Source organism: Mandrillus leucophaeus, unplaced genomic scaffold (assembly GCF_000951045.1).
Source record: "Mandrillus leucophaeus isolate KB7577 unplaced genomic scaffold, Mleu.le_1.0 Scaffold389, whole genome shotgun sequence".
Taxonomy (NCBI): Eukaryota; Metazoa; Chordata; class Mammalia; order Primates; family Cercopithecidae; genus Mandrillus; species Mandrillus leucophaeus.
The window spans coordinates 5442958-5515046 of NW_012104131.1; the positions used below are offsets into that span (position 1 = coordinate 5442958).

At 35.4% G+C, this 72089-nt stretch overlaps 3 protein-coding genes across 3 annotated transcripts in view; 2 read left to right on the forward strand and 1 right to left on the reverse strand.

The window, feature by feature from the left end:
* Positions 1-4198, forward strand: part of DPP4 (dipeptidyl-peptidase 4) — an 85308-nt gene extending 81110 nt beyond the window's left edge. Inside the window, exons 24-26 of the mRNA XM_011991008.1 lie at positions 1036-1108; positions 1374-1447; positions 3057-4198. Coding sequence (XP_011846398.1) covers positions 1036-1108; positions 1374-1447; positions 3057-3158 — 249 coding nt within the window. The 3' untranslated portion in view covers positions 3159-4198. The remainder of the gene's footprint in view (positions 1-1035; positions 1109-1373; positions 1448-3056) is intronic.
* A 6456-nt stretch (positions 4199-10654) lies between these two features.
* LOC105547426 (sodium-driven chloride bicarbonate exchanger-like) lies at positions 10655-54646 on the reverse strand. The gene is made up of 12 exons (XM_011991013.1): positions 54591-54646; positions 52965-53070; positions 48196-48357; positions 46656-46769; positions 45049-45210; positions 38633-38884; positions 37344-37412; positions 31531-31704; positions 30664-30786; positions 21644-21711; positions 19083-19199; positions 10655-12737 (listed from the first exon to the last, which is right to left on the reverse strand). Exons 1-12 carry the CDS (start codon positions 54644-54646, stop codon positions 12671-12673), a joined length of 1470 nt encoding a protein of 489 aa, XP_011846403.1. The 3' UTR covers positions 10655-12670.
* Positions 54647-61484: 6838 nt separating this feature from the next.
* LOC105547427 (sodium-driven chloride bicarbonate exchanger-like) overlaps positions 61485-72089 on the forward strand; it is a gene marked incomplete at its 3' end in the record, with an annotated part of 34068 nt that continues 23463 nt past the window's right edge. Inside the window, exons 1-4 of the mRNA XM_011991014.1 lie at positions 61485-61670; positions 66278-66439; positions 67866-67979; positions 69425-69586. Coding sequence (XP_011846404.1) covers positions 61485-61670; positions 66278-66439; positions 67866-67979; positions 69425-69586 — 624 coding nt within the window. The remainder of the gene's footprint in view (positions 61671-66277; positions 66440-67865; positions 67980-69424; positions 69587-72089) is intronic.

The window sequence follows — 72089 nt, forward strand, 5'->3', positions numbered from 1 at the left end:
TTGGCTTTCATAAAGTTGAATTTGATTCACCAAGGTGCTGCAGGACCAGCTGGCTGCTTTTAAACCCATGGAGATGCTGCTGCCCCTTTCCTGCCCTATCCATAACAGGACCATCAAAGTGGACTCTAGCTCACCCCCTCCCAAAGGCACTACAGTATTTTGTGGCATTTTTACCTTCATCCCAACTTTGGTAAATATCCTCAAAATTGGATGACCAGCTCTAGATGCTTTCAATGGCTTTTTCATTCAAAACTCCTGACCCTCATTATAGGAGCCCTGGCTCAGGCCACATAGCAGTCTCAAAAAGCTGAGTTCCCAATTTTTTTTTAATCCTATTTCCTTGACTAATTTGGGTATGACTTGATCTAATAGTATCTCCTCTAATACACAGAATGAGGCAGACAACAACAACCCACTGATTTTCTAAGGCCATTTTTGATCTTTTTTACCCTCTTCCCCTCCCATATGTTACATTTGTCTAGGTTTTTAACATCTGTTCCCAAAGAGGTAATATTTGCTTTTCATTCAGAGCTTAGCAATGTGGACCAAAGTTCACATGACATATTGCAGAGTATGTTTAGTTGCAAATGCTATGTACAGGCTCTTTGAAATGTAGCATGTATGGCACCATGTGACACATGGTTGCCATGGCAATACACTTTTTGGCTGAACTACAGCAGAAGCCCATGGAACATACATTGCTAATACGAGACTCTGCCCTGTGCTAATGCATAGGACACAGCCAATCTGGGATCTGGGACTCAAGGGGTTTTGCATGCAGGCTGGGTGGCAGGTGCCCTCTTCCTGCATGTTCAGGGAAGATGTGGCATCCTCCCTTCTAGTCCTGTCTCCTAGGCACAGGGCATGCTGTGCATTCTGCCATGCATGGAGACAGCATTTGCTTGAATATCGGTTTGCTATATTTTGTATCAAAGGGGGCCCCAGCTGAAAACATTTTATTTTGTAAACTGAAGTGAAAAATCAGTTTATGGCAGATCCTTTTTTGAATAATGACATTCTTTTTCCCAATTCCAGAATTCAACAGTCATGAGCAGAGCTGAAAATTTTAAACAAGTTGAGTACCTCCTTATTCATGGAACAGCAGATGGTGAGTTTCAGTTAATTAGACTTTTTAGTATCACAGACAGGTTTGCAATTTCACTACTGACAAAACAAAAGCATGAGGGGCAAGACTGTTACATTTACTTCAATAAAACAGTGTTGCTTTCCACAAGTCACTTGTCTTGGGCTAAATGGGATGCTGAGTCCTAGAACTTCAAACGGTCCCTTTCTTCTTGTGCCTTTCCCACCCCTTGGTACCAGAAAACTGGAGCGGCTATTAGCTACTTTATGTTTCCTTTCTCTCCCTGCAGATAACGTTCACTTTCAGCAGTCAGCTCAGATCTCCAAAGCCCTGGTCGATGCTGGAGTGGATTTCCAGGCAATGGTATAGAAAAACTTTGTGCAAGGGGAGGGAAGTTGCTGGTGGGGTATAGTTTCCTCTTTCTGGGCCAATTCTCTTAGCAGTGCCAGAGACAGGACAGAAAAAAAACATTAAAACAATTGGTTTTTTTTCAACGTGAAGTCAGAAGAGTGGTATCCTTGAGCCATGCACAGAGTGATGTTCAATAATATTAGTGAGTTTGTGGTTAAGAAGCACAATATTGCATATCCTGGGAGTATCAAGACACTGCTCTCCTGTTCATGTGATTGTTCAGTCTCTCCCTATTTTGATTCAGAAGTAATCACTTATTCAGTAAATGTGTGGCAGAGTAATTCTAAAGTGAAACCAGCATGATAATAGCTCAGCTCAAATATGAAAATCCATTTCTGTCTGGTACGTATTACTAGCCATTTGAACAACAGTGGGATCTTAATAATCAGCATGCTTCAGTTTTTGCAATTGCAAGGTGATCTTTTGTTAAATAACCACAGTTTATTTATTAAACAATTAGGATTGTTTTATAAAGTCAGATATGGCTAGAGCTGTTGTTGTCTATGCAGAGGATATTTCTGGGTATTATGTCAAATTCATTTTCTGCATTAGAGATTTTCAGATGAAGGAAAAAATACGTATTTTTATGTATGTATGTATGTATGTATATGTATTTATGTGTCCTCTAACGCACGTGATCTGCTATGTGCTCAGTTCAAATGGTGCCCAATGCATAGGAGTGGGACAGTTACTTGATACTGAGAAAAACTGGCTATCTTTTGGGTCAGTGCTTTATAACAGTTTGAAGTTTATTTTTCTACTATTCAAAGGAAAGACACATGCTACTTAAATTAAGCTTTTTTTTTTAAGTTAACTTATGTCTCCGTAATTTATGTTTGCCCAGTAACGACTTCCCAATTATTTAATAAGGTATGAATTGATAAATTTTTGCCCCAGATCATAAATTCCTTTTACATAAATGTCAAATATACAGATTTTTAAAATACCAGTTTAAAATCTAAGTGTTTGCAAATAATACATCTGACTTTTGACTTCACTTCTATTAAACATACATATGTAATATTGAAATAGATTTTTTTTCTAGTTTCTTGGTGCTATATATTAGGCAACATTGCTTTTAAAAAATCATTTAGTTTAATACAGTTTATCTTACTAGAGTATACAGAAATTTAACACTTCATAACACTCTAATTAAAACAAGTGGGCTTAATGGGATAAGCATTCCTTCCTATGCATGGTGTATTTCTAAGTGACCTTTGAGTCAAATTTGGAAATGGATTGGGTGTTTTAATTAAAATTTACATATCTTTAAAGCACTATTAAATAAAGCCAAATTCACAGTGAGTTCTCTCAGCACCTGCAAAAGAGGATCAGAGACTTCTGCAGGACAGAACAACATGCCCTGGAAAAGCTCTGGGGGAAAATTAGACACCCTCCTTGACCCTGTTTCAGTTTAGAAACTGCTTCAGGAATTAAAACACTCTGTTTTATACCATGTATGCTCGTGAGAACTTATTTGAATTTACGTTTTTTTTTTTTTTTTTTTTTTAAAGAAGACAACTAACTTCCTAATTCTAACTTTTTTTCTTTCTCTCTCTAGTGGTATACTGATGAAGACCATGGAATCGCTAGCAGCACAGCACACCAACACATATACACCCACATGAGCCACTTCATAAAACAATGTTTCTCTTTACCTTAGCACCTCAAAACACCATGCCGTTTAAAGCTTATTAAAAGTCATTTTTGTTTTCATTATCTCAAAACTGCACTGTCAAGATGATGATCTTAAAAATATACACTCAAATCAAGAAACTTAAGGTTACCTTTGTTCCCAAATTTCATACCTATCATCTTAAGTAGGGACTTCTGTCTTCACAACAGATTATTACCTTACAGAAGTTTGAATTATCCGGTCGAGTTTTATTGTTTAAAATCATTTCCGCATCAGCTGCTGAAACAACAAATAGGAATTGTTTTTATGGAAGCTTTGCATAGATTCCCTGAGCAGGATTTTAATCTTTTTCTAACTGGACTGGTTCAAATGTTGTTCTCTTCTTTAAAAGGATGGCAAGATGTGGGCAGTGATGTCACTAGGGCAGGGACAGGATAAGAGGGATTAGGGAGAGAAGATAGCAGGGCATGGCTGGGAACCCAAGTCCAAGCATACCAACACGAGCAGGCTACTGTCAGCTCCCCTCGGAGAAGATCTGTTCACAGCCAGACTGGCACAGTTTTCTGAGAAAGACTATTCAAACAGTCTCAGGAAATCAAATATGCAAAGCACTGACTTCTAAGTAAAACCACAGCAGTTGAAAAGACTCCAAAGAAATGTAAGGGAAACTGCCAGCAATGCAGGCCCCCAGGTGCCAGTTATGGCTATAGGTGCTACAAAAACACAGCAAGGGTGATGGGAAAGCATTGTAAATGTGCTTTAAAAAAAAACATACTGATGTTCCTAGTGAAAGAGGCAGCTTGAAACTGAGATGTGAACACATCAGCTTGCCCTGTTAAAAGATGAAAATATTTGTATTGCAAATCTTAACTTGAAGGAGTCCTTGCCTCAATTTTTCTTATTTCATTTCTTTGAGTGTCTTCATTAAAAGAATACTTTAACTTCCTTGGACTCATTTTAAAAAATGGAACATAAAATAGAATGTTATATATTATTATTCCCATTCTACATACTATGGAATTTCTCCTGGTCATTTAATAAATGTGCCTTCATTTTTTCAGAAGTAATGACTTGTGTCTTGAATCAGACCTAAACCACACTGGCATATGGACACATTTATCTAGAAAGACTCTTGTTTATTTTGTTAGTAATCCCTTGTAAACATGGAAATAGTCCAGCTTTGGTAAAAAATTAGATATATAAAAATGTGTTAAGCTAAATAGTTCATCGGTTTTTGCCTAATAATATGCAATTCTCTTATCATAAATACATATAGCTTTTGAGAAATCAAATATTTTAGTTATTTATATCATACACAATTTATAATTTTATTGCAGGGAACTATGATGAGGCTCATATAAGAACAAATACGATCAGAAGTATCATTCTGGCAGTTCTTGTGGCTCAGGAGAAGTAGTCAAGTCAATTACTTATGTGGTTGACTAATTATTGGTGGTTGACATTACTATAAAAATAAAAGCATAATTTTTTTTTTTTTTTTTGAGATGGAGTCTTGCTCTATTGCCCAGGCTGAAGTGTAGTGGCATGATCTCAGCTCACTGCAACCTCCACCTCCTGGGTTCAAATGATTCTTCTGTCTCAGCCTCCCAAGTAGCTGGGATTACAGGTGCATGCCACCACACCTGGCTAATTTTTTTATTTTTAGTAGAGACGGGTTTCTACCATGTTGACTAGGCTGCCATGTTGACTTTTGACCTCAGGTGATCCGCCCGCCTTGGCCTTTCAAAGTGCTGGGATTACAGGCGTGAGCCACCATATCCGACTGAAAGCATAAACTTTAAATGCTGAATTTGGCCTAGCAAAGCAATGTCTACATAACAGAAAACGTCATTTTTTTTCCAATTATTTGCAAAACAGCCTCATTTTAAAAAATTTGACTTTGTGAGTTTAAACTTAGCTTCAGACCATTTGCTAGACAAAGTTTTCCCAGACAGGGTGAGCTACAGCATAAAAACCTAAAAATGGAAGAAATGGAAAAAAGAAATCTATCAATTCAACATAAGACTGATGAGTCATGCATAGGCATGGACAGTGGATTGTGAAATCCATCTTCAACTACAGCTTCAGAGTGTGCCATTGAGTAGCTTCACCTTAATTAAATCTCAACTCCCACTCCTCCACTGGAACCACAAACTGACCTTCCAGTCTGTAGGGCTCTTGTCAAAATTCTGCTCCTTAATACAGTTCAATCATTGTGAGTAGCTGGACCAATCTTTGCAGAATTGTATACCAAGAAGCGGTAGTAATATATGTTCACATCCTGGACAGCATTAATAGTCATAAAAGCAAATTAAATAGATATTCTTCTTTTATCTTAATTGAAGCCAGGCATTGTACATTGTCAGACATTGTACAACATCAGATATTATACAAGCCAGATATTATAATATCTAAGTCAGATACTATTTAATATTTGTACAATATCAAAATAATATAGATTAATATTCCTTTAGTTTCTAAGCATGAGTATTTTCTCTGGAGCGAGGTAATCCCAGCACATATTTTTCAGGCATTGAAGGCTGCAAAAGGTAATGATGTGAGTCAAGTCAAAGTAGTTTTCATTTGACCCTCATAGGACAAGTTTTCTTTTCCAATGAGAGTTTTAAATTAGCTTATGGAAAAAGAAGAAAATGGACAAATAAATTAGAGATAATCTGAGAATAAGTTTAAAACATACAGGAACCAGTCATATCACTAAGATGTGCAGACTTGTCTTGATATTCATAGCTGCAGCCTCTGCAGACACAGGAATGGCTAAGACTCCTTTCATAAACAACCTGTGAGAGTACACCAGGGCCCAGAGGCACATACCCGAAAAGAAGGGAGAAATGGCTTACATCTCTTCTATAAGTACAGGGTTTGTTTTTTAAGTTTCTATCAAGATTTTTAGAAAATCGCTAGGAATTATTTTAACATGTTTTGTTGGAAATTTTGCTAAATATGATTACATACCTTCATACTTTCTTAAATATCAGGCACAGAATATAATTCAGTGCATCCTTGATAACTCAGAGCCACTACCATATAAGTTAATGAACGTATTGGGCTTTGTGTCATTCTGCATACTTTGTTTCTTTTCTTATTCGCGGGTAGTCACTGAGGCTACCGGTTCCACTTCTTGGCATTTGTTACTTTTGCTCAAAGTTGATGTGAGAATACTGATTTGTAAGACTACTGGATTTGCACAATATTTACGATTCAATAAACTCTAAATAGAAAACATACCAAAACGCAAGCATGGCTTTTTTTCCATAAGGTAAGAGGATTTTGTTGGTGCACTCTGTGGCAGTTATTTCAGCAGTGTCCAGGAACCCTCTAGTGTACATCCTGAGTGACCTAGAGTGTGTATTCAGGATGTCTGAGGGATACAGATGATTGAGAATGACAGACAAGTGGGGGTTATAAAATATAACATCACAGCTGGGTGCGGTGGTGGCTCACGCCTGTACTCACAGCACTTTCGGAGGCCGAGGTGGGTGGATTGCCTGATATCAGGAGTTCGAGACCAACTTGGGCAACATGGTGAAACCCTGTCTCTACTGAAATACAAAAAAGCAGTCGGGCATGGCAGTGTGCTCCTGTAATCCCAGCTACTCGGGAGTCTGAGACAGGAGAATCACTTGAACCCAGGAGGCAGAAGTTGCAGTTAGCCGAGATCACGCCATTGTACTCCAGCCTGGGAGATAGAGAGAGACTCCATCTCAAAATAAATAAATAAATAAATAAAGTATAACATCACTATCCCATGAGGAAAGCTTACAGCATGGTATGAATGAACCAATGTTACGCTCTGTAGAAATGTATCATCTTTCTGCACGGTCTTCTTTCTGTTACAATATTAACATTTACACCCAAGAATTTGAATTAATAGATAACTTCCTTACTTGAGAGAATAACATTTTTTTTTTGTTGCTTGCAGGCTTTAAGCCTCAACAAACTCGATAAATTCTTATTCTATATAGCCTTTGATCTGAACCAACTCTTTCAATTATTTAAAAAGCATGTGTGATTATGGAGTGAAGTGTCATCCAACAATCAAAACCCTTATTTATTGTTTAAGCTTCTTCTATCCAAAGTCCTGATATTTGTGACTCATGAGCAAAAAAGGTGTTGCATTGGGTAAGTTTGGTTTCCAATGTTAATAACAGAAAGATTGGTGGCAAAGAAAATGTAACACATTAAGCAGAAATATTAATCATCATAACCTGATTCTAGTTCCATGAGCCAGAATGAATAACCTGATAAGGAGGAAAGCGGTCACATCTCACCTCCTGCTGGAGACACAGTGCACTGCAGCTGAGGTCAGATGGACCTGGGTTAGAGTCTCAGTACCACTACTCACTAGTGGGAAACATTTAAAGAACAATACTTAGCCTCTTTGAACTCCAGTGTCTTCATTTGTAAAAAGTACAAAAAGACCCACCTTACAGAACTGTAGCATTGCTATGAAGATTTACATAGATACAATGCCTGACACCTTCCTTTCACCTTTTCCCTCCTCCTAGTAATAACCATTTAGCTGCTGCTTCTTGATGGCTCCATAGATTACACAGATTCTTGCCTTGGTCTTCTGTGTCCTCGGGTGCTGGGCACTTGAAGGTACTCATTAAGCATTTGCTGTGTTCCAATATTGACATGTCAGTGACAATTCCTTTTGGATTTGTAATCACTCTTAATAAACTGAGCAGCAGAATCTCCTGGTATATTTCACTTATTACATCAAGAGCCTTTGCTGGCTGGGTAAACAGCAGAGCACAGATCTGGGCTCTGGAGAGTTACAAAACAGGGACAAAACACCAAACACCATCTCTACCTTCAAGGGGCTTATAAATCAATGGAAAAAAGAAGTCACATGAAAAAAATATGTAACTACACACACCAGAAGGCAAGAGGATCCAGACAGAAAGCTGAGTCCAGGGTGAGAATGTAGGGTAGGATTCAAGGGTGAGCATAGAGAAGGTGGTTTCTGGATTATTATGAAGCAGTCATTGTCTGAACTGTGTACCATGCTTAGGTTTAACAGTCTCAGGCTTGCTGTGGACACTGTGCTTTTCAGAACACTTTGTTTTTTTTCAACTACAACTATATACACAAATATGTGCAATATATTTATATAATCTCCATATATAAGGGAATGCACTACATAAAAGTAATTACAATAAAGCTATTGTGTCTGGAGTTACTTGTTAGGTGCCTAAGGAGTATACTTGAGCCTGTTTCATTTCTACCCTAATGCAAATTTATACATCACTCATGAAAACTTAGTTTTGTCATCTGAGAGTCATCCTGGAAGGGAAATTCCTAAGGAGACAATTCCACTGTTTCCCCACTATATTCTCTACTGTGCTGCTCTATTAATCATTTCAAAATTCATTACTCAAAACTCTTAATGGGTAAAATTCCAACTATTCTAGGATAGAATTTAACATCATTTGTAATGTCTCTGACTTGTGTTTCTATCTTTTCCTACAAGTCTTCACTACCCTTCTAACACTCCACCATATTGGGCTGTTTGCTGGGTTCCAAATATGCCATACATAAAATATGCCAGGCTCTAGTTATGCCATATAGCTTTACTTTTAAATTTCATCTTTATTTCAATACTGACATAGGTTTGAGAATCTTTGCAGTTCCGGTGTTGCTGGAAAAGGGGTCCTGATCCAGACCCCAAAAATGGGTCCTTGGATCTTGCAAAGGAAAGAATTCAAGGAAAGCCACGGCATAGTGGAAGAAGCAAGTTTTTCAGAAACTGCTTCGTTACAGTGTGGGGTATCCTCAGGAAGCAAAAGGAGGAATGCCCTGTCCTTTGTCAGCGCCTCCACTTTTATAAGGAGTTACAAAGAGCTACAATGAAACTTGGAATATGCCTACATGCTCACTGAAGGCAGGGGCCTTCGGTGTGACTGATATTACATGACACTTAATCTTTTAACCTAAGCTTGTTCATTAATGTTACCTCTAAGTAAAGAGGGCTGAATTCTTAGGACATTGGGACATTCTGCAGGCATGGTGGGAGATGCTCTGTATGGTCATAAGTATTCTGTAATAATAGGTTGTAGCCAGCTTGGAAAGCGGCTGTTTTCAGACCATAAACATTAACCTTATAGGTGCCTTAAGAGCATTCTGGCTCTTCACTTCAAGATGGAATCATTCTGGTCATACTTCGTTAGATCAGAGGCCTAGTGGGCAGGGGTTCCTTCAGTATCTGGAGTATATTTCCTTCCCCATTTCCATTCTAATTCATGTGCTACCTCTTCTATAATGTTTTCCTCAAACTCTGCCCTATTCAAAAAATGGCTTTACTCATATGACCAACTCAGCACATGTCACATTATTTATAGCTATGTATCCACCCTGTCCTTAGAAGCAAGGATCATAGTCCTATTTCAAAGTACCAGCAGAAAGGATAGTATCCAGTACACCAACAGGAACTGAATTGGTGTGACAGTTGTATCAGTTAGCCACAGCTTTCCACAGAGAACATTAAAGGAGATCTCTAAAGTAAAAGTATTACCAGTAATCTTTGATTATTAGGCCTCTTCAAGGGGACTAACTATAATTAGCCTCTCAATGTAGACATTTAGAGAACCATCATATTATCCAAATGACTCTCATAAAACTTTCAAATGCCTGTAATCTCATTTGATTTCATTTCATTATGTGAATATATGAGATAGATACTAATATATTAGAAAAATTAGAACGCAATCTTGCAATGATAGTAAAATAGACAAGTGCCCAGGAGCAAATAGGCTAAAGTTAAGCCAAAACAGAGGTAGGTCAGTGCCATAGAAAACAGAATAAGTCACAATTTTAAAAGTCAAAAATCCTAAAAGATCTAGGAATCATGTTGAAATACAAGTTGCTTTTGGATCATTAGTGGAGAGTTTCTATCAAACTCTGGGTTTAAACTATATCGAGGAGACATTCAGATTATATATTTCTATATTACATTATACAGGAAAAAACTTCCCAATATTGTAGGCTGTGAAACAGGAGCAATTACAAAGTAAACTCAGTAGTCAAGAGAAAAATACCAAGCAGTAGGTTAGATAGAATTCTGAATGCAATTATCTCCACAACACACTGCCAGATGGCTCCAAAAGAATAATGGTCCCATCTGACTTTTGTAAGAAACAGGGAGGAGACAAATTTTAGGAAATGCTTTCCCCATGGAAGTTAAAAACAGAAGTCTAAATAGAGTTCTAATAATGAGGAATACTACTAACGACCTTGGAGGTTTTTCCTAACATAAGAAACAATGTCATCTGCACCCATTTCTGGAAAAATGAGTAAATATATCCTTATATAGTTCTCATAATCTTCTGTTCATAAAGTTCAAATTGTTTACTCTTGAAACATACTCTTAAATTGTTTATATCACCAAGAGTTCTTAGCTTTGAGGGTGTCTAAATTTAAATATTATATTCAAACAATCAAAATGTTTTACACTGATTTACTAATTAAAACAAAGAAAAAAGACAAGACACTTTGTATCACAATTTAAAATGTGCAAGGAAATTAGTTAGGATAAATATTTATTTCCACATAACATTTCTTAATTGTGAAAAACACAATATCCTAGTCACATTTACACATTACTTAAACTTTTCGCTAAATTACATTCAAGATATTCAGTAATTTTGACCAGGAATCTGAAATTAGAAGTAAATATATAATACTACATTTTTCTTATATTTTATATGATTTCAAAATATTAGGATTAACATAGGGATAGCTTTAAAATTCACACAAGAACAAATTGACTATAAAAATACTCAGAAATACAGAATTTCATTGGATATGATTGCTTATTCAAATAGGTGATCATGTGAAGATTTAAATTCACTATGATCATTTTCAACAGAACAGTTATTAATATATTAAAACACTAAGAGACTGCTTTGGGGAATCACTGGCTAAATCATAAAACAATGAAAATGTTTACAATGTTGTATCTGTATTATAAAATACACAAAGGCAACACATTTGGAACAGAAAGTTTCTGTATTTTTTCAGCACTTATAAATATGAACTTTATTAACTTAAAATTCTTCTTTCTATAAATTTTAGGCTCATGTTCCATAAAAAGGGGGGCTCCTTAAAGAATTGTGAGGGGAATTTTTAAAAGGTATCAAAATGTAGAACTTAATGGAGGCTTTGTCGATTTTATTTCCTCTCGTTAGTTTAATCACAAGCGGAACTTTTCCTCACTTTTCATGTGCACTTCCAAGCAGAGTACATAATTAACAGTCTGTAAAAGCCACAGGGCTCTGAATTATTGTAACGGAATATTGGAGTATTATAAAGTTGATGATTACTGCTCATTCTTAGGAAGCAAGAGCATTATGAGATTTAGTTTTATTAACTTCACATTCATTGAAAGTGAAATGAAATACTGTATTTTTAGTAATGTCCAAAACTTCTTAACTTTCTCTCCCCTTATATAAGTTTAGTAAAGATGTATTATTTTATATGGACTGAAATATCTACAGAACCTTCTCAAATAGAATCTGAAATTTTCTTTTAAAAGACTGTTTTTCCACAACATGCATTTAATTTAAAAGTGGAAAAAAAACTGCAGGAAAAAATGACAATTGGACACCTGTTGGTCTAACATGAGAACATGATTCAGGATCAGCATTAAGCAGTGCATGACCATTAGCCGCAGAGTAACTGTACAGGAGTGGAATTTCACATACAATGATTCACCATGTGGCATTCCACAAGTATATGTTTATTTGGAAAACATCTGTTGTCAGTGGGAGACAAACTTAGCATATTTCTGATAAAGGTTTATATTGAAAAATCCCACAAAACCGTTACAAAGTTTTTCTAAAGCATTTCGTACAAGCCTAGTATTTGATCATTAGTCACAACTTGAATTTTAAGCAAATACTACTTAACTCTGCATTATGTCTGATTCTCCTTAACAAGTTGTAAATAGGTTTCTATATAGTTTTTCAAGTGACTTTAAGTTTTAGTTACATACAAATTGTTAAGTATTAAATGTATCATATTAAATCAAGGAAATGCATAAATACAATTATTAAAAAATGCTTTCAAACTAACTTTTTGATTTGGGTCTTTTGAAATAAGTCACTAACACTAAGCTATAAAAACTAAAAAGAAGTAAGACAACCTTTCAAAAATTCTTCTGAATGAAATTATCAGGCATCTTCAGGTCACTAAAGTAGGAAAATACAAACTAGGTAAATATGACTTATCTCTTTAAGGAAGCTATTGCTCTCATAAAACTGACAATCAGAATCCAGTTTACAAATGTCTAAGGTACAGCAAGGAACACACAGATTCTTGCCTTGGCTATTGTATCTGCTCGCAGGGGTGTCTCACTGCTCAGAAGTTTAAACACAGAAATGAAACAAGTATTGCACTACTTACAGTGTGAAGGTGGATTTGGGTTGAGGGACAGAATTTACACTACATGATCAAAGCAGTTTTATTAATAATTGTGACACTCTTCTCATATATATGTAAAAAATAAATTGAAGATCGAGTCATAGACAAGTCTCCCTGTCAACACCTTTCCCTGAGTCAGCTTTCTTCTCTTTTCGGCTTTCAATGCTACAAAAGGAAAAAAAGGAGACATTTATTACTGCAATCCAGCATGGCTACAATGAGATCTGCTTGCTCAGACTTAAAACCCGTCAACCCCAAAGCACCACAAGAGCCCTTAGGCATTGCTCTCTCATGCTGCGAAGCACAGATAGACAGCAACAATTAAAATCCTCTGCACTCAGTGAGATAGAAACCGAGAACTGCAGAGAAGGGGATATTGAAAAACAGACAATAAACAACAAAAATCAGACATTTTTTAAACAGTTCCAGAAACATGCAAGATTAATACCATGGTCCTCATTTGGGCAAGTGACTCACTGATGATTGTTGGAAATGCCAGCCATGCCCCCAACTTAAGACAGCGCCAACTCTAGTAAATGACACAAACAAGATGTCGCAGGAGGCATTTCTGAGCTCTGCTGCAAATGGCTCCTCTCTTGTGCATGGACTGGATCTTGACCTTTGATGAAGACTGTACCTTGACCAGGTTAGACAGACAGCTCCACTGGCCTGGAGGACAGGGTACCATGCACGCTGCTCTCCAGACACCTGTGCTATCTTTTTACAGACAAACCTTTACCCTGTACATCAGAGGAATGATGCTTCTCATAAAACTCATTCATTCTCAGATAAACTCATTCCCAAATGGCTTCTGTTTAATCTCACCCTCTCATTAACTTTACCAATGAGCAAACTGGTCATGTGACTCTACCATTTTTGTCTATTTGTCCATTTGGTTTTTCCATTGTATAGTTTTCTTACTCTCATGCTGACAGTTTTCATGGAAAATTCAAATAATGTCATTACAGGGATGAAGTTCACACCATGTTCCAGAGAGGGCAGAAATGCTTTCTCCCTGATACTTGCAGCGCACAGCAAAACCCTCCTCATCTGAGGCTTCTCTGTGATCCTCCCCACTGCTGACACAAAGGGCAGCCCATAGCCAGCTACTAAGGCCCTGGGCTGGAAAAATCCATACATTTTTACTATTAACTTCGGCCCTTAATATAAATTTATGAAACACTTGATGATGGGCCGCACCCTTGGTTTTATAACTCTTCTCCAAGTAATAAAGTAATAAAACTCCATTTTTCTATTGGGACTCCTGTGCAGCTTTCTAAGTGGTCAATAACTTAGACACATTCTAAGAGTATGTTTTTTAAATTGTTTTTCCTCCAATTCAAGCTAGAAACAGCCCTTCTCAGTTGTCACCACCACCCGGCACCATCAGGTAAGAAGTGCCGGAGCTTCTGCCATCTGTGGCACGCTGCCAGCTCTGAGAGCTGGTGTGAGCGCGTGTCTATGGCGCCCGGGTTTGTGCCTGCCACACTTCTCAGCACATACTACTTACAGGTCAGAGCAAAGCAACTTTTCTCCCTTTTCTTTTCTCCTTCCATGAGAAAAGATGACAGTGTGCACATGATGTGTTGAGAGCCTTAACTCGTATTTTTAACTCCTCTATCTGTATGACTCACTTTCTTCTACTTTAAGTTCCTTTTATATGACAAGTGTCTGCTCTCCTGCTTTCCAAATTAACTTTTCCTTAAGCTCTACCTGCCTTCCAGTCTCTTCTGCCAAACAAAGTCAATGAAAAAGGGCAGCACTGGGCTGGGTGTTGGAAGATCTAGGTTCAGTTTTCAGAAGCTCAGAATGAGCTGCACGACCTTGGACTAGTTTTTTAATCTCTCTGAGACTTGGTTTCTTCATCTGTAAAACTGGTTTTGGACTAGATGGCTTCTAGGTTCTCTTGTAGTGTGAATTCCAGAATTCTGAGGCTGGTATTCCCAATTCCAATGAACTCTTATTTTTTTTGAAAGATAGAATAACAGATCCTATCTGTAGGAGATTATAGGACAGAAACATACTGGTCTCTATACATGTGCAATTATTGCATGCACAATACTTTGAAACGTAGGAGGTGTTCCACAACCTTTTGATAAATGAATGTGTTCCAAGTGGCACTATTAGTCACCAAGCCGTAAATAAAAATATTCATAATATCAATTTGATCCACAGATGTGCTTCCTCCTGATTCCTTGCTTTGGTGGTTTGGTTACAAAAACGATAACCTATTAAAAGACTGGGTTTTTTTTTCCCTCTTCATCATAACCATAGTTTTGGTATCAGATTAGATTTCACAAACTATGAAGCAGAAATTTTATAACCAGCTCAAGACCTCTAGGATCTATTGTTCTGAATTACTTGTTACGTTCACTTTTGTGGAGGTCAATCAATTTTAAGCTTTCATTGTAACAGGCATGTATTATGCATCTGTTATCTGTCATCGTAATAAACATACATTGCATATCTATTATATGCCAGGAACTCCACAATGACCTAGGAATACAAGATAGATAAGAGTGTCCCTGCCTTTGAGGAGTTAAAATTTAAAATATAAGGAAGTAATATTTTAAGAGAGGGCAAAAAGTGACCTGGTGCTAAGTAAACTATGAAACTATTACTTTTTAACGTCACTAAAATAGTGTTTTTTTGTTTGTTTTTGTTTCGTTTGTTTGTTTTTGAGACAGAGTTTTGCTCTGTTGCCCAGGTTGGAGTGCAGTGGCACAATCTTGGCTCACTGCAACCTCCGCCTCACAGATTCAAGTGATTCTCCTGCCTTCGCCTCCTGAGTAGATGGGATTACAGGTGTGCACCACCATACCCAACTAATTTTTGTATTTTTAGTAGAGATGGGGTTTCACCATGTTGGTCAGGCTGGTCTTCAACTCCTGAGCTCAAGTGATCCGCTAGCCTCGGCCTCCCAAAGTGCTAAGATTATAGGTGTGAGCCACCACACCCAGCCTAAAGTCGTTTTTATGAATAATATTTCCAAGAAGTCATGAGAGAGCCCAAGCCTACGAAATCATTGCAAAGAAAGAGAATGTGGGATAGAAAAAGGTGGTGGGGGAGTGCAGGAGTGGGTGTTGGGGGGTAGAGCAGATAGTCCCAGAGACTAGCCTCTGTCACCAAGGCAAAGCTAAGTGCTGCTTTTCCTCACATTGCCAAGGACCTGCTCCAGACACACTGATCTTGGGTATGGGTTTTATCAAATGGATCAGTTGTCAACCTGTTCTGATGCAATGTGGTCATTAATGAGCCCTATTTTCACCAGCCCATTTAATACGCTGCAGAAGCTCTTGTCACACATATGTATGACATCACGATCAAAATTAGACATCCTCCAGATAAGACAGAATTTGCAGTTAGTTCTCAGATTCTACTGTCAGTTAAACTAGATAAAATATTTTTGACAACAAAAAGTGAATGATATAATTGAGAAAATATAACTTGGATTCAAAATTCCATGAAAACAGGTTTCTAGGCTTCTCTGACACATATTATAGCACAGGATGGAAAATAACTCAGAACGGGGGGTGTCAAAGGTTGCATGGATGCCAGCTCAGGACTCAGGAGATACAGATCCTAGTAACCTGCTCTTTGGGCCTCTTTTTGCCAATGGATACTCTACCAGTTACTCTACTAAAATTTACTAAATTTTCACAGCTCCTGGTCATGATGTTTTAAAGCCTTTAACAGATACCATGAAAAGGAAGTGGCTTTGGGAGCCTTATTAGTATCAGTGGTTTTAGAATTCTGTAAGTCATACACTTTCTGCCAGAGTTTCTACTGTAATGAGGATAAAAGAGATTAACTACCTACCAAGGATGTTTCTCACACGGAAAACCACAAATGCGATCACATCAAAACATAAGGAAAGCTGGATAAACTTTCATTCTACAATAGTTTGAACCTCACATTAGTGAAAATACATTTAAATAATAAGAAACAAGTAGTTCCATCTAAAGATAAAGGATAGTCTATTGAAAATTGGACCTCCTTTAAAGCACATTATATTGTTCACTAGAGTCAACCCATTGTGTAAAGTCATCTAGATACATATTTTTAAAACAAAAAGATTTTTCTGGTGAAGAGTATCAATTGACTTTAAGGAGTAGTTAAAATATCATGTCACAAGACTTTTGCTAGAACCAAAGAAAAATAGAGGAAAAGTTTGGACTTTGAATCCATTTAATACAGGAAGAAAATATTTTACAGGTTTGATTGTTTCAAATTCTCCACATATTGACCATCAAGGGCATTTTATTTTGAGCTCATAAGCCTGGATTTAACTTTTTTTTTTTTTAAATCAGAAAAATGTCATATTTTTCAAGTGACAAGTACACATTGCAATGGGCTTGAGAAACTGCCCTTATCATAATTCTGATTTTCTTCAAAAGTACTAGCAAAACAGAGAATTACTATGAGAAATATTTATCAGAACTGTAGCAAGGATCTTTGAGAAAGGAAGTTATAGCATGTTTTAGAATAAAATGTTACTTTGTCCTGAGCCAAGCAAAGAAATACATGAAAATTTTAAAGTCCTATTAAGACAGAAAACACCAACCAAAAGCCTTTGAGAGGAAGCCCATTGAGTTATTTATTAATATATTATCTTCATTTGTAGTAAATATTAAAGGTGGTTGAGAGAGAGAGACAGAGAGAGAGAGAACTAATTCCCAGCTTCTGGGATGAAGAGTCTATACACCTGCTGTTTGTCTTGTCTTGTTCATACTGTTTGGTATAGAGATGACACTGAAGCAGCATGCCATTTTGGGGTGACAAAAACCAGCAATAAGAGATATATTCTCCAAATCTAATGTAGCCTCTTTCTCTTGCCCCTGTTTCCAGTGATGTCTCATGAAGTGAGATACAGCTTGCCAGTTTGGAGGCATGGTGGTACATAATGGAGGCTCTCAGCTTTGTAATTTCTCTCTCTTTTTTTTTTTTTTGACAGAGTCTCTATTGCCCAGACTGGAGTCAGTGGCACAATCTCAGCTCACTGAAACCTCTGCCTCCTGGGCTCAGGCGATCCTCCTGCCTCAGCCTCCCAAATAGCTGGGATTACAGGCATCCGCCACCATGCCTAGCTATTTTTTTTTTTTTTTGTATTTTTTGTATTTTTAGTACAGAGGAGATTTCACCATGTTGGCCAAGCTTGTCTTGAACTCCTGACCTCAAGTGATCCGCCCACCTTGACATCCCAAAATGCTGGGATTACAGGCATGAGCCACTGCACCCAGTGAGCTTTTCAATCTCTTAAAGGGACAAATTTAATTTTCCCTATCCATAAATTTGATGTCATTACTAACTATAGTTCTGTGAAACTTTTTGATTATACATGATGCATCTGTATAAATCAAGGAAGGAATAAAGTTTATTCAAGTTTCAGACTAACTTAAAGAGCTGAGTCGTTACAGAAATACCATCAAACTTAGTCTGCTACTGGACCTGAGCCCAACACTCTCCATGCCTTTTGCCTCCCCAAAACTCAAAACTCACACAGAGGACATAGACTGACCAGGTTTCTAGAAGACACCATTTAACATAAGGAAATGCAACCAAGGAATAGGTTTGAGGGAGAGGGTCTTACCTTTGGGGAATCAGCTTCTAGAGTGATTAGGAAGGGGAGCTTATGACAAAAATGTAATATAAAAATTAAGTAGAAAAAGTTAATTTAAGGTTACGAAAATAAAGGAACTTAATAATTATAGTAAACACTGCCCCAAATCCCTCAATCACTCTCTAACAAAAAGAGATATTAGCAAAACATACGAATTCCTTTTTCTTCAGATCAGCATCTAAGAAGACTGGGTGATTTGAACTCTTATTTATAAATCCTGGAAAACTCCGCTGGAAATCCTATGATGACTGTTGATATTTAGGGACACACTCTTCCCCCAGCATGCACTTAAAACTACCATCCACAACTGCAGGAGTTGCTTGTACGTTTACATACAGAGAAGTAAGAATGGATAGAACTTTTAGGAGTTGAAAGTTTTGGGATAAGAAGTTTAGGGAAGACTTTTCAGGGGGTTGGAATCAGGACTAGGGCTACACTAAATATAAACATTTATGCATATTTATAAAATATAAATATAAAAACACACACAATGCATATCAGTCTAAAAAAGGGAAAATAAGGGAGTGCAAAATGTGGCCAGACATCTAAAGGGGTCCTAGGGGAAGTGAGTGATGAGGGAATAAAATAAAATCATACTGAAAAATAGTAGGCCAAGATGAATGTCCAAAAATGTCATGCACTGTGACTCATTTCTAGCACAGTTCCCCCACCACAGTAATAGCTTTGGAGTAAGTTATTAATTTGAAAAGGAGATGTTGAAAAACATACCAACATTTGAAACAATTACAATTTATACCCACTTTCAGAAAGAATTTTCTGGAATATTTTAGATCTAAATTTGATGGAAACCAATATTATTCTTTTGCTTATGGTTTATGTCAAAAAACAACTGGAATTAGTATAAATTCTTATTATTTTAAAATCCAAACCTTTTAGAAGGAAAGCTTGACTCCTTATCTTTTGAGTTATCGGCAGTGATCAGAAGGTTCCTCCACAAGGCAGTCTTTGACATTTCATCAGATATATTGATCACAGATGGATCATCTCTAGACAGGAGTTTCCCCAAATGAAATAATAAGCATTACATAGTAACTGCAGTTTTTCAATGACAGAAACTAAATATAAGAAAATCATGTATCTATGAAGAGCATTTTTCCCAATTTTTAAATTGTGGTAAAATACACACAACATAAAATGTACTACCTTAACTATTTTTAAAAGTACATTTCAGGGTTATTAAATACATTCATAATGTTGTGCAACCATCACCACCGTCCATTTCCAGAACTCTTTTTATCCTATAAAACTGGAACTCCGTACCCACTAAACCATAACTCTCCATTTCCTCTTCCTTCCAGTCCCTGGCAACCACCATTCCACTTTCTGTCTCTAGGTTTCTGACTTCTCTAAGTGCCTCATATAAGCAGAATCATACAGTATGTGTCTTTTTGTGACTGGCTTATTTCATTTAGTATAATATCCTCAAGGTTCATCCGTGTTGTAGCATATGTCAGAATTTCCTCCTTTTTAAACCTGGATAATGTTCCATTGTATGTATATGCCCCAATTTGTTTATTGTACAGTATTTTTGATAATTAAAAATGAAGAAGTATTGAATATTTCTCTTAATTATTGAAAACAATCTGTGAAAAATAAAAAAATCTAAAGAAAATATGCTAGTTGTATGGATACTGATTTGGCCTGTGGTATTCTTAATTCATTTCAAACTACAGAGAATGGGTTCCACATGTCCATTGCTTAAACTCTTGCCCCTAACATCATAAAATCCAGATTACTTCCCTCCTTTGCTCAGACCTTGCAGTGGCTCCCAGTCACTCAGAGTCAATGCCAAGTCCTTATAATGGCCTAAAGGCTCTGTCCCCACCTCACTCTGATTTCACCTTCTGCCACTGCACCCCTGCTCATTCCTTTCCAGCACCAATGCAGTAGCCTCCTGACTGTTTAGGAACACAATGGGCATAGTGCTCCCTGGGGGCCTTGTCCTTGCTCTTCCCTCTGCTCATCATGTCCCTTCACATGGAGCAACTCTGCCCCTTCTTTGTTCAAATGCCACCTTTTCATATGACCCTGATTGGTGATAGGTCACAAGAGAGGAACAAATGCAACTTTTAAGAGGGGCAAAACCTTGGGTCTCCCTCTCTTGCCCAATCTCGAAACGTGTTCTTCAGTTCCTCTAAACCCTCCAACTGTTTTGGTCTTCATAGAAAGATAGTTTCCTGGTAATTCAAAGCATCAGATTGACTACTTTCTTAAAAAAAGCATCAAGTGGAATAGACATTTTTCATGATATTATGTGAGGAAGAGTCTTCTGAGCAAAAATTTTTTAAAAATACTTGATTGAAGGCAGCTATACAATTTTTTTTAAATGCAGCACTACTTAGATTGTTTCATATGCTAATATGCATTGTGAATCTTCAAACTGGAGTGCAGCTTGGAACATTTTTTTCAAATTTATTTAACCACACAGCCATTTTGAGAGTGGTACCACATGAGACTAGGTTTCTATTGAATACACTTGGAAATATGCTGGTTCAACTAAACAATCAACAGGATTTTAAAATTTAAATGTTGTAAAAAAGAAAAAAAAAGGTAAAACATCTTATACTTGTTTTCCCTCTTAAGTGGGAGATGATTTTTTTTTTTTTTAATTCTAGGGAATATGATTTTAGAGTCAAACCCTAAAGATTCAGAAAATTCTCTCCTATTTTGGTTTTTAACACTATGACAAATTCCCTTCTCAGAAAAAGTCTGCATTTTTATTGGCATAACCTGAAATTATTCATAAAGACTTTGAGACTGTAAAATTGGGCACTAATTGATACTTAGAATTGTACAAGAAAACTATTTAAACTAAACTATATTGAGAGGGAGACAGAGAAGAGAGAGAGAGGGGAGAATTTTGGGCCAAATGTTTGCAAATGTTTTCTTTATAACTTCAGTAGTTTGCTTTCTTTTGCTATGTCTTTGTACATAAAGATGAGCAAATTTTGGAGAATTGCATAAATATTTCCTAAAATGACTGATATGACTGAATCATTTAACTTAAGAAATAGATTATCTTTTTGGAAATTCCTTTTTTTAGGGGCAAATTCCCAGAGATAAAACATTTAATTGTGATCAACTTAGTGAATACCTAGGTCATTTATACCAGAAATGACCCTTGATCTGTCTTCTGGTGCTACTTTCTGAGAATATGAAAGGGATCTTCCATACACATTATAAAACAGGAGAAGGAAAGACTTCAGACAACAGCTTCCTGCTTCACTTCATGTAATGCAATTTGATTATAGTCACACACCTATTATTGGCAAAACTTAGTAGTAGGACCCAGGTTATCTAACTCTTAGTTCTTTCTACTCTAATACAAATTCAAGAAACCTCTCTGAGGATCTACACAGTATGAAATTCTTAAATAAATTATATAACAATGCATTACTTAAATTGATGTGTTTTTAAATTTATGTCTTACCTATAGTGTCCTTCCAATGGGAGTTGTACTGTGCCCTCATCTTCCATAGCTAGCATACTTTGTTCTTCCTGAAAAGACAAATGTAAAGTGTATAAAGTGAACCTGATGAGTCTCCATTTTACATTAAAGAAGAAACACAGATTAATGTTTCATTATCTCATTAACCTCAAGACCTTCCACTCTGTTTGCATTTATTAATGTTAGCATAGGTCCTTTCAATAAAGTATCAGCTACCAAGAACATAAGTAATTAATGAGAGTCTCATAACACAAAGTAATTTAAATGCTAACAACAATCTCCTTCATGTCACTCAATAAAAAACATGTTAATTTCTAAGCATACTTTTAAAAAATTAATCTAATTTTCATAAGAAAAAAGTATGGGTGATATAATCAGTTTTATTGTTATAAAGGTGAAATTATATTCCTGGAATGTTCTATGAGGAGGGGGTGACGGATGTACTCAGAACAGTGGTTCTCAAACTTCAGTTTACATCGGAATTCCCTGGTGGGCTTGTTAGCAATATTCCCCAGAAGATCTGACTCCATAAGTCTGGAGTATAGAGGGCATAAGAAGTTCTAGTTCTAACAAGTTTCCAGGTGATGTTGATTATGCTGGTCTGGTGACCATATTTAAAGAACCACTACTCTAGAGAGTTGGAAGGAGACAGTAAAAGATACTAATATCTTCCTGTATGGATCAAAACACAGATGTGTCTTGAGAGAGGAGGAAATGGAAGGTTTGACTCCATTTGGATGTGTTTTAGGCTTTTGTTTCACACTTCAACTTTCTTCTTATAATGACAATATTCCATCTTTCCTCAAAGGGTGGAAATGATTTTTATATTCATACATGCATTTCTTCATACATAGCATTTTAAAACTAAATCTTTGGGATGAAGATAATCTTATGGCTACCATACCAAAAAATTCTGGTTTCGTTTTCAAATAATGTTATCATCAAAATCTTTCCATGAACCAAAAAAAGACAGCTATTCATAGATTATAGCTTTTATTTAATACATTTATTTAAAAATGGGTCAGTTCAGATAATTACTTCAGGCCATTTAAAATGTTAGAACTACTGGTTCTAACTCCAGAAATGGAATTTTAAGATCTATAAAAATAAAAAACGAGTTGACCCGCTGCCCAAATAGAAACTGATGAAAGAAAATAGGGATGACCCCAAAGGCTCATTTCCTCTTTCAGTAGCTTAGCAGAGCTAAGCCGGCGTGAACCAGCTTCCGGAGACACCTTGATCTTTGGCTGATTTTATTATTCCCGGCATGTAAGACTTTTCCTAGTGTCCTTGGTAATCAGACCTTGATCCCCTCTCGGATATCCCATAGTCTGAATATTCCATGCCATATTTCTTGTTACCTAAAGAAACAAGTGTTTTCTAGTGCCTCTTCAGCTAACCTATGAACATACAATGCAATGTGGGAGCAGATCTCATTTCTCTCTTGGAGTACTCTCCCATGCTGGTCAAGGAAAGCTCCTCTCTCCTGGGACTTTGGCTGTGGTGCATATGGAGTCTCTATGCCCGCTCTATGCTTCGGGATAATGGAGATGCCAGAGACTGCATGAGCTCTGCTACTTCCATGCTTAGAAGCTTTCCCCAGAAACCCTATGTTGTATTTGTTCTCTGTGAAGCTAATGGCATGTGCATTACCCTTTTGCATTCTGGTAACTAATTTTATTTTCTCTCTTTGCTGTTCTTCAAGGAGAAAGTTTTCTTTTATGGCCTATCAAATGTATTCTACTTGTATATTGTGCCTATTCTCCTTGTCATTTGGCCACACTATCAGAACTAAGTCAAGGTGAACGGAGATTACCATTGGTTTGAAATCATCCATTCAGGCATTTTAGCAGAGCTGATCTGCAGCCTAGATTGAGGCTTGCCTTCAACTGAGTTAGTCATAATATATGAAATATATTACATACATAATATATCTTGTAGGCACATCCTGGCAGTCATGGGCAGAGCATATGTATCATTTCAGGTAGAAAAGGTTCCTTTATCTATAGCAAAGGTTATCTTAAGATACATGGAGGGACATAAAAAGTAGACACTCAGTGATACCAAAGGCTACATAAGCAAAGACAAGATGCAATTCTTTCCTTGGTTGCCCACTGAAAGGTGAAGCCTGGTATATGATAACATTTCTGGCTCATCAAGAGTAAAATGTCAAGAAGCAAGGTAGAATGGTTTAAGAAAGAGTAAAATGCAAAAAAAGCTGAAGAGAAGAACAGTGCTGTTGGTGCTTAGGTTACCTGGCAGCAGAAAACAAATGTTCAAGATTCAATCTAACAGCAAAAAATTGGACCAAAGCTTTGGGAACAATTTTGGTTTTTCTTCAGATGATTTTCCACTTTTCTCTCAAATTGCTTTCAATAATTATTTTGCACTCTGTGGCTTGTTAGCATGTGTGGGCTTTATACTAGTCATAATTCTATCCAAACAAAAACTCATCACCTCTAAAGATAGCTTTTCCAAGCCATGCTTATCTGAAGAGAAGGGTGGCAGAGCAGCCGCTGCCTTCAGTGCCAGAAGGAAGCTGGGTGGGCCCCGGAGCGCGGGGATGGAGGGCCGGCTGCATCCCGGCAGCACTGTGAGAAAGCCAAAAATTGAGGCTTTCTGAGGAGGAGCAGTCAAATCAGGCAGTAGCCGTCACGACAGCCACAACCTAGGTTATCTCAATCAGATCAGAAAAGAAAGAGACAGTGAGAGCACAAAGCTGAGTAGTTGACAGCTTAGAAGTCAGAAAAGTACCTTAAAACAAGTTCCATTCAGCTCTTAATTGTTCTCTGTGAAGCTACAACATGGGGAAGATATTAAGGGGATGATGATGAAAGTTTACCCAAGAACCTTTGAGAGAGTTCACCAATTTAACTAGGGGGGTGTTTATGCTATGATTTAAATGTCACCTTTTAATTAAGATAGTCAAAGCAGTTTTCAGATATGAAATAAGTGAAGGACAATTAATGCTACGTCCAGTACAGGGCAAGAAAACTGAGGCTTAGAAAAACAAGTCTACTCCAGAACAGTCAAATATTTATTGAGCATGTATTATGTGCTATGCACATAGTTAACAAGAATAATCATCCAGGGGCTATTAATTCATTCAAGGGCAGGTAGTCTGTTAGGTACTGGGTGTATAACAATGAAAAGAAAGCTATAAACTCGACTCTCAGAAAATTTAAGGGATCATTATGAAAAGTACCAAAGTCAAGGTGGTAGCAAGGAAGAAACTCTAGGTGGGAGGAAACAACGTAGGCCAACCCTAAAAGTGAGGAATAAATAAGATGTGTTTGCATGACAGTGAACAACGAGCCTGGTTGGAGCCAAAAGTCTGTGCTGAGTAGAGGCGGAAGAGATAAATTGAAGACAAATCCTGGTGTGGTCTGATAGTAGGGTGTTATGTATCGAATTACATCATGAATTTGAATTGTATTTAGTGATAGCATTAAAATTATGATTCATATATCATGATACCTAACAAATAACAAAGATAGTTATCCTTTAATTACCTTTAGTGAAATAGGTTACATTTACAGCTACATCCATTTTCAGACACAGTGTGTATCTATGTAGGAGCCCTCAAATATTTTAAAGTACAAACAACGGCAGCAGAGACCAATATTCACAAGTATGCTTAGAGTGTTAGAGAGGGAAAATATTCAGCAATTTTAGAATTCACATCCTAAGAAATGGAAGATTCTTCAGAAATTAAGCTCAACCCTTTTATTTTGCCCAAGAGTAAAACAAAGTCTACAGAACATAGAAGTGTCAAACCATTTTCTTCCTCAGCTACTAATAGAATAGACAATGCTGCAAACATTACATAAACATATAATCTTTGAAAACTTCAAGTATTATTTTTATAACAGGTATTACTTATGATTTCCAATGGATAGAAGAGCCAATACATAAGACTAACAATGAAAGTGGAAAAGGAAAAATGGAGGGCCCATATAGAGTTTATATCAATACATAAATGTGACATATATTTTTCATCAGAATATTTGATTCTGTCTCTCTAAGTAATTACGTAAATTACTGTTAAGCAAAAAATTCTGATAGAGTATTCTTGTATTTAGAAGATTATATTTGATTCTGTGGTTTTAGGAAAGGACTTATCTCAAACTTTAGCACCAGAATCACCTGGAGGTCTTATTAACAGAGATGGTTGGCCCCATCCCCAGAGTTTTGAATCAATAGGTCTGAAGTAACGCCCAAGAATTTGCATTCTAGGTTGCCAGGTGTTGGCTGATGTGACAGTGGTTCTGGAACCACACTTTGGGCAACCACTGCTTATGGAAGAAGAATATACTTGCCCCACCCTAAGATTCAATTAGAAATGGCATTTCTCTGTGTAATAATTTGGCCATGCTTTCCATATCCATAACCAATTCTGATCTATCTTAGCAGTAAGACATCCTCTGTAATTTGTTTGGTTGCACTTGTTTTTGATTGCTTTTATGTTTTCTTGGCCTTTTTCATGATCCTGCATTGGGATCACAGGTTCCCATTTGCCCTCTTCTTGTTTTCCCCTATAGTGTATATGTTAGAGTGAACCCCCAGTAAATCAAGAAGTATCACTATCATGATCACTTCCACAGAGTAGAATTTCTAGGATTTATCCAACACTAACCCTCTTTCCTCCTACCCAGGAGCAAACATTCTGCTGGGATTTTCTGCCTTTAACAGTAAGTAGCCTTTTGTCAAATGTGTACAATGGCCTAGAGAATATTTAAGTAGGAAGGAAGGCATGTTGGTACTCTGAGCACATTTGGACATCCAGAATTTGATTCTGCAGTCTTCCCTTTACACAGAGCAATGTGCAAAATGTCAGGGTTCCAATATTCATTTCTACCCTGATTATAATCCTTTCTTTCTAAAAACTGAAGCATATGCATATGCATATGCATGAAGTACATGAAAATTTGGAACAGAAGCTCTGCGACCTTGGACTGGCCTGTGTAGCTATTTATTCTGCTTAACTCATTATTGAATTTTAAGGTCAAATGAATGTTTTCTCAGTGCCATAAGACCAGAAGTGGGCTACTGATAGGAAAACCCTGGAGGCTAAAGGTACAAGCTTGTATCTATCATCAAAAGGACAAGAGGTGAGCCTACTTTAAATTCAAGTCTCAGGGAGCTGAGACATTTCTGCTATTTACCATCTTGCCAGTTCATGATCAAAGTTACTCAATTAATTTGAGCAATTGCAGAAATGCAACATTTCTGGAGAACTTGTCCATTTACCACCTTAACACACAATCTCCTAGAAGACTGGGCCTTAGTATAAGATGCCACGGTAAGATCACATCCTTCCACCGAGTCTGTAAGCCTCAAGAAAATAGAATACCAAGATCTGGGCAAACAAGTAGAAAATCAACCAGGAATTGAACTTTTAGTATAGTTCTTCCTAAATCTTCCTACTGTCTTTACTGACCATACTCTTTGAATACTAATTCTAAGCTAGAAAGTGAACCTCTTTAAACTTCCTTTTTTCTCTCTTGTTCGATGAAGAAGTAGCTGTCTTTGCACTAGTCAGAGCTGTATTTTATTGTTCAATTATAGATTATTTATTGACTGTATTATTGGTTTTCTTGTTTCTTTCCACGTACTGAGGATCACATGAAAGTATCATCATATTAATCCATTTGAGATTTTAAAGATCTATAAACCTGCCTAGTTAATGTACTATGAGGCTTTTCCCTCTAACTTGGATATGAAGGATTTAACAGTAAAATTGCCCAGTAAATCTTTAATCTATTTTTGTGTCTTTTCAGAAAGCATGAGTTCTAGGAAATTTACTAATATTTAGTTACTTCTAAAATCTTTACCTTCATAATCAGAGAACAGTAAATGCCCATTAAAGTACAGTGGGTATATAACATAAAAACATTAGACACTGATTACATATGTTCTCTGCCCTATGAGATTCATAAATTCCAAAATGGGCATATGGCACACACACATATAAGTACCATACATGCATAGCTATGTGAGTGGTTCTGGGAAGTGGGAATGGCAAATTCTAATAAATTCACAATTATTATTAAGCTTGTTCTCTCCTATTTCACAGAAGAATAAAAGGAGAATCTGAAATTTTCTTTGAATTACAATCAGAAAAATATTAAACATTACATAATAGATTACATATCATTTTTCATTTTGTGAACTTCTAAAAGGCAAGAATATTTCACGGTATGAGTATGATCTAAGGAGAATACTGTGAAAGAGATGATTATATGTCTGGGGCTGTGTTCTTTTTTTTTTCCAGAAGCAATAAAAACAGTTAACAAAAAAAGCAGAAAAATGAAGCAAAATTACATATGTAAGTTACTGTTTGAGTATAATTAATAGTATAGTAAGTGCTCACATAAAGTTGTTGATAGCTTCTTGGAGACTGTGACATTAAGTAAAGTAAAGAACAAATAAAATCAATTTTAACACAGGCTAATTGATATAAACAAGAGTTAAATTCCTATGGCAATTTCTGGTGACAAAAACATCACCAAACTTCTAACTAAAGACCCAAAATGTTTTTAATATTAAACATTGAAATAAATGTGAGCTATACAAATGTAAGAAAAATTAATAAAAGCACGTAAGATATTGAATTAACAAATTTCTGGTGAGTCAGTGAATGACTGAGGTCATAGTGGGGATGGATCAAATCAAGGAATAAATGTTTGCAAAGTGAAAATTGTAAGGAGCACAACCTACCACCAAGCACTTCAAAAACAATAGCAATATGGCTGTGTTCACTGAGCATTTTCATACCAAATTGTTCTTGTACATTTGTGTGATTTTCGTATACTTGATGAATTTTTATTTTACAGTCATTTATATTCATTTATTCATTCCTTTTCCAACTCACTTATTCCAGTTCAAGGTCGAGGGTGGCTGGAGCCTATCTTGGCAGCTCAGGGTACAAGATGAGAACTAAGACTGGCCAAGACGTTATTCCCTTGCAGCACACACTCACACACACACCCACATTCACTCACACTGAGCCAATGTAGGCACGCCAATGAACCTAATGGGCACATTTTGGGGATGTGGGAGGAAACTGAAGTGTCCAGAGAAAACCCACACAGATATGAGGAGAATGTGCAAACTCCATACAGACAGTGGCCCTGGCCAGGGATTTTTTTTTTTCATCAACATTATTAAAAATGCTGTATTATTCAAGGGTCTGCTGTACTGACATTATCAAAAAGACTGGAAGGGAAGCTCATAGCCAAGAGCTTTTTCATCAAAATTAAATTAATTTAAACCTTCTTGGGTATTGTGTTTGATGTCAATAATTTTATTTACATCAAATACGGATAATTTAAGGTTTTAGTATTTCTGTGTCCTAGTGTCCATTTTATTTAAATTTAACTTGTGCCAAATTATACTATATTTTTCTTGAAGAGTATCTGAGGATGAAAGCAAACATTTACTAAAGCCCTAAAAAGAAATAGAGACTATCAAAATATCCTAGTCAAAGTTGTTTTTTTTTGAGACGGAGTCTCGCTCTGTCACCAGGCTTACTTCTGCCTCCAGTTCAAGTGATTCTCCTGCCTCAGCCCCCTGAGTAGCTGAGACTACAGGTGTGCGCCACCATGCCCAGCTAATTTTCGTATTTTTAGTGGACATGGGGTTTCACCATGTTGGGTCTTATCTCCTGAGCTCGTGATCTGCCTGCCTCAGCCTCCCAAACTGCTGGCATTACAGGCATGAGCCACCGCGCCTGACTCAAAGTATTATTTTTTTTAAAAAGCACTAATATCTAAATAAGAATATATCAAATAGAAACAAGTAATAACAATTGTATAATATGATCTTTAGTGTTAACATTAATATTACTAGAAGTATGATTCTAAGTATTGCCGTCTACAATATTTGGAAAAATTGAAATATTCTTACAGAATTAAGACACATCATCATGATGATGAATCTATCTGTGGGAATCCATTGTCAGTGATAGAACACCATGTAGAGTAAGGGAATTACCAGTCACACATTATGTAGCCATACTGGTAGAAATTTCTGAGAAAAAAACCTCATTTGATTTATGGCCTGATCTGACCTCACTAAATGACTAAGACCTCCGAAACATCTGCAAATGAATTTCCCAAAGGAAATAGGAGATATATCTATGGTTTGAGCAAATAGAAAGTTGATACATTTACTGACTACTTATAGAGAAAAATAACGTAATTCTCATTGAATATTTTATTTCAATTTCATTTCTATTTATGTGAAAATTTTGTTGTGTTTTACATTGTATGGGCTCTTATTCTCCCCTCATTTACACTCTTTGTAATTTTTATACACTTAAAAAAAATGTTGATTAAGTAGCTTTCAAAATAGACTCAGGCTTAGATATAAACTTTAAATATGCCATGAAACTTAAAATACATTGTTATACCATATAAAATAGAATAAAATAAGTAAGTAGCCTGTACAAATAAATTCCAGAAGTTTCTCCAACATCTACTCAATCTTAAATCACTTCAAAAGCAAATCAGATCAACATTTTTCCTAGTAAACATTTCACCTATTTCAAGAATAAATAATTCTTCATTAGAATATTTTGATTAAAACTCTGTTCCCTAGGAAAATGCCAACAGTAATAACGTCTCTTCTTTTTGTTCTCACATATGTAACAACAAAACAATGACTGCACGATCATAATTTGGAAATAGTTAAGTATCAGCAAGTTTCTGCCATCCATGGGGGAGGAATCAGAAAAATGAGCCTTACAATTTGGAGGGTTAGTACAAGGTATTTCTGTATTTCATTAGGATTTGGTTTCCTCCTGTAAGATCTTCTTTCTCTCTCTGTTCACATCTTTATGATTTTAAACATTAAACTTCCAAACTAGTCTACTTGTGTTTATTAGTGATCACTGTCTAAAGACACAACTGTATAGAGATAAAAACAATAATTTAGTTTTGCAAAGAAATATTACTATGTTCCTTTTTTCTTTCTTTACAAAACATTGATTTTGCTCTTACTTCTTTTTCAGCATCTTCCAGTTTCTTTTTCTTACTCTCGGGCATTAAATCATCCAACCAGCTGAGTTCCCGCTTCGTGAACAACAAGTCCATCAACTTTCTTACAAATACCAGGGCTAACACCTGAAGTAAATAACAAACTAGTTTAAAGTGGAAAAATAATTAAAGCAAGTGGTGTAGATTTGCCGGTATGGTTTCTGGTAGAAACAATTTCTATTAGGCCTGAGATTAAAGTAAAAATTAAAAAGATATATATGTATAAAACATTATCTAGTTTTCTGCTTCCTTCATTTTCTTTTCTTACTACATCCCCAAAATAATGACTATGATTTTACCCAATATGAGAGTCAATTAAATAAGCTATTTAAAAAATATATATAACATGAATTTGACTATGTTTCCTTAAATACATGTAGTTAATAGTTTATACTATGTTAAATTAACACTAGAACATTTTTATCTATATTAATAATTACAAAATTATTTAGTCATTCAAATTCACTATAGTTTTTGAAGTATTTGAAACTTGCCTGAAACATTTAATACAACGTTATTTTAAAAATCCTCCTAATTTTTCACATTTGCTAGTATCTTTAATGTTAAATTTTGGAAGGATGCATTTTTCCATCCAGCTTCAATTAATTCAGACAATCACAAACATTCAGAGTGATAGAGACAAAAATAAGAATCACTGAAATTCATAGGCATTCTCAAACCCTATCTTAGTCAATACTTTTAGTGCCAAAAGTTATATTTTCCAATAATTGTTCAAAATGACTCAGTTGTTCCAATTTCAGTTCATGTGTTTGTTTCCAAAGAGACCAGCAAATCAGAGAAAGAGAAAAAGAGTTGACAGAAGTTTCATACCATCATGGGAAAGACAATAGCAGCTCTTGAAACTTTTATTATCCACAAAAGGCCAAGGCAACTCATCTGAATAATCGTGAAGAGATGCACTTTTCGAAGTGGTACATGCCTTAGGTATATAAAATCTGGTTGATGTTTTGCAGGCATCCAGAAGAGCTTTATCCTATCAAAGAACTAAAAGATTAAACAGACTAAATTGTTTTTAGGTGTAAGACAACAATAAAAGTAGGACAAGTTGATGTTTAATATGGTTCAAAATTTTAGGTTAAATGACATACCTGGATAACACTAAGTTGATACCTGGGCATCAGGACAATGGGATTGTTACGCTTACCCTCTGAAACACTACAATTTCAGTTTAATAATAGCCCACATTTTCTTGAATATGGAGACGGGTTACAATTTAGAAGAGTTTAAAAATAGAAAGCCAATGTTAAATATAGCTACCTTGAAGAGTGGAGCCCTGTGAAGCAAAACATAACTACCATCTTCTTTTTCCTTGCCACATCACAAACTCTTCCTTTATTTGCCCCTCAATATTGGGATTCCTGGACTTGCATTCTCTGTCTTCTTTTCTCCTGGAATAGTTCATCCATACCCAAGGCTTTGACCTTCACATACTTGCTAATGATTCACAGACCTACATCTCTGTCTGAGCTCTCTCTTGGGTTCTAGACCCTTATCCAGCTGCTAAGTATGGTATTTTAACCTCCTTATTTTGACTCTGCTGTTTTGACTTCGCCCGCTTAATCCCCAACAAAAGTTTAGATACTGTCTTTATGAACACAAACATCTTAACCATAAAAATTTAACCTAAATAAATTTTTGTTAATAAAGTATGTTCCAGAGCAAATTTTGTTAACTCTATTTTTTCTTGATTAACTTTATATGCAGCACTGTCATTTGTATATTTTCAGTTGTATTTTATTAAAATAACTTTCATCTCAATCAATGTTATTTCTGTTTCAATCTTGCCATAAAGATAGTACATAGTATTACATAAAACTATTGTTATAGTACTGCATACTATTATGTTACAGCTTTGACTTTGAGGGCTTTTTTTTAATCAAGCAAACCAATTTTTCTCAATTTGAATTTTATAAATTAAATGCACACAGGAAGGTTAAATCTTCAATCACATTTTATTTATTAACAAATCATACTACATGATAGTTTTATTTTATGTAGATTGTTTGGTTTATTGTTCTTCGGCCAAGTTTTGCAGTTTTCAGTGTTTCCAACTAGAGGCGATTATTTAGAAAATAATGGTTTCAATCACTGTCAGTCACTGTTTTATTTCATGCCATCTCTACAGTAATATCTATTACTCATTTTCAAAAAGTAATATTAGATTTTATTTTTTAACTAATTTATTTTAAAAACTGTAGACAATTCTCATCAAATATGTCAAATTAATATGCAAAGGAACAGTTGTCCATTGACTTAAAATGTTAGAGTCAAAACACCCTGTTTTACCAGGACCTGCTTGTATATATAGTAAGAATCTCAAACTCAACATAAACCTATCTTCCCTTCTGTGTTCTGTGTCTTACGGCATGACACGGCCTTCCTTCCCTCAGTTATCTAAATAAGAATCGTACATACATTAGTTCAGTCCCCGACCATTCATTTATTCATATTCATTTATATATTCCAAAAACATTATTGAAACATTATATGCAGACTACTAAGTGTTGAACTCATTCCTGACTAATCTCTCTCCATTCTGTCCATGTATGTGTCATTAGGTTTTAAAATTTCTATTTCCTAAATATTATTTAAACTTAAAAGTCATTAAATAAACAAAAACTTGGTGCACGGTAGAGGTAGGAATAGGAAAGAAGTAAAATAAAATCTTCTGGCTTACAATGGAATATTTCCTTTTCTATAGAACTAGTTTTTCCCAGCCACCATTTCTCCATTTGTGAAACTATGTTATTGCATAAGTGTACTTCAGTGTGTGGGTGCTTCAATTGTTATTGTTTAAATGGCACATTTGCTTTACTTTGGATTCCTGAAGTGTTGGAATGAATATAGATGTGGGTATATATCTGAATACAGAAACAGCATTCATGAGAACACTGTGATCTGTTTTTTCTGCCATGTTTCACAGTGAGAAGCTCAGATAATAAGTTTCTTAATACTGCCAAACAAGCAGGTAACATAGATTCCTTCAATAGGGTAAGAGAGTAACATGCTCCTGGAACTGTTGATATTCAGTATATGTTTAAATAATAATCATCATCATGACAAATGTATTCTGAGTTTTACATTTGGTTTTTATTATATCCTAGAATCAATATCACATTTCCCTACCCAGTTAGCTACAATTCCAAATAGGAATTTCCACTTCCTGGGCTTGGGGTCACTTACATTTTCACAAACCCTGTTTCTCAGTGTGAGACCCTGTTCGTCAACGTGTGCCCCAGCTTGCTGTTTCATTTGTGTTCTTTAAAACTCATTATATTTAACTCATGGGCCTTTGATAATGTTTTCTTCAATTTTCATTTAAAAGATTCACATCCCAAATAACTCCAAAACTTGACATTCTTGTTTAATTCTAAACCTCATGGGTATAAAATCATGTGGAATTAGAGGGAAAAATCTGTTGAAACCTACCATCAAAATGATTTTACTTTGTTTCTTAAACTTCTGCTGCTGTATTTATGTGAGCCTGGGGCCTAATAATAAATACTTTTCACTTACAGATGAGATTAGTACTCATGGAACTTTTGCCAAAGGCAAAAAAAAAAAAAGGAAAAAAGAAAAACAAATATAACAAAACCTCTTCAGTATTCTTCTCTAATGCCTTACAAAACCAATTCTATCAAACTACACTTTCCATACATGAAATTTTAAATGAGCAAATTAAATCTAATTTGAGTAAAATTAAAACACATAACATGGCTCAACCATCTCCCTCTCCCAGTTAATTGTTTCCCAGTGTCAGGATGAAGAGTCAGTCATACTATCAATTTTGGGTGTTCCGTGACCTGCAATGACTTCATACTTAAGTTTGCCTCAGACTGGCACCCAGTACTGTCTTAAGGCCTAAGTGTTGCTGCTTCTTCCAAAGTCACAAGCTGGTTAGTTATTTGCTCAGGAACAGAGATTCTGCGCTGCCTGTCCTGCAGGTTAACTATCCTCTTACATGCTCTGAACAGCAGTGAGTCTAGCTGTGTCACAGAAAAAGCCGCAATTTATTTTTGCTTTTCAGTTGACAAAATACTATATGATAAATAAGCCTCTAGTCTCTTTTTCAAGAACATTGGAGCGTTGGGCTAAATAATGTTAAATTATAAAACAAGATTATTCAAGGGACAATTTAAGTAGAAATCTATTAGTTTGCTAGGACCGTCCTAAAAAATTACCACAACTTGGTGGCTTAAATCAATAGAAATATATTCTTTCACGCTTGTGGAGGCCAGAAGCCTAAAGCAAGATATTGGCAGGGCCACACTCCCTTTGAAGGTCTTAGGGGAGAAAACTTCCTTGCGCCTTCCAGCTCCAGGTGGCTCCTGGCACCCTTGATTAATGGCAGCAAAACTCTAATCTCTTTCTCCTTTTTTTTTTTTTTGTGAGACAGAGTCTCCCTCTGTCATCTAGGCTGGAGTGCAGTAGCATGCTGGGTTGAAGTGATTCTCCTATCTCAGCCTCCTGAGTAGTTGGGATTGCAGGCATGCGCCACCACACCCATATAATTTTTGTATTTTTAGTAGAGACTAGGTTTCGCTGTGTTGGTCAGGCTGGTCTCAAACTCCTGACCTCAGGTGATCCACCCACTTTGGCCTCCCAAAGTGCTGGGATTAGAAGTGTGAGCCAACTATGCCTGGCCTTCCTACATCTTCATACGGCCTTCTTCCCTGTGTCTCTCTGTGTCCTCTCCTCTTCTTCTTTTTTTTTTTTTTTTTTTTTTTTTTTTTTTTTTTTTTTTTTTTTGAGACAGAGTCTTGCTCTGTTGCTCAGGCTGGAATGCAGTGGTGTGATTTCCGTTCACTGCAACCTCCGCCTCCTGGGTTTAAGCAATTTTCCTGCTTCAGCCTCCCGAGTGGCTAGGACTATAGGCATCTGCCACCATGTCCAGCTAATTTTTATGTTTCCAGTAGAGATGGGGTTTCACCAGGTTGGCTAGGATGGTCTTGATCTCTTGACCTCATGATCCGCCCACCTTGGCTTCCCAAAGTGCTGGGATTACAGGCGTGAGCCACACCACACCCAACCCCTCTCCTCTTCTTATAAGGACCACAGTCATTAGATTTAGGGCCCACCCTAAAACCATGATTATCTTGTCTTCAAATCCGTATCTAATTACATAGGCAAATAGTCTATTTCCAAATAAGGTTACATTTTGAGATGCCAGGTGGACATAAATTTTCAGGAAACACTCACTATTCAACCAATAACAGTATCATAAAAGAAATATGTGGGAAGAATTTGCCTACAGCTTCTGTAAACATTTAGAATACACTTGTGGAGGTTCTAAAATGTGTCCACAAATTCTTTGATACTCTTCTCTTCAAGAGATAGAGTCTCCCTTTTCCCTTCACTTGGGTGCAAGCTGGACTTAGTGGATAGCCTCTAACAAATAAAAAACGTGGAAATGACCATGTATGACTTTGAAGACTAAATCAAAAAGCACTTTTCATCCTTTCTCTCTCATTCTCTTCTCCTTCTTTCTCCTCTCTCTCTTTCTCGCTCTCTCTCTCTCTCTCTTTCAAATTGCTCAGTCTGAAGGAGTTACATTCCATGTTTTGAAGACACACCAACTATTCCATGGAGAGGCTACTGTGGCAAAAGACTGAGTCATCGTACCAACAGGTAGAAAGGAACTGATGCCCTCATGCCCACAGTTGTGGAATAGACATTTTGGAAGCAGATCCTCCAGCACTATCAAACCTTCAGATGCTGTGGACCTTGTCCACACCCTGACAGTGACCACATGGGACATCTTGAACCAGAACCATCTGGCTGATCTGTTGCCAAATTCATGCCTAAAATATTTATTTAACCAATACTTACTTAAATAATGTACAAAGTTCCCCTTATACTTGAAACTGCCTATACCTTTATTTTAGTCTAATTTTAAAAATAATCCTACAAATATAACAGTAAAACAAACAAAACAAGGTGTAAAAACCCCAGGATATCACTATCTCAACAAATTGTTTTTATTTCTACACCTTCCTTTACAACCCATCTCAAACTTATGGCTTTATAAACCTATGGTCAGTAGTTTCTTACTGTGTATTATGTCGTAAGCATTTTTGCCATGTTACTTTTGTAGTTCCTAAAAGTACACTGGAACTTTAACTGATACAAAATTATCAATTTTCAGTGAATATACCATAGGTTACTTAATTATTTTATTGCTGTGAGAGAATTGGGTTGTTTCCAATATTATAACAGTATGTGTTAAAATGAACATCTTTGTACATAAAGATTTTTCCTATTCTTACCAATAGATGTCCATACACAAGATTAAAGTGTCAAATATTATAAATATTTGGATATGTATTGAAATATATTACTATGATTTTTCTAAATATGCTGTAAAACCTAAGCCTCTTACAGTTTTAATATACTTACGATAAATAAAATACCAGAAGTTTATGAACCTTAGATGCTGGAGAGTATCTTCTTTAACTTTTGTAACTCTTCAAACAAGTTTTGAAGAAAAACAAGTTTGAAGAAACTTAATTGTGGTCTAAAAGCTGTTCCTCAGGTGGCATCATTTTCTTAGCTGTCACATGACTTATCGGTAGATCTTAAGATAAGTCATCACAGATGTGCCTGTAGTACTGTAAGTAATTTACCTGAATTCCCTTTAGAGATGAAGCACCCATATAAAGAAACACTCCATATAGCACTGGCATGGGAATAAACTGTAAAAGAACAATTGGAGAAAAGGTACAAATCATTTTCAAATATACTGTGGTTTTGCATTTATCAAAGAAAAAAATGGAGAAAAAAGGCATTTTTGAGTAGAAACAGTATAGTACAGATTCAGAAGACATGGATGCAAGTTCCAGCTCTAGCAGTTTTTAGCTGTGTAACCTTAGGGAAGTTACTTAAGCTCTCTGTGCCTTAGTTTCCCAATATCTAAAACGAGATGATAACAATAGGGCTGTTATAATTATTTAATAAGTCAAAATCTATTTTTAAAAACCATGTAGTATATAATGAACAATAATATTATTATGCCACTTTAGAGACAATTTGAATTTTGTTTTACAAAGATAAGATATTTGGATTAAAGGTAAAGAAGGAAGCTAACATTTAGATGTGTTTCCTGCATTATGCCAGGTATTTGTAAATATATGGATTACTCAGATTTTCTCTTTTTATTGGAATAGTTCACCATCATCTTATGTCTATAAGATAATTACTTACATAACACAATTACTTACATAATTCTTGCAAAGGTACTTGTGTTAATGATCAAATACTAGTAAACGATTAAATAATTTAATTAAAATGTCAAATTATTGGCAAATAAAATGTGTTGTAATTTATAGCACAATTAACACACCTTGGAAATATCTGACAAAATTACATGACAAAATAATTACTAGTTAATCCCCTTTAAAATAGATTTCAAGTTTTCTGTGGAAAAAATATCAGTATATGCAAAGATGATGTCCAGAGAGTGGTTTCATAGAGCACTTAAAATGGAGCAGGCTCATTCCTTCACCTCTGTATTTTATTAATAGTAAGTAATATTAACTGCTAATATATTTATCCATTGACAAGAAAATAGAATCTTTATGAATGCCTGTAATGAATTCAGGTCACAAGTCAGTCAGAAACAATGAGTGACTTTTTCCCATAGCTTGATCACCATTTCAAAATTGTTACAATAATTTACTCATCAAATTTTACTTTGCCAGACTAAATTTTTATGTATTTAACGGTTTTAAAATATAGGACATAATTTTCCTCCCTTAGGTTATGAAGAATTATATAAACATGGTTAAGAAATTCATCACTTTCATCACATGCCACACAATATTTGCAAATTTATGGCTCAGATTCAAATGAAAATATTAAATTATGATAAATATATTCTTCTTTCTCTCAAGTTCATAAAGACAGATTTCGTTACCTTCAGAATACTGGTCATAAAGACTGATGAACCCATAAGAATAAAAATCATAAGCCCTGTAACCCTTTGCTCCCGAATGCCGAGAAATTTGGGTTGTTCTCCTGGAGCTGAACATTCTGATTCCAGTTTTAGGCTATTGACATGAGTGATGGAGAGGACTGTGGCAGCCACAAACCATGGCAGGCCCATGATGGAGCATACACCGAGCATGACAGCCACCATTAATAGGTCCAGATGGTACCCACAACCTTTCTGTTTAAAAAAGAAAGAAAGAGAGAAAGAAACTGTGTCAACAACAGGGCTAAGGATGGCCTGATTGCGAATAGAAACCACTTCCTGATCATACTCAACAAGCCCTTCATATCAGATCTCCTGGAGTAAACTCTTAAACAAACATTCAGTTTCCAATTGCCCTCTTTTGTCTCATTGGGTGACTTTTATTAGAAAAAAATAATATCATGGAGCCTAAGCTCCCCTGTATAGTCATTTTTTTCCTTAATATAGTGCTATCTTGTTCTAAATTGTTTAAGTTTCAACACTAGACAAATTAAGCCCCACCTTAGAAATCACAGTTTTTTGTTTTCTATTTCCTCTGTTATGCTACTCCACTGTCAATAACCTCCAGGTGTTGCAAACTAAGTGCTTCCTAGGCCCAGGTAGGAAACGTAAAGGAGGAAAAATAGGTGCAGTGGGGTGTGTGGAAACTGCCCTCTTGCACAGACAGGGTGCTCTCGGAAGAGGGAAATCAAAGATAGGGAAGAGCACTCCCTCCATACCCTGTAGGAACCAAAAGTGTAGAGCCACAGAAGCAGCCAAAGGTTTGGCCTACTTTATGTTCCACCTTTCCTTTTTAATTTTTAGTGACTGCTTCATGAGAGGCAGTATAATAAAGTGGTTAAGAATATAAGTTCTGGAGTCAGACTGCCTGGAATGAAATGCTAGCTCAACCAATAAATCACTTAAGCTCTTGTGTCTCTTTTTCCCTATCTGAAAAATGATGATGATGATGACAGTAGAAGGCACCTCACTGGACCGTTGTGATAACTAAATTAGTTAATGTTGTAAATAATTTAGAATAATATCTGTTGAATAGAAAGCGACCAGAAAATGTTAGGTACTATTATATCCTAATGGTTAAGCAATAAATGTTTCTTTTGTACTCATTAGGTTTCAAGGCTGCTTAATAAAACTATTAATATGTTTCTTAAGAGCAGATAACTTATATAACTTCTCAGTATTTCCTCTTGTTTTTAGCACAATCATTGGCACACAATAAGCAATCAATAAAAGTTACAAATTGACTTTTTTGAAAATAAAATATGCATCAAACTTTTCAGAATCAAATTTAGTAAGTGTAATTTTAAAATAAATACAGCAGTTAAATTTGTTATTATGATCATGAGCAGAAATTACCAATTCTTCTAGGAGAATAATAGTCTGATTTTTAGCGGTAGTTTTATATAACTTCAAGCAGTTTGCAGTTAATATGAAAGCTCTTATAGCCTGGAGTGTGAAACACACTGTTGCATATTTGTCATGGTAGTCTTTCTCTGTGATTTTGTTTTCTTAGTAACAAGATTCTTAAACTCAGTTGTACTTTCTTTCCTTTCTCCTCATCCCTTCCAAATTATAAAAGTGCAAGAGATGATAGTGAGGAGAAAATGAGAGTTATGTACCTAAAGACCTGTTCCTCCTATGTTGGCACCAAAGCAGTGGTACCCTTCATTGGCTCAGCTTACTGGGGCAATGCTACAATTCACCAAAATGTCTAACTCAATTTCCTGAATGAATATGACTCTGGAAACTTTTCTTTGCAAGTAACTCAAGAAAGAATTTGATTAGTAAGAGCTGAAGAGTAGGAAGAGAAACTGCCTGGTGTCCGCATAATCAAAAAAGCATAGGAAAAAGCTTTGCCAGGACTGTAATATTGTACCTTGGCCTTTTGTAAAACATTTTGGAAGGTGTAATTCCATAGAATAGAACTCAGATTTTGGTCCCTTTAAAGGACAACGTCTTAAGCAGCTTGAGAAGTGTTTTGTCCTAGCAACTCTGGAGGGAGAAGGATGTAGAACAGTGAAGGACCTCATACTTAAGCCTCTGCCTCTAAGGGAGTACAATGTGAATGCTGCTCCCTTGGAGTTGTTTTGCAAAATTGTGGTACTGCTAAGAGAAAACGAAAGATGTAAGAGGAGCTAATGGCTGTGAGATGAACATCAGAGGAGGGCAGAAGACAGGGGGCCTTGAGAGTCAGGCTTGTACTTTTTAGCACACCTGGACTTTCTCAGAGTCCACATTCACTACAGCTCAATAATATGAGGGAGACCTTCGTCATGATAGTGATTTCCAATAGCTCTTATTGAATGTTTAAAAAATATGATACAAATGTAAACAGTGGGATTCTGAATTGCAGGAAGTGGGCAAAATAATTCTTTCAGAGGAAATAATTTCTTTTCTCAATTCATAAAGCTAGCTTTGTAATGTATAAATATATAACAAAAACAAAAATATAATTTCCCCTAATTATGCTGTACAACAATGGGAGCATCTTGATTCAATGTAAACCAAAGGAAATAAATAAAGCACTTCTTGCTCTTCCCCTAACTAACCAGTATCCTTCTTGCCTTTCATTTAAAATGTCTTTAAAAACTTGGACTTTGTAACAAAATTATTAGCTGATAGGCATGCCAGCCAAAGAGAAGTACCCCTTTGTCAGAGAGAGAACTCTACACCTTCTAACATATTTCTGTAGATTTTTTTCTCAAATAAAGACAGAGCTAGAGCTTTTATTCTCACATTCATCCATGAATCACAGGAAATGGACATATGGGAGGAAAAGGGAGCATAGCAACAGGTGATGCTACACCAGACCCCACTAAAACCAACATGCAGCAAGACAAGAGGCCAGCCAAGAGGACCATCTGATACCCAGATGCCACTGCTGAAAAAATTCATTTCAAAGCTTGGCAGCAATTTCCTGCATCTGTCAAGTTAACCACATAAAAGACTATAGATTGACATGAAGAACCAGGCTGACAAAGAGGGCAAAAAAGAACATATCAAATGCCATAATCATCAAGAGAATATGGTGCCAAATGAATGTTGCAAATGCATTCATTTACTCAAGTGATCCGGGATTGTATTGCTGTTTATTAAAAATGATGTCAAAAGAAGCCTGAACTGTCTACAGAAACATGTAGAAAAGCCCACAGTTGTATCTTAACAGAAACTTTCTTTTTTATAAGATTATATCTCTCTTTTCACATTTAGAGAATGTGCTTTAAAAAACCCAAGTAGATATTTTTAATGCTTTTCAAAGGGATTCAGTTAACTTATGCCTAATCCACTTCTCCAAGGGAGAAACAAACAAACAAACAAACAAACAAACAAATGCTAGAGAGAGTATGGATTTATATGTACATTTATGTATAATATACATGATACTTCACATTCTCAAATTTTTATATTTGCCTCCTCTTTCACTCTGGAGCCATCCGAAGGATAACAGAATGCAATGAGTTCGAGTTTTACTAATTTTGAGCTCCCGCATTCTTTGGGAGTAGTAAGTCACCAACACAGTGCAACACAGCTTTATTGTGTACATAGTGACACTCATGAAATGATAAAAACAGTTTTTTTTTTTTTTGAGACAGAGTCTCACCCTGTCGCCCAGGCTGGAGTGCAATGGTGCAGTCTCAACTCACTGCAACCTCTGTCTCCTGGATTCAAATGATTCTCCTGCCTCAGCCTCCCGAGTAGCTGGGATTACAGGTGCCCACCACCACGCCCAGCTAATGTTTGTATTTTTAGTAGATATGGGGTTTCACTATGTTGGCCAGGCTGGTCTCTAACTCCTGACCTCGTGATCTGCCTGCCTCGACCTCCCAAAGTGCTGAGATTACGGCGTGAACCACTGTGCCTGGCCAATAAAAACATTTTTATCAGCATGAGAAATATCGTCTGAAAGAAAACCAGCTACTAGTTCTGGCAATAGAGGTGAAGAAAAAGTAAAAAGATCTAAAATATGTTTGGGAGAGATAAAGAATGAAAAGAGGAATTCTGAGTTGATTTGGGTGTATGTAGACTTAGATACATGATGTGGAGTCTACCAAGTGTTTGATACACAAACTACAAAACATGATTCATTAAACAATTTCGGGGAATGCTCCAACTAAGGCAAAAATGGGTTTCTCAAAGTGAGAAAAGAAAATTAGTAAAAGCTGAAAATGCTTTCACAAGTGGTTAGCTTGTGGTCTGGTGATATACTCAAGAAACACATCTTTTAGTGAAAATGTGGTTCAAGTCAAAGCCAGGAGACTGCAAACATTTCAGTGAAGCGGGGAGAAGTACTATGGAACAAACCGTTACTCTGAGTAAATAACATTCTGAGAAGGTGATTTTGTTGTTGTTAACGGGAAACCCAGTAGCATCAGACCACACTCTACAGAAGCTTAAGGAGATAAGAGTTGTAGGCCCAATAGGGATTCAATGTAGACAAAATACATCTTCACTGGAAGAAATTTGCTTTTAAAGTATTCATATCTAAGGAGGAGGATGGAGAGTTCCGATTCGCAGTGACCAAGAACGGGCTGACTCTTCTGCCTGTGGCCATATAGCAGAGTTTATGATTAGCCAGATTTGCTATATCACTTACTAAATCCAGAGTAGTAAGGGGCAAAAATATGAAACTTTTGACTACATAATCATTTCTTTGCACAATAAAACAGATTTAGTAATGTAGCCTTAGGTTTATTTCAGTGACAAAAATAGTTCTAGTTCTGCATTTAATTCTATAAATGCAAGTACTTGAGAGGACCACTTGAAGAATGCTTTATTACATTTTTGTTATTCCACAGTGTATGTGAAGGGGGAAATTAGTGTATTTGTCAATGTGGAGCTTTGGAAAGGCTGTGAATGTCAAGGGCTCATGAAGAACATTGAGTAAGAGCAAGTGCCATGTGATTTATAAGGTTGAGGGCCCAGGAAAGGGCAAAGATTCAGAATGGCCAGGAAGGTAATAACAATCTCAGCACACATTTCACTTCCACACTTTGTTTTAATATGATTCCACTTACAACAAGAAAAAAATTCTGCCTGAATCCATTTAACTGATGACCCTTACAAAGGATAATTTTTTCAGTGGACTCACTAGAATTTCTGCCTAATTATGAAGGCTAAAAAAATCTTTTTTGAAAGGTAAATAATAATTATATGGCTTGCTTTCTTCCTAAAACAGTTTTTTAGTTGATTTTTTAAAATGTGTCATTTAATAAAATACATAAAGTTGTGAGAATTCTGAAGTTACATTCTGCAAAGAGAATGAAGAATGTCCTTTGCTTTCAGACACACATTCTCTCCATCATATACTCAAAATTCCTTCTTCATAAGATTTATTGCAAATAAGTGTGCTTTCTTACATTTATGTTATTATTGTTATTAAAAGCAATGGCAAAAACCACAATTACTTTTGCACTAACGTAATATATTGCATCAGAGTTTAATCAGAGATTTTTTTCATCTTTCTAACATTCTTACAAAAGAAATCCTATAAAGCATGATTTCTTTATAGAAATCTGACAATGATTTTTTTCTCCTAGAGTTTAAAGGGTATGTGAAAATAGCTGGCAATTTCTCCATGATACCAAAACAAAAACAAGATTATGCATGTTCTGTTTTTACAAGGTTTGATGCAGATTATTTTTAACCATTTAATGATTTCATTGACTTTATTTAACATATTCCTGAAAGTAAGTGATAGTGCTTACATTACAAATCTCAGGCAAATTGCATACCAGTGAACAATTTTGATTATTCACAACTGCAAAATGGCAAGGTCAGAATGTAACCAAGACACATCTATATTTACTTATTCTTTTTATAAAAGAGACAGTGAAATCTGCAATAAAACTCAAAGATGTCACTTCCAAACTGTGACGTTTATGTCTGGATTTTGTTGTTATAGGCAGAAAGAAAAATAATTAAAGAAAATAAGAAATAGTTGAAGTTGTAATTTATTCTGATAATGAATTAAATGTAATAGATACACTTAGGGTTAAATAGAGGAATAGAGGAATCTCAGATGTAAGACAAGTTGGTATGGTTGTACTTCACCAGAACAGATTGTTATTTCACTAAAATATGCTAAATATGGTAAAGTTAGAACTTTGACAATGTTTTTTTATTTTATGCCTTGGAGGTGAGTTCTCAGACTTGAGCTCAGCCAAGTGCTACAAATAAGTAAATTCTCAAAGCATTGTAAGACCAAGTATCTTGTAAGACAATAAAAATTATACATCTGAAAATGTTATTTTATATATTTCACTGTACAAATGAATAAGAATACAGGAGAAGTCAAATGAACATCAGTTAATATCAGTTAAGTCATAATGATTTACATTAAAATGAATGTTAAAATATACCTTTAGCTTATGCTCTTTTCTGTTGATGATGACAGCTGTAATCTGTTGGTCCATAAAAATTAGGATAGTACAAAGCAGAGCTGGAATTATAGCAGCTATTACTGTCCACCATGGGTTTGGACCTAAAGGTGTAACAAACCAGCCACGATCATCTCTGGTGGGCTGTATAAAGTAAAGGATGTGCATAGTTATGAACTGGATTAATGAATACTTGATCAAATTAAGTCTTACAGATGCTACCAGGAAAGCCCTAATTATAAACAGAGGAGCTGAGTGGGCTACAATAAGTAATAATAATATTCATAAAGCACTTAAAACCATTTTAAGTGCTTTAAATATTTTAACTCATTTTTTTTCTTCACAACACTCTAAAGATGACACAGAAAAGAAAATTGAGGCATAGAGAGATCCAGTAACTTGCCCAAGATCTCAAAGCTAGTACGTGGTAGAGATGGGATTTAAACTCTGACAGACTTGTTGAAAAATCTGTGTTCTTAATCAATACCTGTATTAAATAAAATAATATCAATATTTACCATTAACTATTGGAAAATGTATTGAAATTTACAAATAGCACATTGACACATAGAACGCTGTGCTAGAACTGAGATACAAAGATAAATCAGAGGCTTCTTTCAGTTTAGAATCAGAGACAGACATCTAAACAGAATACATCATTATGGTATTGTAACTGTTATTTTTGATGTGCAGAGGCTATTGAGTGAAAATGGAAAAAAAGATACTTGGTCAGAGCAGAGGCTCAGGGAAGGGTTCCAAACATGACTGCTGTCTGAGATGATTCTCAAAATTTCATCTGACAAGAGTCCTATATAGAAGTCCCCAGCCCTGTTTGACAGAGAAAACAAAGGGGCACTCCTAATCTGAAAAGCTGAAATCTGAAATGATCCAAAATCTGAAACTTTTGAGCACTCACGTGATGCCACAAGTGGAAAATTCACACCTCATTTCATGTGATAGGTCACATATGTTATTAAGAATAGTGTATAAAATTACTTTCAGGTTATATGTATAAGGTATATAGGAAACAAAAATAAATTTTGTGTTTAGACTTGGGTCCCACCCCCAACATACCTCATTATGTGTTTGCAAATATTTCAAAATTTGAAAAAAAAAAAAAAAAGAACTCTGAAACACTTCTCATCCCAAGCACTTTGGATAAGAAATGTTCAAACTGTACCTCATTAGTAACACGGTCAGAATTCTATTTCCAATCTATTTTTATCTGTTTTTCAAGTCTTGTTCACTGTACAATTCTGCCAAGATAATCCTTTTCTCTTAGTTTTAAATGCTTCCTTATCTTTTAAGAATGTTATATATATATATTTCAACTGTCAGAATTGACAGGAAATTTTTTCGAGCAATTTTTATATTTATAATTATTTATATTTTGTAATTCTTATTTTTTTAAACATTAGACCCCAATTTTAGCCATGCTGTGTGCATTTCATTTACTGCTCTTCTAATCTAAATTCTTTATATTTTCATGAAAATCCTAAGTACTAGGGTTATAGGTATCATCTAAATGAAGATTAGACCGAGAGAGATGGGGAGAGGGAGAGAGATAGTAAGTGCTATGATAAATTCACCTTGAAAACACTTGGTACTTGTAGTTTTGGAGATGGGATCCCAATGGCATAGTCAATTAAAACCATACACAGAATTGTAAGAAAGACAGCAAAGTCACTCACTATGGATCGAACCTAAAAATAATGAAAACACTTGTCACTTAAAGTAGCTATAAATATCAAGGAATACTCAGGAACATAATCTAGAGTCACACTTTATAAACACTTTATGACATAATATCATAATATTATATTTTATGCATACTATAAGATTACCATTAGCTCTGTCAGAACCTGAATATATATTTATGTATCACTGTCGTTAAGATTGGTACACACTCAACCTTTCCAGAATGAGGCATTATGGAATAGCTACATCGTGGTTGAGTTGTTTTCAATGTTTATTTAAAATCTAACTTTATGATGAACCCATGCATGTGAATATTCAGAACACAGAATAAGGTAGCATGGGCAGAATTTGGTGGATTTTAGGGATCTCTTTCACACAGGTAACATTTTAATATGATAAACTTGAAGCATCATAAAATAAAATTATCTGTTTTTATCAAAGAAACATAATGTTTTAGTTTATCTAGAATATAAGCATGACAGTTGGGAATGTACACAACAGAGTGGGCAAATTTAAAATTTATTCTATGTGAGCCAATTTTTAAAGCCATTTCTCATTTATAAAGCCAATTCTGAGCAAATATTCACATACAATTATTATCCAGATCTAGTCTATTTTAAGATGCCTTTATGACATACACACAAGCATACACAAAATGCTTAAGATTATTGTTTCAGCTCATAAAAATGTTTTTGTATTAATCAGAGTAAGTTTTTTTGGGGAAATAAATGAATCTTCCACTTTAGGGAAGAAAGTGGTGACAAAAAAGAAGCTCCTTTCGGAAGGAACAGTTCTTGAAATATTTTCCCAGAGTGGAATTTTGATCATAATCTATATCTCATCCCTAAGAAGCTTGTTTCCTTGTTTCTTTTCCTTTTTTTTAATTTTTTTTTGGCGGAATCAGACATTATAGGTGTTACTTTGCAGTGTTAAATATTGAACTAAGCTGTTTCTCTGTTTACTTTCCTTTCCAAATATGCAGATGCAAACGTAGTGGGTTAGGGGGAGGGACTGACGGTTTAAACACTGAAAAAGAGAATATTGTTCCAATGAGACTTGCGGGGGCTTCCCCAATTAGAGAATGTAATATAGGCTCCTCTGAGGTATCTGTCAGGCTGGAATAGTTCCCACTGTTCACTGGGCAAAAAAGTGACAATCAGTAATGCAGTGTGTGCTGTGAATTTCCAAAAACGTCAGTAGGAAAGTAGGAGTTGATCCGCGGGGTTTGCAGTTAGGAGAGAAGCCTGCATATGCACTCCCAGCACCTGCATCACAAAATTCTTTCTCTTCAGCCCCTTATCTCACCCCACAACTAACCTGGCAGCTCACTCACACAAAAGCCTTTCAGTGGCTCCCTTTATTACACCAATTACTCTTTCTTTTGTCCTATGTTATTTTACACTTAGATCAAGAAAATTATAGTCTAAGTACCTTGGTTGGAAAATATCTGCTAGTCTTGAACTGCTTCAGGGTGGCTGACAGAGTAACTGTGGAAAAGAACAGGATCACCGACCAAAATAGAACATCTGGAACATATGGGTGATCATGGCCACAGGCCCGTCCAACATACTCTCCATGCAATGATTTGCATTCCTGCCAGAGGAAGTAAAACAAATGGAGCTACTAAGAAAAAACCAGACACATTTCTTGCAGAAAACTAACACCTTCTGATCAATTGTAGTTCAGATGCTGAGGCTTTTCCTTTATGGCTCTCGCAGTGATTTAACAGGCATTACATTACGACTTTCAAGTTCAACTTGGATGGGTGGTAAGAAATATCAAAGGTTTATGAAAAATTTGAACATGAACCACTTTTTAAATTTAAATGTACAAAACTAATTCATTTACCAATTAATTAATGTGCATTAAATCTAATACCTACTAAGTTCCTAACACCAGATGTATTGAAAATATGACATACGTAATAGTGATTGGTTACTAAGGTCAGACACTATGCCCAGCTATTTAAATACATCATTTAAATTACTTTTCACAACAACCCCATAAAATAGGTTCATGTTATTATTTATATTCCATGTCTGAGGAAACTGAGGCATAGAGGGGTTAAATAATTTGTTGTGGCCTCACTACTGGTGGGCAGCCGCAGAGCCGTGATACAAACACGACTTCTGCAGTGAGATTATTATTGCTTATTGACGGACAACAATGTTTTGTAGAATTATCTAGTTCAAAAGCTGCCAAGAAAGATGAGAAAGGCAACAAGAAAACTATGACATACAATGACTGAAATGAAATTGTAAGTCAAAGATGGGACTATCGAACTTGGATTAAAGAACAAATGAGATAAAATTACTACATGAGCAAGGCAAAGCTCATATTTACTATGACTTCTCCATGGGTTATTTTTTCTTCTGCAACTGTAGTTCTGTAAGAGCCTGAAGAATTATTTCTAATTACTGCCTTAGCCATGAGGTGGCAGCAAAGTCAAAAAAATTTTTTTTCTCCAGGAAAAACAGCATTTCAAACAAATATTTTGAAAGAAAAAAAATTATTTTAAACTTACTTTGGTTTATCTTTTTAAAAATTAGATTACTAAAGTATTTTTACATTTCAAAACAGGAAATAATGGTTTAAACGATCCAATGATCTCATTAGTCCTTGAGATATTCTTGCCCTGAACATAAATTGAATTGCAGAGAGATCTTGGAGAAAAATATGAACTCATAGATTGACCACAAACACAGAGTCTGCCTAACTTCAGGCCTGAAATCCTTGTAGAGCAAAAAGTAAATACATTCCAAAGATTGTAGAATAAATCACAAATAGCTACCCTATCATCTGAAAACAAACAACTAGTAAAATCTACTTGGAGTTGCTAGTTACCCTAAGCCTGAGAGTCTTGAGAAATATAGTTAATATACCTTATCATTGTCTTAAAGAATCTGTCCCCTTTTCTAATTTAACTGCAAACATCTTCCTTGATAGGCAAAGTTAAATTCCAATTATTCATGTTAAGCTAATGCAGAGCACAGCAACTTGGCTAATTGAAAAACCACAGAAAAATCCCCCAGGCCTTAATTAAAGTTTTAATTTTCCTTCTTTCAAAATGCCGTAAAAATAGATAAGGTGGCAAAAATGAATCCTTGTGTTTTTCTTCCTCTTCTGCACCTGTCCAGAAATGCTAGCAGAGCAATTATTAAGCAATATAATGGGTAGCAAAATGGTTACATAGAAAAAGGAGCTAAAAGTTCCATGATAAACACATTATCTATAAATTTGTGAGCATCTTTTGTCATTTCTACAGGTATAAAAGTCATTTGGCGGGATCTTGTTCTCAATTCTTAAGAACATAGATGACATTTAAAGGATCCCTTAGCTGTCTTACACTCTATAATTTGCCAATGGCCTGCCTAGTTACATTAATTTAAAGCATATTTGAAAATGTTATTTATTTTCTCTTTGGGAGTAAACAAAATGCTAACTTTAAAAAAGAAAAATTGTGACCTGCTAAATTCAACATTTATTTTCAGTTTTATACGAATTGTATCCCCAACACACACACGGAGGCACACACACATGCACACATACATACATGCACACATACACACAGAGTAAGTCCTGAAATTTAGAAATGAAAACCAAATCCAAATCCTGCTCTCTTCTTTTGAGTCTAACATATGGTTTCAGTTACAATGGGTACTCAAAAAATGCTTGTTGACAAACTGATTTCTACTAATTACTCTTCAAACACATTCTAAGTTTCAGCAATTCTATAAGTTGGCAAAAATTAAGTTAGATAAAATAAGAAATTAAAGTTGGCATTAGTGTCCTGCCCCTTATATATGTACAAGCTAAATATGTAATTCAGGCAACAAAACACCAAACTCTGGTTAACTGCTTATGAATATTTTAAATCATGCCTAAGGATTTCTTATAAAGGCTGATTTTTGAGATCATATATATACACACTTAAGTACTCTAGCTTGCCATAAATATTTGCATTAAATAGTAAGATGAAACTGTTTCAAAACAGACATTAAGTACTTTTATCAAATGTTTAACACTTACTATGCATAGAGCAGTTTGGGAGAATCAAAGAAAGCTAAAGTTCTTTGCCCTTGCTGAGTTGGCAAGGTATAAATTATAATTCATGAGATATGTAAGAACTCAATGAAACATTACAGGACCTGCCAAATAAATAATATGTAAATTAAATGTAATATCACTATTTTAACAAAATTAGTTATAAAAGCCACTAGTTCAGTGCTTTATTAATAAAATATTTTTGATGACAGTATGAACATATTGAGGAAAAAGCATAAAAATTAGACAAAAATTTTAATGGTCTTTTTTTTTACTTAAACATTACAAGATTGTTTTCCTTATATAGTATTCCCTCTGGTGATAAAGACTGTTTCTGGTCAAGATTAGCAATTATCCATTGCAAAAACTGCTTTTAACTAATGAAAAATAATATAAAAATTTCTGCCTGAATGTTAGCACCTAGTACAAAACTTTTTAAAATGACAAAAAAAGAGAAAAAAACCAACAACCCCACAATGCTGTGTTTGCTTCAATTGTAAAATATTTTTCACTATTCTACTTGACCTTAAAACTTACGGTATCTAACTCACAGCTAGCCTGATAACTGTGCTGTATGTCTGCTTCTTAGAACTCTAAAAATTCAGAAGTTTCTAATACATAGAATGAATATTATTATTTAGTATTAAATTATTCACATAATACAAAATACATATAGAATAAACTATCATGTTATATAACTTAGAGATGGGATCATTTGGGTTTTCATATTGAAGAAGACATCAAGAGGCTCTGTAAACATAATATAGTCTACCAAAGAAAATGTAGACAGGAGACCCACTACTGATTTCATTAATCATGACCCCATGTCTAAATTCTGAATAACTATAGCATTTTTTTCTTGATCAGCTCATCAACTCTTTTATTGTTCAGTTAAAATGGCTCTTTGAGTGGAAGCAGCCTGGCAATGTTATTTTTCTAGGAAAAAATAGGTGGAATTGAATAAACGTTAACAATAACAAAACAAGAGTAACTGAAGGCTTATTCTACAGAATACAATTAGGGTAAGAATAGAAGTAGTAAAATATAGGCCAAGATAGAATTTTAAATAAAGAGTAAGTAATTTGATTTCAATTTTGAAAGCACATGTTCAATAGAGAAAATCAAGAAAATAGTCAATAGATCATATGCTCTTTACAAGAATCATGTTTAGAGTTTTATAATATCTGTACAACAAAAAAGATTTCTATGTTCCCTAACTGGACCATTTACTAAAATAGTATGCATTTGATCAAATGAACTAGAACTCATATAGTTTTTTGCTGATAGTCATAATAAAATTTGAGCCTATATGGGTAGGTAAAGTGGCAGAAAGTTTGAACCTGTAATGTTTATAACTGGGAAAAGTAGAAAAGAAAGTAGGGCTACTCAGATTTTAATACTTATTAAAAGCAGAATACATTTTCAAATTACAAGATTTTATTGAACCAGAAGTATAGAATGCAAATATTGATAGTTAAAGAGGCACAGAAGTTATAATAGATTCAGAAAACTAGAGAAACGCAGGTATGAAAAGAAAGAAATTACAAAGCAGAGAAACGCCAAAGGAAATAAGACAATGGCACAGGATTTAACTGTTATAGGTGAAAAATATGTTGCCATGCCCTTTCTTGAGTGGGAGATAACAACAAAATGGGAAAAAGAAATATCTTGTTGAGGGAGGTGCCAGAATTTTATGAAGAAAAGTGATATTTGTTCCTCCCAAAGAATTTAGTATTGACACTAGAATATTAGAAACATCCCCTTCCCCCAGCAGATCCGGAACAGCTGGAGCAGCATTACAGAGTAAAGTAAGAGCATTCTGAGTTCTCTACACAGAAGGCAGACTTAGTTCTGCCATATGGTTTCATTTAGGTCAACACCACTCATATTTAATGTGCTTTCAGTCCATCTCAGTCACATAATTCTGTATAAATGAGCTTTTTGAGCAATTCTGGTCTTCTACTAGAACAACCTTAATAATGAAAGATAACCCCAGTTTACTGATGAGCCTCTGAAATGATGAAATTAAAATTCAAACACAACTATTAGTTTTATAATATTATGCATTCAAGCAAATTTTACTGTAATGGCAATAATTGAGTCACAATGTCAACAAAAGCTCTTAGGTATGACTTAATTTTCAATGTTTTACTTACTGACACAGTTAGATTCTCCCATATTATGTCAGAGGCAGAAATATTAGATTCCCTCCATTCCTTCAATGTATCATTGCTGGGATTATGCGGTTCCACACAGTTACACCTGAAAAGGCAAAATAGTGTCTTTTGTGAAATAAGTAGCTTTTTGTGACTGTACCAAAGAATAATGTATAATGGCTCCATTTTCTCCAGTCACAGCATTCCTCTATTTGACAGACAAGTAGTTAGGTTATCCTAAACTACTCCACAACAGACTATTTTCAAAAATCAAGAAGGATGGACTGTTAGGATACTAGAGTACTCTACAGTGTTTCCTGGAGTGAGAGCTCCTTATGATACCCATTTGGCCCTAAATTATAAGTCAAATAGAAAAATGATAAATATCCAAATCTACTGTCACTATGTAGTTAATATTGTAAAATCATATCAATTAAAATTAAAGGGGATATTTAATTCATATTCTGAAGATCATTTATAACTGGCATATAATTCAAAATTAAGGTTGGCTGAAGGGAGAACTCTAGGTACCTGAGGATATATCAATGAGAAGAAGATATAGACAAAGATACCCACAAATTAATAGCCTTAGAAGTGAACTTTAATTTACAATTTGTTTTCCAAAAATTCATTTGTAAACTTGCTATTTGCCCTTCAGAAAGCACTTTTGTATAGAAGAATTTAATAAATGGTGGTTGGTCTCCCAGATTAACCCACATACACCACATAACTTGTAAGTTCATTGGACCATTCTTTTAGTGATATTAATTGTACTATAGAACTGAATTGCCATTTCTAAGGTTATTACTATAGAAAAATATCATATAGTTTCTACTTGGTCTGCCTAAGAAACAGTCTTCGGCCTTCTACATCAGGAACTTAGTCTGTTTCACTTTACCACCACTTATTCATTCTTTAAATAGTTATTGTCTATTACTGCAAAAAAACAAACAAACAAACAAACAAACAAACCTGAGTTGGGCAGTACAGACAGATATGGTTCTTGCTCTCACTAGGGAAATTGGAGGATTCCCCAGGGAGGCTCACTTGGAGACCCCAGAGAAACCTTAAAAACTGAGCTCCTGTCCATGACGGAACAGTAGGTCAGCCACACCCAGTTACACCCCCTACCTTGCTAACCACCAGTAGGCTTTCATTCCTAAGGGTTAAACAGAAACAAGCTCTTCTGAAAGACTTGCTCCATGGCTGATTTCAACCAACCATGTTACACTGCCCCTTGCTTTTTGTAGTTTCGACACAGCAACTGGCTAGCATTCCTTCCTGATAAGAGACCACTGAACATGGAGTGGTTCTGGCCAGTTTACGGAGACTGCATGCTGAGTCCCTTCATGTCCTCTGCTTCACCTTTTGACATATAGAGCTTAATTTTAGTACATTTAAATGTTGTTTCCACCACGAAGTGAACATGGGACATATGTAACAGACATGTTAGCTTACTACACGTGTGCCCCTTCATGAATATTCATAGCTCCTCCTATAGTCGGTTGAATATGTATGCTAAACCAATCCATTCAGTATGAATTCCTGTTTCATTTTTCCTCCTTCAAAGCACCTGCTTTTCAGTTTTAACCAGAGGCTCCATTTCCCACTTGCAGGTTGTGATACCCCCTTTTAGAAATAAAGCTCTCCTCCGTAGATTTTGCTACTTTTTCAGTAGACATTATAAGAAGAAAAAAAAATTAAACGTGGAATGATTTTGAGCCTCTGGTGAAATGTTGAAAAGGAGAATTCATTTGATTGTGAAGTTAGGAACATTGTTGTTTTCTTTCCTTCACTATGTATTTTTCGAGTTATTTTCTTAGTGGTTGCTCTAAGGCTTATCACATATATCCAGCTATTCTGTTCTAGATTGTTCTGTTGTTTTTTACAATGTCCTGGGACATAAATTGCTCTGGGGGTCTGCTCCAATTAAATTCCAGCCTGTTTGCTGCAGTAGCCTTTTGTTTTTTATTTTTAAAATATAGACAGGGTCTTGTTATGTTACCCAGCCTAATCTCAAACTTCTGCGCTCAAGTAATCCTCCCACCTCAGCCTCCCAAAGTGCTGGGATTACAGGTGTAAGCCACGGTGCCCTGCCTGCTGTGGTCAGTGCTTGAGGTTTGTTCTGACCCAGGAGGGTTCTTCTTAGCTATCTCTTTTCCTGATTCTCTCTCATACACTAGCTGATCTGGTTTAGCTTTTCTTTCATGAAGCTACCAACCTCCTCTTAATTGCTTTCCACCAGAACTTACATTATTTGTGAGAATACCTTTATCTTGAACTTCCCTTTACTCTGCTTCAAATAAAGTTAGTTCCTTTGCAAAGAGCTTCAGTGCTCCCACTGGGGAAAATCTCGGATGCATGGCTTCAGAACTAGGGATGGGGACAGCATTGTGTTCCTCTGTAAGTGACTCCCCTGCTTTAGGAGCAGGGAGCTGAGCATGGGCAATAATCAGAGCCTCATTAATAATTGAGAACCCATACTATTCTCAGTGTCCCAGGCCTGAGGTTGAACCGCCACCCTACGGGTAGGAGCTGGGTGAGAGAGGAAGCCCCAATCTCTTGGATTCATCTAGCCAGAATTTAGCTTCTGGAGGGGAAGGGTGAAGAGAGACAAGAAATGCTGTCAGCCTTCTCCTGTTGGGAACATACAGTTGGCCTCAACTGGAAGCTGAGGAAGCCCTGTGTTCTTGGCCAAACTTGCCCAGAGTTAAGCTTCTGTCATGCTGAGCTGGGAGGAGAGGAAGGGAAGTGGGTTGTGACTCAAGTGCCTCGGACTCATTGTTCTTACCAAGATTTAGTACACTTTTTGGAATAAACATTTCTTCATTTGCCGTATACCCTTAAGAAAATTTCCAGACTTTTCATGATTGCCTTTTAAAATTACTTTAACCAGTACAGTTGTTTCACTGGGGAAAGGGTCTGCCGAGCTTGTTATACCACCATTCTGGAAGTATATACTCATAACATTATTTGTAAAGTGCTACAAAAGTCATGACACTGGAGCCACGGAGAGGGAAGCACTGCACATTACTTGGTTCTACAGTAAATAATACCTACATAATTATAATTACATAAAGATTTCTACATTTTTAAATTTTTTAGAATCACTCTTTAGGCAAATTACTTAACACTTACCCATGGCTACAAAATAACATATGTTAATAGCCATTACAATAGAGCTGGGGGTGGGGATGTAGAAGGCGAAGAGAATATTGGGAGGAAAAGTGAGAATTATTCATCTCCTCTTACAAAGTAGAATGTAAAGAGAGTTACCTATGGCTGATAGAATCAGAAATGGAAATCTACATATGTTATTTGTGGCTATTTACTTATAGCTACAGAGGTTACAGGGATGATGGAACTTAAGATGTGATATTATTATATTGAAAAGGGAGGTAGAGTGAAGAGGCAGGCTGGGGATGAGTGTAGAAAATTAGCTAAATCCGGTCAGGTGCAGTGGCTCGAGCCTGTAATCTCAGCACTTTGGGAGGCAGAGGCAGGCGGATCACAAGGTCAAGAGATAGAGACCATCCTGGCCAACATGGTGAAATCCTGTCTCTACTAAAAATACAAAAATTAATGGAGTGTGGTGGCAAGCGCCTGTACTCCCAGCTACTCAGGAGGCTGAGGCGGGAGAAGCACTTGAACGCAAGAGGCAGAGGTTGCAGTGAGCAGAGACTGCGCCACTGCATACTCTCCCTGGCGACAGAGCGAGACCGGTCTTAAAATAAAATAAAATAAAATAAAATAAAATAAAATAAAATAAAACAAAACAAAATAAAAATTAGCTAAATCCATATTTATAAGAGCAAAAAGTAAATTTGTCACACTTAACATTGGTAAAACAAGAAATAAAAATATAAGCATATTATTTAGAAATTTAGAGGCATCACTAAAAATAATTTTTAAAAAAACTTTATTAAAAATGTTGCCTTTGAGTGAACTGGTGCTTTTAATTATAATCTTCCTGTACTATTTGTGGGGGTTTTTTCCCCCAGGATGTGTATGGACTATTTTGATAACAATAAAATGTACTTGAAAAAAATAATTAGTTCTTCTTGTGTCAGCTCTAAGTTTGTTTTCTCATTTCAGAGTGTACAAATTATCTCAAAATCTCTCTTATATTTGCTTTGTCTCTTTTTTTCTCTTCTAAAAGTTTGAAAGGTTTGCAATCATGGGAAAGCCAGTTGAATATTTCTTTTGTACATACCATGCCCTCCTCAATGAGAATTATATGCCCAAGATATTTGGATTATTTTCAACAGCAGAAGGCAGCCTAGCATGTTATAGGTTATAGATTATTATTATCGATAATAATATAAATTATGTATTAATTCTTATATTTATTATATAATAAATATAAGAATTAATACATAATTTATATTATTATCGATAATAATAATCTATAACCTATAACATGCTAGGCTGCCTTCTGCTGTTGAAAATAATCCAAATATCTTGGGCATATAATTCTCATTGAGGAGGGCATGGTATGTACAAAAGAAATATTCAACTGGCTTTCCCATGATTGCAAACCTTTCAAACTTTTAGAAGAGAAAAAAAGAGACAAAGCAAATATAAGAGAGATTTTGAGATAATTTGTACACTCTGAAATGAGAAAACAAACTTAGAGCTGACACAAGAAGAACTAATTATTTTTTTCAAGTACATTTTATTGTTATCAAAATAGTCCATACACATCCTGGGGGAAAAAACCCCCACAAATAGTACAGGAAGATTATAATTAAAAGCACCAGTTCACTCAAAGGCAACATTTTTAATAAAGTTTTTTTAAAAATTATTTTTAGTGATGCCTCTAAATTTCTAAATAATATGCTTATATTTTTATTTCTTGTTTTACCAATGTTAAGTGTGACAAATTTACTTTTTGCTCTTATAAATATGGATTTAGCTAATTTTTATTTTGTTTTGTTTTATTTTATTTTATTTTATTTTATTTTATTTTATTTTATTTTAAGACCGGTCTCGCTCTGTCGCCAGGGAGAGTATGCAGTGGCGCAGTCTCTGCTCACTGCAACCTCTGCCTCTTGCGTTCAAGTGCTTCTCCCGCCTCAGCCTCCTGAGTAGCTGGGAGTACAGGCGCTTGCCACCACACTCCATTAATTTTTGTATTTTTAGTAGAGACAGGATTTCACCATGTTGGCCAGGATGGTCTCTATCTCTTGACCTTGTGATCCGCCTGCCTCTGCCTCCCAAAGTGCTGAGATTACAGGCTCGAGCCACTGCACCTGACCGGATTTAGCTAATTTTCTACACTCATCCCCAGCCTGCCTCTTCACTCTACCTCCCTTTTCAATATAATAATATCACATCTTAAGTTCCATCATCCCTGTAACCTCTGTAGCTATAAGTAAATAGCCACAAATAACATATGTAGATTTCCATTTCTGATTCTATCAGCCATAGGTAACTCTCTTTACATTCTACTTTGTAAGAGGAGATGAATAATTCTCACTTTTCCTCCCAATATTCTCTTCGCCTTCTACATCCCCACCCCCAGCTCTATTGTAATGGCTATTAACATATGTTATTTTGTAGCCATGGGTAAGTGTTAAGTAATTTGCCTAAAGAGTGATTCTAAAAAATTTAAAAATGTAGAAATCTTTATGTAATTATAATTATGTAGGTATTATTTACTGTAGAACCAAGTAATGTGCAGTGCTTCCCTCTCCGTGGCTCCAGTGTCATGACTTTTGTAGCACTTTACAAATAATGTTATGAGTATATACTTCCAGAATGGTGGTATAACAAGCTCGGCAGACCCTTTCCCCAGTGAAACAACTGTACTGGTTAAAGTAATTTTAAAAGGCAATCATGAAAAGTCTGGAAATTTTCTTAAGGGTATACGGCAAATGAAGAAATGTTTATTCCAAAAAGTGTACTAAATCTTGGTAAGAACAATGAGTCCGAGGCACTTGAGTCACAACCCACTTCCCTTCCTCTCCTCCCAGCTCAGCATGACAGAAGCTTAACTCTGGGCAAGTTTGGCCAAGAACACAGGGCTTCCTCAGCTTCCAGTTGAGGCCAACTGTATGTTCCCAACAGGAGAAGGCTGACAGCATTTCTTGTCTCTCTTCACCCTTCCCCTCCAGAAGCTAAATTCTGGCTAGATGAATCCAAGAGATTGGGGCTTCCTCTCTCACCCAGCTCCTACCCGTAGGGTGGCGGTTCAACCTCAGGCCTGGGACACTGAGAATAGTATGGGTTCTCAATTATTAATGAGGCTCTGATTATTGCCCATGCTCAGCTCCCTGCTCCTAAAGCAGGGGAGTCACTTACAGAGGAACACAATGCTGTCCCCATCCCTAGTTCTGAAGCCATGCATCCGAGATTTTCCCCAGTGGGAGCACTGAAGCTCTTTGCAAAGGAACTAACTTTATTTGAAGCAGAGTAAAGGGAAGTTCAAGATAAAGGTATTCTCACAAATAATGTAAGTTCTGGTGGAAAGCAATTAAGAGGAGGTTGGTAGCTTCATGAAAGAAAAGCTAAACCAGATCAGCTAGTGTATGAGAGAGAATCAGGAAAAGAGATAGCTAAGAAGAACCCTCCTGGGTCAGAACAAACCTCAAGCACTGACCACAGCAGGCAGGGCACCGTGGCTTACACCTGTAATCCCAGCACTTTGGGAGGCTGAGGTGGGAGGATTACTTGAGCGCAGAAGTTTGAGATTAGGCTGGGTAACATAACAAGACCCTGTCTATATTTTAAAAATAAAAAACAAAAGGCTACTGCAGCAAACAGGCTGGAATTTAATTGGAGCAGACCCCCAGAGCAATTTATGTCCCAGGACATTGTAAAAAACAACAGAACAATCTAGAACAGAATAGCTGGATATATGTGATAAGCCTTAGAGCAACCACTAAGAAAATAACTCGAAAAATACATAGTGAAGGAAAGAAAACAACAATGTTCCTAACTTCACAATCAAATGAATTCTCCTTTTCAACATTTCACCAGAGGCTCAAAATCATTCCACGTTTAATTTTTTTTTCTTCTTATAATGTCTACTGAAAAAGTAGCAAAATCTACGGAGGAGAGCTTTATTTCTAAAAGGGGGTATCACAACCTGCAAGTGGGAAATGGAGCCTCTGGTTAAAACTGAAAAGCAGGTGCTTTGAAGGAGGAAAAATGAAACAGGAATTCATACTGAATGGATTGGTTTAGCATACATATTCAACCGACTATAGGAGGAGCTATGAATATTCATGAAGGGGCACACGTGTAGTAAGCTAACATGTCTGTTACATATGTCCCATGTTCACTTCGTGGTGGAAACAACATTTAAATGTACTAAAATTAAGCTCTATATGTCAAAAGGTGAAGCAGAGGACATGAAGGGACTCAGCATGCAGTCTCCGTAAACTGGCCAGAACCACTCCATGTTCAGTGGTCTCTTATCAGGAAGGAATGCTAGCCAGTTGCTGTGTCGAAACTACAAAAAGCAAGGGGCAGTGTAACATGGTTGGTTGAAATCAGCCATGGAGCAAGTCTTTCAGAAGAGCTTGTTTCTGTTTAACCCTTAGGAATGAAAGCCTACTGGTGGTTAGCAAGGTAGGGGGTGTAACTGGGTGTGGCTGACCTACTGTTCCGTCATGGACAGGAGCTCAGTTTTTAAGGTTTCTCTGGGGTCTCCAAGTGAGCCTCCCTGGGGAATCCTCCAATTTCCCTAGTGAGAGCAAGAACCATATCTGTCTGTACTGCCCAACTCAGGTTTGTTTGTTTGTTTGTTTGTTTGTTTTTTTGCAGTAATAGACAATAACTATTTAAAGAATGAATAAGTGGTGGTAAAGTGAAACAGACTAAGTTCCTGATGTAGAAGGCCGAAGACTGTTTCTTAGGCAGACCAAGTAGAAACTATATGATATTTTTCTATAGTAATAACCTTAGAAATGGCAATTCAGTTCTATAGTACAATTAATATCACTAAAAGAATGGTCCAATGAACTTACAAGTTATGTGGTGTATGTGGGTTAATCTGGGAGACCAACCACCATTTATTAAATTCTTCTATACAAAAGTGCTTTCTGAAGGGCAAATAGCAAGTTTACAAATGAATTTTTGGAAAACAAATTGTAAATTAAAGTTCACTTCTAAGGCTATTAATTTGTGGGTATCTTTGTCTATATCTTCTTCTCATTGATATATCCTCAGGTACCTAGAGTTCTCCCTTCAGCCAACCTTAATTTTGAATTATATGCCAGTTATAAATGATCTTCAGAATATGAATTAAATATCCCCTTTAATTTTAATTGATATGATTTTACAATATTAACTACATAGTGACAGTAGATTTGGATATTTATCATTTTTCTATTTGACTTATAATTTAGGGCCAAATGGGTATCATAAGGAGCTCTCACTCCAGGAAACACTGTAGAGTACTCTAGTATCCTAACAGTCCATCCTTCTTGATTTTTGAAAATAGTCTGTTGTGGAGTAGTTTAGGATAACCTAACTACTTGTCTGTCAAATAGAGGAATGCTGTGACTGGAGAAAATGGAGCCATTATACATTATTCTTTGGTACAGTCACAAAAAGCTACTTATTTCACAAAAGACACTATTTTGCCTTTTCAGGTGTAACTGTGTGGAACCGCATAATCCCAGCAATGATACATTGAAGGAATGGAGGGAATCTAATATTTCTGCCTCTGACATAATATGGGAGAATCTAACTGTGTCAGTAAGTAAAACATTGAAAATTAAGTCATACCTAAGAGCTTTTGTTGACATTGTGACTCAATTATTGCCATTACAGTAAAATTTGCTTGAATGCATAATATTATAAAACTAATAGTTGTGTTTGAATTTTAATTTCATCATTTCAGAGGCTCATCAGTAAACTGGGGTTATCTTTCATTATTAAGGTTGTTCTAGTAGAAGACCAGAATTGCTCAAAAAGCTCATTTATACAGAATTATGTGACTGAGATGGACTGAAAGCACATTAAATATGAGTGGTGTTGACCTAAATGAAACCATATGGCAGAACTAAGTCTGCCTTCTGTGTAGAGAACTCAGAATGCTCTTACTTTACTCTGTAATGCTGCTCCAGCTGTTCCGGATCTGCTGGGGGAAGGGGATGTTTCTAATATTCTAGTGTCAATACTAAATTCTTTGGGAGGAACAAATATCACTTTTCTTCATAAAATTCTGGCACCTCCCTCAACAAGATATTTCTTTTTCCCATTTTGTTGTTATCTCCCACTCAAGAAAGGGCATGGCAACATATTTTTCACCTATAACAGTTAAATCCTGTGCCATTGTCTTATTTCCTTTGGCGTTTCTCTGCTTTGTAATTTCTTTCTTTTCATACCTGCGTTTCTCTAGTTTTCTGAATCTATTATAACTTCTGTGCCTCTTTAACTATCAATATTTGCATTCTATACTTCTGGTTCAATAAAATCTTGTAATTTGAAAATGTATTCTGCTTTTAATAAGTATTAAAATCTGAGTAGCCCTACTTTCTTTTCTACTTTTCCCAGTTATAAACATTACAGGTTCAAACTTTCTGCCACTTTACCTACCCATATAGGCTCAAATTTTATTATGACTATCAGCAAAAAACTATATGAGTTCTAGTTCATTTGATCAAATGCATACTATTTTAGTAAATGGTCCAGTTAGGGAACATAGAAATCTTTTTTGTTGTACAGATATTATAAAACTCTAAACATGATTCTTGTAAAGAGCATATGATCTATTGACTATTTTCTTGATTTTCTCTATTGAACATGTGCTTTCAAAATTGAAATCAAATTACTTACTCTTTATTTAAAATTCTATCTTGGCCTATATTTTACTACTTCTATTCTTACCCTAATTGTATTCTGTAGAATAAGCCTTCAGTTACTCTTGTTTTGTTATTGTTAACGTTTATTCAATTCCACCTATTTTTTCCTAGAAAAATAACATTGCCAGGCTGCTTCCACTCAAAGAGCCATTTTAACTGAACAATAAAAGAGTTGATGAGCTGATCAAGAAAAAAATGCTATAGTTATTCAGAATTTAGACATGGGGTCATGATTAATGAAATCAGTAGTGGGTCTCCTGTCTACATTTTCTTTGGTAGACTATATTATGTTTACAGAGCCTCTTGATGTCTTCTTCAATATGAAAACCCAAATGATCCCATCTCTAAGTTATATAACATGATAGTTTATTCTATATGTATTTTGTATTATGTGAATAATTTAATACTAAATAATAATATTCATTCTATGTATTAGAAACTTCTGAATTTTTAGAGTTCTAAGAAGCAGACATACAGCACAGTTATCAGGCTAGCTGTGAGTTAGATACCGTAAGTTTTAAGGTCAAGTAGAATAGTGAAAAATATTTTACAATTGAAGCAAACACAGCATTGTGGGGTTGTTGGTTTTTTTCTCTTTTTTTGTCATTTTAAAAAGTTTTGTACTAGGTGCTAACATTCAGGCAGAAATTTTTATATTATTTTTCATTAGTTAAAAGCAGTTTTTGCAATGGATAATTGCTAATCTTGACCAGAAACAGTCTTTATCACCAGAGGGAATACTATATAAGGAAAACAATCTTGTAATGTTTAAGTAAAAAAAAAGACCATTAAAATTTTTGTCTAATTTTTATGCTTTTTCCTCAATATGTTCATACTGTCATCAAAAATATTTTATTAATAAAGCACTGAACTAGTGGCTTTTATAACTAATTTTGTTAAAATAGTGATATTACATTTAATTTACATATTATTTATTTGGCAGGTCCTGTAATGTTTCATTGAGTTCTTACATATCTCATGAATTATAATTTATACCTTGCCAACTCAGCAAGGGCAAAGAACTTTAGCTTTCTTTGATTCTCCCAAACTGCTCTATGCATAGTAAGTGTTAAACATTTGATAAAAGTACTTAATGTCTGTTTTGAAACAGTTTCATCTTACTATTTAATGCAAATATTTATGGCAAGCTAGAGTACTTAAGTGTGTATATATATGATCTCAAAAATCAGCCTTTATAAGAAATCCTTAGGCATGATTTAAAATATTCATAAGCAGTTAACCAGAGTTTGGTGTTTTGTTGCCTGAATTACATATTTAGCTTGTACATATATAAGGGGCAGGACACTAATGCCAACTTTAATTTCTTATTTTATCTAACTTAATTTTTGCCAACTTATAGAATTGCTGAAACTTAGAATGTGTTTGAAGAGTAATTAGTAGAAATCAGTTTGTCAACAAGCATTTTTTGAGTACCCATTGTAACTGAAACCATATGTTAGACTCAAAAGAAGAGAGCAGGATTTGGATTTGGTTTTCATTTCTAAATTTCAGGACTTACTCTGTGTGTATGTGTGCATGTATGTATGTGTGCATGTGTGTGTGCCTCCGTGTGTGTGTTGGGGATACAATTCGTATAAAACTGAAAATAAATGTTGAATTTAGCAGGTCACAATTTTTCTTTTTTAAAGTTAGCATTTTGTTTACTCCCAAAGAGAAAATAAATAACATTTTCAAATATGCTTTAAATTAATGTAACTAGGCAGGCCATTGGCAAATTATAGAGTGTAAGACAGCTAAGGGATCCTTTAAATGTCATCTATGTTCTTAAGAATTGAGAACAAGATCCCGCCAAATGACTTTTATACCTGTAGAAATGACAAAAGATGCTCACAAATTTATAGATAATGTGTTTATCATGGAACTTTTAGCTCCTTTTTCTATGTAACCATTTTGCTACCCATTATATTGCTTAATAATTGCTCTGCTAGCATTTCTGGACAGGTGCAGAAGAGGAAGAAAAACACAAGGATTCATTTTTGCCACCTTATCTATTTTTACGGCATTTTGAAAGAAGGAAAATTAAAACTTTAATTAAGGCCTGGGGGATTTTTCTGTGGTTTTTCAATTAGCCAAGTTGCTGTGCTCTGCATTAGCTTAACATGAATAATTGGAATTTAACTTTGCCTATCAAGGAAGATGTTTGCAGTTAAATTAGAAAAGGGGACAGATTCTTTAAGACAATGATAAGGTATATTAACTATATTTCTCAAGACTCTCAGGCTTAGGGTAACTAGCAACTCCAAGTAGATTTTACTAGTTGTTTGTTTTCAGATGATAGGGTAGCTATTTGTGATTTATTCTACAATCTTTGGAATGTATTTACTTTTTGCTCTACAAGGATTTCAGGCCTGAAGTTAGGCAGACTCTGTGTTTGTGGTCAATCTATGAGTTCATATTTTTCTCCAAGATCTCTCTGCAATTCAATTTATGTTCAGGGCAAGAATATCTCAAGGACTAATGAGATCATTGGATCGTTTAAACCATTATTTCCTGTTTTGAAATGTAAAAATACTTTAGTAATCTAATTTTTAAAAAGATAAACCAAAGTAAGTTTAAAATAATTTTTTTTCTTTCAAAATATTTGTTTGAAATGCTGTTTTTCCTGGAGAAAAAAAATTTTTTTGACTTTGCTGCCACCTCATGGCTAAGGCAGTAATTAGAAATAATTCTTCAGGCTCTTACAGAACTACAGTTGCAGAAGAAAAAATAACCCATGGAGAAGTCATAGTAAATATGAGCTTTGCCTTGCTCATGTAGTAATTTTATCTCATTTGTTCTTTAATCCAAGTTCGATAGTCCCATCTTTGACTTACAATTTCATTTCAGTCATTGTATGTCATAGTTTTCTTGTTGCCTTTCTCATCTTTCTTGGCAGCTTTTGAACTAGATAATTCTACAAAACATTGTTGTCCGTCAATAAGCAATAATAATCTCACTGCAGAAGTCGTGTTTGTATCACGGCTCTGCGGCTGCCCACCAGTAGTGAGGCCACAACAAATTATTTAACCCCTCTATGCCTCAGTTTCCTCAGACATGGAATATAAATAATAACATGAACCTATTTTATGGGGTTGTTGTGAAAAGTAATTTAAATGATGTATTTAAATAGCTGGGCATAGTGTCTGACCTTAGTAACCAATCACTATTACGTATGTCATATTTTCAATACATCTGGTGTTAGGAACTTAGTAGGTATTAGATTTAATGCACATTAATTAATTGGTAAATGAATTAGTTTTGTACATTTAAATTTAAAAAGTGGTTCATGTTCAAATTTTTCATAAACCTTTGATATTTCTTACCACCCATCCAAGTTGAACTTGAAAGTCGTAATGTAATGCCTGTTAAATCACTGCGAGAGCCATAAAGGAAAAGCCTCAGCATCTGAACTACAATTGATCAGAAGGTGTTAGTTTTCTGCAAGAAATGTGTCTGGTTTTTTCTTAGTAGCTCCATTTGTTTTACTTCCTCTGGCAGGAATGCAAATCATTGCATGGAGAGTATGTTGGACGGGCCTGTGGCCATGATCACCCATATGTTCCAGATGTTCTATTTTGGTCGGTGATCCTGTTCTTTTCCACAGTTACTCTGTCAGCCACCCTGAAGCAGTTCAAGACTAGCAGATATTTTCCAACCAAGGTACTTAGACTATAATTTTCTTGATCTAAGTGTAAAATAACATAGGACAAAAGAAAGAGTAATTGGTGTAATAAAGGGAGCCACTGAAAGGCTTTTGTGTGAGTGAGCTGCCAGGTTAGTTGTGGGGTGAGATAAGGGGCTGAAGAGAAAGAATTTTGTGATGCAGGTGCTGGGAGTGCATATGCAGGCTTCTCTCCTAACTGCAAACCCCGCGGATCAACTCCTACTTTCCTACTGACGTTTTTGGAAATTCACAGCACACACTGCATTACTGATTGTCACTTTTTTGCCCAGTGAACAGTGGGAACTATTCCAGCCTGACAGATACCTCAGAGGAGCCTATATTACATTCTCTAATTGGGGAAGCCCCCGCAAGTCTCATTGGAACAATATTCTCTTTTTCAGTGTTTAAACCGTCAGTCCCTCCCCCTAACCCACTACGTTTGCATCTGCATATTTGGAAAGGAAAGTAAACAGAGAAACAGCTTAGTTCAATATTTAACACTGCAAAGTAACACCTATAATGTCTGATTCCGCCAAAAAAAAATTAAAAAAAAGGAAAAGAAACAAGGAAACAAGCTTCTTAGGGATGAGATATAGATTATGATCAAAATTCCACTCTGGGAAAATATTTCAAGAACTGTTCCTTCCGAAAGGAGCTTCTTTTTTGTCACCACTTTCTTCCCTAAAGTGGAAGATTCATTTATTTCCCCAAAAAAACTTACTCTGATTAATACAAAAACATTTTTATGAGCTGAAACAATAATCTTAAGCATTTTGTGTATGCTTGTGTGTATGTCATAAAGGCATCTTAAAATAGACTAGATCTGGATAATAATTGTATGTGAATATTTGCTCAGAATTGGCTTTATAAATGAGAAATGGCTTTAAAAATTGGCTCACATAGAATAAATTTTAAATTTGCCCACTCTGTTGTGTACATTCCCAACTGTCATGCTTATATTCTAGATAAACTAAAACATTATGTTTCTTTGATAAAAACAGATAATTTTATTTTATGATGCTTCAAGTTTATCATATTAAAATGTTACCTGTGTGAAAGAGATCCCTAAAATCCACCAAATTCTGCCCATGCTACCTTATTCTGTGTTCTGAATATTCACATGCATGGGTTCATCATAAAGTTAGATTTTAAATAAACATTGAAAACAACTCAACCACGATGTAGCTATTCCATAATGCCTCATTCTGGAAAGGTTGAGTGTGTACCAATCTTAACGACAGTGATACATAAATATATATTCAGGTTCTGACAGAGCTAATGGTAATCTTATAGTATGCATAAAATATAATATTATGATATTATGTCATAAAGTGTTTATAAAGTGTGACTCTAGATTATGTTCCTGAGTATTCCTTGATATTTATAGCTACTTTAAGTGACAAGTGTTTTCATTATTTTTAGGTTCGATCCATAGTGAGTGACTTTGCTGTCTTTCTTACAATTCTGTGTATGGTTTTAATTGACTATGCCATTGGGATCCCATCTCCAAAACTACAAGTACCAAGTGTTTTCAAGGTGAATTTATCATAGCACTTACTATCTCTCTCCCTCTCCCCATCTCTCTCGGTCTAATCTTCATTTAGATGATACCTATAACCCTAGTACTTAGGATTTTCATGAAAATATAAAGAATTTAGATTAGAAGAGCAGTAAATGAAATGCACACAGCATGGCTAAAATTGGGGTCTAATGTTTAAAAAAATAAGAATTACAAAATATAAATAATTATAAATATAAAAATTGCTCGAAAAAATTTCCTGTCAATTCTGACAGTTGAAATATATATATATAACATTCTTAAAAGATAAGGAAGCATTTAAAACTAAGAGAAAAGGATTATCTTGGCAGAATTGTACAGTGAACAAGACTTGAAAAACAGATAAAAATAGATTGGAAATAGAATTCTGACCGTGTTACTAATGAGGTACAGTTTGAACATTTCTTATCCAAAGTGCTTGGGATGAGAAGTGTTTCAGAGTTCTTTTTTTTTTTTTTTTCAAATTTTGAAATATTTGCAAACACATAATGAGGTATGTTGGGGGTGGGACCCAAGTCTAAACACAAAATTTATTTTTGTTTCCTATATACCTTATACATATAACCTGAAAGTAATTTTATACACTATTCTTAATAACATATGTGACCTATCACATGAAATGAGGTGTGAATTTTCCACTTGTGGCATCACGTGAGTGCTCAAAAGTTTCAGATTTTGGATCATTTCAGATTTCAGCTTTTCAGATTAGGAGTGCCCCTTTGTTTTCTCTGTCAAACAGGGCTGGGGACTTCTATATAGGACTCTTGTCAGATGAAATTTTGAGAATCATCTCAGACAGCAGTCATGTTTGGAACCCTTCCCTGAGCCTCTGCTCTGACCAAGTATCTTTTTTTCCATTTTCACTCAATAGCCTCTGCACATCAAAAATAACAGTTACAATACCATAATGATGTATTCTGTTTAGATGTCTGTCTCTGATTCTAAACTGAAAGAAGCCTCTGATTTATCTTTGTATCTCAGTTCTAGCACAGCGTTCTATGTGTCAATGTGCTATTTGTAAATTTCAATACATTTTCCAATAGTTAATGGTAAATATTGATATTATTTTATTTAATACAGGTATTGATTAAGAACACAGATTTTTCAACAAGTCTGTCAGAGTTTAAATCCCATCTCTACCACGTACTAGCTTTGAGATCTTGGGCAAGTTACTGGATCTCTCTATGCCTCAATTTTCTTTTCTGTGTCATCTTTAGAGTGTTGTGAAGAAAAAAAATGAGTTAAAATATTTAAAGCACTTAAAATGGTTTTAAGTGCTTTATGAATATTATTATTACTTATTGTAGCCCACTCAGCTCCTCTGTTTATAATTAGGGCTTTCCTGGTAGCATCTGTAAGACTTAATTTGATCAAGTATTCATTAATCCAGTTCATAACTATGCACATCCTTTACTTTATACAGCCCACCAGAGATGATCGTGGCTGGTTTGTTACACCTTTAGGTCCAAACCCATGGTGGACAGTAATAGCTGCTATAATTCCAGCTCTGCTTTGTACTATCCTAATTTTTATGGACCAACAGATTACAGCTGTCATCATCAACAGAAAAGAGCATAAGCTAAAGGTATATTTTAACATTCATTTTAATGTAAATCATTATGACTTAACTGATATTAACTGATGTTCATTTGACTTCTCCTGTATTCTTATTCATTTGTACAGTGAAATATATAAAATAACATTTTCAGATGTATAATTTTTATTGTCTTACAAGATACTTGGTCTTACAATGCTTTGAGAATTTACTTATTTGTAGCACTTGGCTGAGCTCAAGTCTGAGAACTCACCTCCAAGGCATAAAATAAAAAAACATTGTCAAAGTTCTAACTTTACCATATTTAGCATATTTTAGTGAAATAACAATCTGTTCTGGTGAAGTACAACCATACCAACTTGTCTTACATCTGAGATTCCTCTATTCCTCTATTTAACCCTAAGTGTATCTATTACATTTAATTCATTATCAGAATAAATTACAACTTCAACTATTTCTTATTTTCTTTAATTATTTTTCTTTCTGCCTATAACAACAAAATCCAGACATAAACGTCACAGTTTGGAAGTGACATCTTTGAGTTTTATTGCAGATTTCACTGTCTCTTTTATAAAAAGAATAAGTAAATATAGATGTGTCTTGGTTACATTCTGACCTTGCCATTTTGCAGTTGTGAATAATCAAAATTGTTCACTGGTATGCAATTTGCCTGAGATTTGTAATGTAAGCACTATCACTTACTTTCAGGAATATGTTAAATAAAGTCAATGAAATCATTAAATGGTTAAAAATAATCTGCATCAAACCTTGTAAAAACAGAACATGCATAATCTTGTTTTTGTTTTGGTATCATGGAGAAATTGCCAGCTATTTTCACATACCCTTTAAACTCTAGGAGAAAAAAATCATTGTCAGATTTCTATAAAGAAATCATGCTTTATAGGATTTCTTTTGTAAGAATGTTAGAAAGATGAAAAAAATCTCTGATTAAACTCTGATGCAATATATTACGTTAGTGCAAAAGTAATTGTGGTTTTTGCCATTGCTTTTAATAACAATAATAACATAAATGTAAGAAAGCACACTTATTTGCAATAAATCTTATGAAGAAGGAATTTTGAGTATATGATGGAGAGAATGTGTGTCTGAAAGCAAAGGACATTCTTCATTCTCTTTGCAGAATGTAACTTCAGAATTCTCACAACTTTATGTATTTTATTAAATGACACATTTTAAAAAATCAACTAAAAAACTGTTTTAGGAAGAAAGCAAGCCATATAATTATTATTTACCTTTCAAAAAAGATTTTTTTAGCCTTCATAATTAGGCAGAAATTCTAGTGAGTCCACTGAAAAAATTATCCTTTGTAAGGGTCATCAGTTAAATGGATTCAGGCAGAATTTTTTTCTTGTTGTAAGTGGAATCATATTAAAACAAAGTGTGGAAGTGAAATGTGTGCTGAGATTGTTATTACCTTCCTGGCCATTCTGAATCTTTGCCCTTTCCTGGGCCCTCAACCTTATAAATCACATGGCACTTGCTCTTACTCAATGTTCTTCATGAGCCCTTGACATTCACAGCCTTTCCAAAGCTCCACATTGACAAATACACTAATTTCCCCCTTCACATACACTGTGGAATAACAAAAATGTAATAAAGCATTCTTCAAGTGGTCCTCTCAAGTACTTGCATTTATAGAATTAAATGCAGAACTAGAACTATTTTTGTCACTGAAATAAACCTAAGGCTACATTACTAAATCTGTTTTATTGTGCAAAGAAATGATTATGTAGTCAAAAGTTTCATATTTTTGCCCCTTACTACTCTGGATTTAGTAAGTGATATAGCAAATCTGGCTAATCATAAACTCTGCTATATGGCCACAGGCAGAAGAGTCAGCCCGTTCTTGGTCACTGCGAATCGGAACTCTCCATCCTCCTCCTTAGATATGAATACTTTAAAAGCAAATTTCTTCCAGTGAAGATGTATTTTGTCTACATTGAATCCCTATTGGGCCTACAACTCTTATCTCCTTAAGCTTCTGTAGAGTGTGGTCTGATGCTACTGGGTTTCCCGTTAACAACAACAAAATCACCTTCTCAGAATGTTATTTACTCAGAGTAACGGTTTGTTCCATAGTACTTCTCCCCGCTTCACTGAAATGTTTGCAGTCTCCTGGCTTTGACTTGAACCACATTTTCACTAAAAGATGTGTTTCTTGAGTATATCACCAGACCACAAGCTAACCACTTGTGAAAGCATTTTCAGCTTTTACTAATTTTCTTTTCTCACTTTGAGAAACCCATTTTTGCCTTAGTTGGAGCATTCCCCGAAATTGTTTAATGAATCATGTTTTGTAGTTTGTGTATCAAACACTTGGTAGACTCCACATCATGTATCTAAGTCTACATACACCCAAATCAACTCAGAATTCCTCTTTTCATTCTTTATCTCTCCCAAACATATTTTAGATCTTTTTACTTTTTCTTCACCTCTATTGCCAGAACTAGTAGCTGGTTTTCTTTCAGACGATATTTCTCATGCTGATAAAAATGTTTTTATTGGCCAGGCA

Coding starts and splice junctions, on each gene's coding strand:
- LOC105547426 (XM_011991013.1), bottom strand. CDS start 54,646: ATGTCTACTGAAAAAGTAGCAAAATCTACGGAGGAGAGCTTTATTTCT. Junction 48,358..52,964: donor GGGAGAATCTAACTGTGTCA/GTAAGTAAAACA, acceptor TTCCTCTGGCAG/GAATGCAAATCATTGCATGG. Junction 38,885..45,048: donor GAAAAGAGCATAAGCTAAAG/GTATATTTTAAC, acceptor TTTTTTAAACAG/AAAGGTTGTGGGTACCATCT.